Raw genomic sequence first — 72,089 nt, forward strand, 5'->3', positions numbered from 1 at the left:
CATTCACGTTAAATAGGGCACCATCAAAATCCGTTGAGACGACACCTTATGAACTATGGTTTGGCAAGAAACCAAAGTTGTCGTTTCTGAAAGTTTGGGGCTGCGATGCTTATGTGAAAAAGCTTCAACCTGATAAGCTCGAACCTAAATCGGAGAAATGTGTCTTCATAGGATATCCAAAGGAGACTATTGGATACACCTTCTATCACAGATCCGAAGGCAAGACTTTTGTTGCTAAGTTCGGAAACTTTCTGGAGAAGGAGTTTCTCTCGATAGAAGTGAGTGGGAGGAAAGTAGAACTTGACGAGGTAACTGTACCTGCTCCCTTATTGGAAAGTAGTGCATCACAGAAAACTGTTTCTGTGACACCTACACCAGTTAGTGAGGAAGCTAATGATGATGATCATGAAACTTCAGAACAAGATACTACTGAACCTCGTAGATCAACCAGAGTGAGATCCGCACCAGAGTGGTACGGTAATCCTGTTCTGGAAGTCATGCTACTAGATCATGATGAACCTACGAACTATGAAGAATCGACGGTGAGCCCAGATTCCGCAAAATTGCTTGAAGCCATGAAATCTGAGATGGGATCCATGTATGAGAACAAAGTCTGGACTTTGGTTGACTTGCCTGATGATCGGCAAGCAATTGAGAATAAATGGATCTTCAAGAAGAAGACTGACGCTGACGGTAATATTACTGTCTACAAAGCTCGACTTGTTGCAAAAGGTTTTCGGCAAGTTCAAGGGATTGACTATGATGAGACCTTCTCACCCGTAGCGATGCTTAAGTCTGTCTGAATCATGTTAGCAATTGCCGCATTTTATGATTATGAAATTTGGCAGATGGATGTAAAAACTGCATTCCTGAATGGATTTCTGGAAGAAGAGTTGTATATGATGCAACCAGAAGGTTTTGTCGATCCAAAGGGAGCTAACAAAGTGTGCAAGCTCCAGCGATCCATTTATGGACTGGGGCAAGCCTCTCGGAGTTGGAATAAACGCTTTGATAGTGTGATCAAAGCATTTGGTTTTATACAGACTTTTGGAGAAGCCTGTATTTACAAGAAAGTAAGTGGGAGCTCTGTAGCATTTCTGATATTATATGTGGATGACATATTACTAATTGGAAATGATATAGAATTTCTGGATAGCATAAAGGGATACTTGAATAAGAGTTTTTCAATGAAAGACCTTGGTGAAGCTGTTTACATATTAGGCATTAAGATCTATAGAGATAGATCAAGACGCTTAGTTGGACTTTCACAAAGCACATACCTTGACAAAGTTTTGAAGAAGTTCAAAATGGATCAAGCAAAGAAAGGATTCTTGCCTGTGTTACAAGGTGTGAAATTGAGTAAGACTCAATGCCCGACCACTGCAGAAGATAGAGAGAAAATGAAAGATGTTCCCTATGCTTCAGCCATAGGCTCTATCATGTATGCAATGCTGTGTACCAGACCTGATGTGTGCCTTGCTATAAGTCTAGCAGGGAGGTACCAAAGTGATCCAGGAGTGGATCACTGGACGGCGGTCAAGAACATCCTGAAATACCTGAAAAGGACTAAGGATATGTTTCTCATATATGGAGGTGACAAAGAGCTCATCGTAAAAGGTTACGTTGATGCAAGCTTTGACACTGATCCGGACGATTCTAAATCGCAAACCGGATACGTGTTTACATTAAACGGTGGAGCTGTCAGTTGGTGCAGTTCTAAACAAAGCGTTGTGGCGGGATCTACATGTGAAGCGGAGTACATAGATGCTTCGGAAGCAGCAAATGAAGGAGTCTGGATGAAGGAGTTCATATCCGATCTAGGTGTCATACCTAGTGCATCGGGTCTAATGAAAATCTTTTGTGACAATACTGGTGCAATTGCCTTGGCAAAGGAATCCAGATTTCACAAGAGAACCAAGCATATCAAGAGACGCTTCAATTCCATCCGGGATCTAGTCCAGGTGGGAGACATAGAGACTTGAAAGATACATACGGATCTGAATGTTGCAGACCCATTGACTAAGCCTCTTCCACGAGCAAAACATGATCAGCACCAAGGCTCCATGGGTGTTAGAATCATTACTGTGTAATCTAGATTATTGACTCTAGTGCAAGTGGGAGACTGAAGGAAATATGCCCTAGAGGCAATAATAAAGTTATTATTTATTTCCTTATATCATGATAAATGTTTATTATTCATGCTAGAATTGTATTAACCGGAAACATAATACATGTGTGAATACATAGACAAACAGAGTGTCACTAGTATGCCTCTACTTGACTAGCTCATTAATCAAAGATGATTATGTTTCATAACCATGAACAAAGAGTTGTTATTTGATTAACGGGATCACATCATTAGGTGAATGATCTGATTGACATGACCCATTCCATTAGCTTAGCACCCGGTCGTTTAGTATGTTGCTATTGCTTTCTTCATGACTTATACATGTTCCTATGACTATGAGATTATGCAACTCCCGTTTGCCGGAGGAACACTTTGTGTGCTACCAAACGTCACAACGTAAATGGGTGATTATAAAGGTACTCTACAGGTGTCTCCAAAGGTACATGTTGGGTTGTCGTATTTCGAGATTAGGATTTGTCACTCCGATTGTCGGAGAGGTATCTCTGGGCCCTCTCGGTAATGCACATCACATAAGCCTTGCAAGCATTGCAACTAATGAGTTAGTTGCGAGATGATGTATTACGGAACGAGTAAAGAGACTTGCCGGTAACGAGATTGAACTAGGTATTGAGATACCGACGATCGAATCTCGGGCAAGTAACATACCGATGACAAAGGGAACAACGTATGTTGTTATGCGGTCTGACCGATAAAGATCTTCGTAGAATATGTAGGAGCCAATATGAGCATCCAGGTTCCGCTATTGGTTATTGACCGGAGACGTGTCTCGGTCATGTCTACATTATTCTCGAACCCGTAGGGTCCGCACACTTAAGGTTTCGATGGCAGTTATATTATGAGTTTATGAGTTTTGATGTACCGAAGTTAGTTCGGAGTCCCGGATGTGATCATGGACATGATGAGGAGTCTTGAAATGGTCGAGACATAAAGATTGATATATTGGACGGCTATATTCGGACACCGGAAGTGTTCCGGGGAAGTTTCGGATAAAACCGGAGCACCGGGGGGTTACCGGAACCCCCTGGGGGTTTAATGGGCCTCATGGGCCTAGAGTGGAGAAGAGGAGGGGCTGCCAGGGCAGGCCGCGCGCCCCCTCTCCCCCTAATCCGAATTGGACAAGGAGGGAGGGGCGGCGCCCCCCTCTCCTCTCTCCCTTCCTTCCCCCTCTCCTAATTGGACAAGGAAAGGGAGGGGAGTCCTACTCCCGGTAGGATTAGGACTCCTCCTGCACGCCTCCTACTAGGGCCGGCCGCACCCCCCCTTGGATCCTTTATATACGAAGGCAAGAGGCACCCCATAGACACAAGTTGATCCACGTGATCATATTTTAGCCGTGTGCGGTGCCCCCTTCCACCATAGTCCTCGATAATATTGTAGCGGTGCTTAGGCGAAGCCCTGCGACGGTAGTACATCAAGATCGTCACCATGCCGTCATGCTGACGGAACTCTTCCCCGACACTTTGCTGGATCGGAGTCCGGGGATCGTCATCGAGCTGAACGTGTGCTAGAACTTGGAGGTGCCGTAGTTTCGGTGCTTGATCGGTCGGGCCATGGAGACGTACGACTACATCAACCAAACGCTTCCGTTGTCGATCTACAAGGGTACATAGATCACACTCTCCCCCTCACGTTGCTATGCATCACCATGATCTTGCGTGTGCGTAGGAATTTTTTTGAAATTACTACGTTCCCCAACATGTAGCAGCCACGTAAAACTTGCAACAACAAAGTAGAGGACGTCTAACTTGTTTTTGCAGGGCATGTTGTGATGTGATATGGTCAAGACATGATGCTAAATTTTATTGTATGAGATGATCATGTTTTGTAACTGAGTTATCGGCAACTGGCAGGAGCCATATGGTTGTCGCTTTATTGTATGCAATGGAATCGCCCTGTAATGCTTTACTTTATCACTAAGCGGTAGCGATAGTCGTGGAAGCATAAGATTGGCGAGACGACAATGATGCTACAATGGAGATCAAGGTGTCGCGCCGGTGACGATGGTGATCATGAAGGTGCTTCGGAGATGGAGATCACAAGCACAAGATGATGATGGCCATATCATATCACTTATATTGATTGCATGTGATGTTTATCTTTTATGCATCTTATCTTGCTTTGATTGACGGTAGAATTATAAGATGATCTCTCACTAAATTTCAAGATAAAAGTGTTCTCCCTGAGTATGCACCGTTGCCAAAGTTCGCCGTGCCCAGACACCATGTGATGATCGGGTGTGATAAGCTCTACGTCCATCTACAACGGGTGCAAGCCAGTTTTTGCACATGCAGAATACTCAGGTTAAACTTGACGAGCCTAGCATATGCAGATATGGCCTCGGAACACTGAGACCGAAAGGTCGAGCGTGAATCATATAGTAGATATGATCAACATATTGATGTTCACCATTGAAAGCTAGTCCATTTCACGTGATGATCGGTTATGGTTTAGTTGATTTGGATCATGTGATCACTTAGAAGATTAGAGGAATGTCTTTCTAAGTGGGAGTTCTTAAGTAATATGATTAATTGAACTTTAATTTATCATGAACTTAGTCCTGATAGTATTAGCATATCTATGTTGTAGATCAATAGCTCGCGTTTAGCTCCCTTGTTTTATTTTTGATATGTTCCTACAGAAAATTAAGTTGAAAGATGTTAGTAGCAATGATGCGGATTGGATCCGTGATCTGAGGATTATCCTCATTGCTGCACAGAAGAATTATGTCCTTAATGCACCGCTAGGTGACAGACCTATTGCAGGAGCAGATGCAGACGTTATGAACGTTTGGCTAGCTCAATATGATGACTACTTGATAGTTTAGTGCACCATGCTTAAACGGCCTAGAATCGGGACTTCAAAGACGTTTTGAACGTCATGGATCATATGGATGTTCCAGGAGTTGAAGTTAATATTTCAAGCAAATACCCGAGTTGAGAGATATGAAGTCTCCAACAAGTTCTATAGCTAAAAGATGGAGGAGAATAGCTCAAGCAGTGAGCATGTGTTCAGATTGTCTGGGTACTACAATCGCTTGAATCAAGTGGGAGTTAATCTTCCAGATAAAATAGTGATTGACAGAATTCTCTAGTCACCATCACCAAGTTAGTAGAACTTCGTGATGAACTATAGTATGCAAGGGATGATGAAAACGATTCCGGAGCTTTTCATGATGATGAAATCGATGAAGGTAGAAATCAATAAAGAGCATCAAGTGTTGATGATTAACAAGACCACTAGTTTCAAGAAAAGGGCAAAGGGAAAGAAAGGGAACTTCAAGAAGAACGGCAAGCAAGTTGCTACTCAAGTGAAGAAGCCCAAGTCTGGTCCTAAGCCTGAGACTAAGTGCTTCTACTGCAAAGGGACTGGTCACTAGAAGCGGAACTGCCCCAAGTATTTGGCGGATAAGAAGGATGGCAAAGTGAACAAAGGTATATTTGATATACAGATTATTGATGTGTATTTTACTAGTGTTCGTAGCAACCCCTCGGTATTTGATACTGGTTCAGTTGCTAAGAGTAGTAACTCGAAACGGGAGTTGCAGAATGAACAAAGACTAGTTAAGGGTGAAGTGACGATGTGTGTTGGAAGTGGTTCCAAGATTGATATGATCATCATCGCACACTCCCTATACTTTCGGGATTAGTGTTGAACCTAAACAAGTGTTATTTGGTGTTTGCGTTGAGCATAAATATGATTTGATCATGTTTATTGCAATACGGTTATTCATTTAAGTAAGAGAATAAATTGTTGTTCTGTTTACATGAATAAAACCTTCTGTGGTCATACACCCAATGAAAATGGTTTGTTGGATCTCGATTGTGGTGATACACATTCTCATAATATTGAAGCCAAAAGATGCAAAGTTAATAATGATAGTGCAACTTATTTGTGGCACTATCGTTTAGGTCATATTGGTGTAAAGTGCATGAAGAAAATCCATGCTGATGGGCTTTTGGAATCACTTGATTATGAATCATTTTGATGCTTGCGAACCATGCCTCATGGGCAAGATGACTAAGACTCCGTTCTCTGGAACAATGGAGCGAGCAACTGACATATTGGAAATAATACATCTGATGTATGCAGTCTGATGACTGTTGAGGCTCGCGGCGGGTATCGTTATTTTCTGACCTTCACAGATGATTTGAGCAGATATGGGTATATCTACTTGATGAAACATAAGTCTGAAACAATTGAAAAGTTCAAAGAATTTCAGAGTGAAGTGGAGAATTATCGTAACAAAAATAGAAGTTTCTACGATATGATCGCAGAAGTAAAATATTTGAGTTACGAGTTTGGCCTTCAGTTAAAACAATGTGAAATAGTTTCACTACTCACGCCACCTAGAACACCACAGTGTAATGGTGTGTCCGAACGTCGTAACCGTACTTTATTAGATATGGTGCGATCTATGATGTCTCTTACCGATTTACCACTCTTGTTTTGGGGTTATGCATTAGAGACAGCTACATTCACGTTAAATAGGGCACCATCTAAATCCGTTGAGACGACACCGTATGAACTATGGTTTGGCAAGAAACCTAAGTTGTCGTTTCTTAAAGTTTGAGGTTGAAATGCTTATGTGAAAAAGTTTTCAACCTGATAAGCTCAAACCCAAATCAGAGAAGTGCATCTTCATAGGATACCCAAAAGAAAAATGTTGGGTACACCTTCTATCACAGATCCGAAGGCAAGATATTCATTGCTGAGAATGGATCCTTTCTAGAGAAGGAGTTTCTCTCGAAATAAGTGAGTGGGAGAAAAGTAGAACTTGATGAGGTAACTATACCTGCTCCCTTATTGGAAAGTAGTTCATCACAGAAATCTATTCCTGTGACTACTACACCAATTAGTGAGGAAGCTAATGATGATGATCATGTAACTTCAGATCAAGTTACTACCGAACCTCGTAGGTAAACTAGAGTGAGATCCGCACCAGAGTGGTATGGTAATCCTGTTCTGGAGGTCATGTTACTTGACCATGATGAGCCTACGAACTATGAGGAAGCGATGATGAGCCCAGATTCCGCGAAATGGCTTGAGGCCATGAAATCTGAGATGAGATCCATGTATGAGAACAAAGTATGGACTTTGATTGACTTGCCCATTGATCGGCGAGCCATTGAGATTAAATGGATCTTCAAGAGGAAGACGGACGCTGATAGTAGTGTTACTATCTACAAAGCTAGAATTGTCACAAAAAGGTTTTCGACAAGTTCAAGGTGTTGACTACGATGAGAGTTTCTCACTCGTATCTATGCTTAAGTCTGTCCGAATCATGTTAGCAATTGCCGCATTTTATGAAATTTGGCAAATGGATAAACAAAACTACATTCCTTAATGGATTTATTAAAGAAGAGTTTTATATGATCCAACCAGAAGGTTTTGTCAATCCTAAAGGTACTAAGAAAATATGCAAGCTCCAGCGATCCATCTATGGACTGGTGCAAGCATCTCGGAGTTGGAATATATGCTTTGATAAGTTGATCAAAGCATATAGTTTTATACAGACTTGCGGTGAAGCCTGTATTTACAAGAAAGTGAGTGGGAGCATTACAACATTTCTGATAAGTATATGTGAATGGCATATTGTTGATCGGAGATAATGTAGAATTATTCTGCAAAGCATAAAGGAATGTTTGAAAGGAGTTTTTCAAAGAAAGACCTCGGTGAAGTTGCTTACATATTGAGCATCAAGATCTATAGAGATAGATCAAGACGCTTGATAAGTTTTTCAATGAGTACATACCTTGACAAAATTTTGAAGTAGTTCAAAATGGAATAGTCAAAAAGGAGTTCTTGCATGTGTTACAAGGTGTGAAGTTGAGTAAGACTCAAAACCCGACCACGGCAGAAGATAGAGAGAGAATGAAAGTCATTCCCTATGCCTCAGCCATAGGTTCTATAAAGTATGCCATGCTGTGTACCAGACCTATTGTATACCCTGCCCTGAGTTTGGCAAGGGAGTACAATAGTGATCTAAGAGTAGATCACTGGACATTGGTCAAAATTATCCTTAGTGGAATAAGGATATGTTTCTCGATTATGGAGGTGACAAAAGGTTCGTCGTAAAGGGTTATGTCGATGCAAGTTTTGACACTGATCCAGATGACTCTAAGTCTCAATCTGGATACATATTGAAAGTGGGAGCAATTAGCTAGAGTAGCTCCATGCAGAGCATTGTTGACATAGAAATTTGCAAAATATGTACGGATCTGAATGTGGCAGACCCGTTGACTAAACTTCTCTCACAAGCAAAACATGATCACACCTTAGTACTCTTTGGGTGTTAATCACATAGCGATGTGAACTAGATTATTGACTCTAGTAAACCCTTTGGGTGTTGATCACATGTCGATGTGAACTATGGGTGTTAATCACATGGTGATGTGAACAATTGGTATTAAATCACATGGCGATGTGAACTAGATTATTGACTCTAGTGCAAGTGGGAGACTGAAGGAAATATGCCCTAGAGGCAATAATAAATTTATTATTTATTTCCTTATATCATGATAAATGTTTATTATTCATGCTATAATTGTATTAACCGGAAACATAACACATGTGTGAATACATAGACAAACAAAGTGTCACTAGTATGCCTCTACTTGACTAGCTCGTTGATCAAAGATGGTTATGTTTCCTAACCATAGACATGAGTTGTCATTTGATTAACGGGATCACATCATTAGGAGAATGATGTGATTGACTTGACCCATTCCGTTAGCATAGCACTTGATCATTTAGTTTGTTGCTATTGCTTTCTTCATGACTTATACATGTTCCTTTGACTATGAGATTATGCAACTCCCGTTTATCGGAGGAACACTTTGTGTGCTACCAAACATCACAACATAACTGGGTGATTATAAAGGTGCACTACAGGTGTCTCCAAAGGTACTTGTTGGGTTGGCGTATTTCGAGATTAGGATTTGTCACTCCGATTGTCGGAGAGGTATCTCTGGGCCCTCTCGATAATGCACATCACTTAAGCCTTGCAAGCATTGCAACTAATGAGTTAGTTGCAGGATGATGTATTACAGAACGAGTAAAGAGACTTGCTGGTAACGAGATTGAACTAGGTATTGAGATACCGATGATCGAATCTCGGGCAAGTAACATACCGATGACAAAGGGAACAACGTATGTTGTTATGCCGTCTGACCGATAAAGATCTTCGTAGAATATGTGGGAGCCAATATGAGCATCCAGGTTCCGCTATTGGTTATTGACCGGAGACGTGTCTCGGTCATGTCTACATTGTTCTCGAACCCGTAGGGTCCGCACGCTTAAGGTTTCGATGACAGTTATATTATGAGTTTATGAGTTTGATGTACCGAAGGAGTTCGGAGTCCCGGATGAGATCGGGGACATGACGAGGAGTCTCGAAATGGTCGAGACGTAAAGATCGATATATTGGACGACTATATTCGGACATCGGAAAGGTTTCGAGTGATTCGGGTATTTTTCGGAGTACCGGAGAGTTACCGGAATTCGGAGGGGAGTATATGGGCCTTATTGGGCCATACGGGAATAGAGGAGAGAGGCCAAAAGGAAGGAGGCGCGCGCCCCCCCTCTGGTCCGAATTGGACAAGGGGTGCAGCCCACTTTTCCTTGTTCCTCTCCCCCTCTTTCCTTCTCTCCTACTCCAACAAGGGAAGGAGGAGTCCTACTCCCGGTGGGAGTAGGACTCCCCCCTTGGCGCGCCCTCCTCCTAGGCCGGCCGCCTCCCTCCCTTGCTCCTTTATATACGGGGGCAGGGGGGCACCCATAGACACGACAATTGATCATTGATCTCTTAGCTGTGTGCGGTGCCCCCCTCCACCATAATCCTCGATAATATTGTAGCGGTGCTTAGGCGAAGCCATGCGACGGTAGAACATCAAGATTGTCACCACACCGTCGTGCTGACGGAACTCTTCCCCGACATTCTGCTGGATCGGAGTCCGGGGATCGTCATCGAGCTGAACGTGTGCTAGAACTCGGAGGTGTCGTGCATTCGGTACTTGGATCGGGCGGATCGTGAAGACGTACGACTACATCAACCGCGTTGTGCTAACGCTTTCGCTTCCGGTCTACGAAGGGTACGTAGACAACACTCTCCCCTCTCGTTGATATGCATCACCATAATCTTGCGTGTGCGTAGGAAATTTTTGAAATTACTACATTCCCCAACATCGGCCTCCTTCACCGTGAACCCCTCCTCATCAACTTGTTCATTGGGACCTTCGTCATCCGAATCTGATGCATATGCACGGGAAAAAGGGATGGAATGGTCCATTGTCTCTTGCAAATGATATTTGTCAAGATCACCCACATTGTTGTCATGGAGATCAACTTCATTGTCATCGTCTGCATACTCATCATTGTCCTCTTGCAAAGCTTCATCTTGGTTGTTTGTAAACGGGCTCAATGTTGGCCTCACTTCTTGGGTCAAAAGAGGTTCAACAATTTCATCTCGCTTCAAGGGTGGGGGGGGCTACTAGCAACCAAAGGGGAGGGTTTCCGGTTCAAGTCCAAATGCAAACTTGAATCAACCTTCTTCGTTGCAAATAACACAACAGCATTGTCAAGTGAATCGGCCACCGTTTCCTTGTATGCAACCCAACGTTGCTCCGAGTTGACACGCATTGTCTTTCAACGGATGTGCATTCCAAAACCTACATTATGCCTTCCCTCCAACTCAACAATATCACTAGGGTCCATCCAATTCAAATCTTTCCTCACTTGTTGCAAGAGCTCCGCATAGCTAGGACTACTATCAAACACCATATCAAGCTCATCCGGGTCCGGTTCAATATTGCTTTTCAAGAAGGCGTCTTTGTCCCCATGATGAACAAACACACATGTTCTTCCCATCCCTATAAGCATTCAAACCACACAACGTAACATTGCTTCCATGAGTACTAATTTAAGGATTAACACAGAATACAAACCCTAAAATATATATCAAACAACAACCCTAACCCTAACCATAACCCTAACAATAACCATAACCCTAACAATAACCCTAACCCTAACCATAACCCTAGCACCAACATAAGAACACCCATAAGAATAACCCTAACATACTAACAAAGCCTAATCATAGGAAATTGGCAAACAAAGATCTAACATCTCCATACAAATCTCTAAATCCAAACAAAACTAGGGTTTCCCCAAACTAGCATTACTTGGATCAAAACAAGGGGGTCGAAGAAGATTACCTTGAGGGAGGGTTTGACTTCGAAACCCACGGACAAATTCTTCAAATTTGCAAGATTTGGGAGAGGATTTGAGAGAGGGAGAGAGTGGAAGAGGGGACAAAGCTCGGGTTGGGGTGTGTGGGGTGGGGGAGTGGGGGCCAGCCCCTATCTAAGTCACAGTGTAGCGCCTGAGCGCTAGTCGCTGCACATTACATGTGTGGCGCCTAGCTCGGAGGCGCTGCACTGCTGGGTGCGGGCCCAAGGGCTGCCACGGTGGACTGGCGTGCAACGCCCCAGAGCTGGGCGTTGCACCGTAGTGTGTGGCGCCTGCATGGCGGGTGCTACACAAAAGGGTCAGGGTTGTGAAATAGTTTTACGGGCAGTTCATTCTGTGAATTGATTTCGTCCCGAGGTCAAAATTGTCAAATTTGCCTAACACCCTAAGCCATACATCATATCTATAGCTGGCCAAATGGGCCGGTTTTTTCGGGCCGGCACGGCCCGCCTTGGGCCAGGCACGGAACGGGCTAAATGGGCCGGGCCCGGCACGCGGCACACCCTGGGCCGTGCCCGGGCCTGGAGGCTGGACACACGGGCCGGCACGGCACGACCCGATTAAGTTTTTCTATATACATCTATATATGGCCCAACATGTAAAAATAGACCAAAAATGCTTAGTGCATCAAATAATAGGCTGAAAATATGCGGCCCACCGTGCTAAACGGGCCAACGTGCCGGCCCATTTACTAACTGGGTCGTGCCTGGGCCTGGGGGCGCAGCACGCGGGCCGACACGGCACGGCCCATATAGTAATCGTGCCCTGGCGGGCTGTGCCGGGCCAGGCACGATACGATGGGCCGGGCCGTGCCGGGCCGGGCCGGCCTGTTTGGCCAGGTATGATCAGATCTAGCCCGCCGCAATGCGAGCGTCTTCGGGATCTCCTCCTATCCCGACCTCGAAGGGGGAGGGTGTGAGGGAAGTTGAGAGGCTGTTTGGTTTGTGACTAACTTTGCCAAAGATTGCCACACCTAAGGTTAGGCAAGTTTGACCAACTTAGGAGAGTGTTTGGTTCAAGCCACACTTGTGCCCCACATGGCATACACACAAAAGGTGTGGCAAGATTCCCTTAGGCTTGCCAACTTGTGGCTCTCATTTTGATGAACTAACCTTAGGCAAGTTTGGCAAAAATGTGTGGCAAAGTATGACAATGCCAGTCCTAGAACCAAACAGCCCCTGAATCGGATCAAGATCAGGATGATTGTGATGTGATGATTGAGCCTGCCGCTGCCCTCAGGGGTCTCTATGCGATGATGGTCTCATGGTGTGACCAATTCCTTGATATTGATATTGAGGAGGGAGGGGATAGATCCGTTCCTCCCTTGTTGATGATCCACTTTCCCCGTGAGTCCCTCAAATTATTTGCTTTATTTTGCTGGGATGCGTGCACAATCTTTCTAATCATACAGTTTCAGGTCTTTTTGAGAGAGCATGGGGAAATAATCGCCTATATCCTCAAGCTTTAGATGACTGGTGTCCGTATCGTGCATACCTCCAGAAGTTCTGCGATCATAATGCTCCTCGTTATCATGATCCCGATGCCTACAAGTTGGTAATTAACATCTCTAACCTACCCCGATTGCATGAAATCAAAACAAGCGGATTTGCATGTACATGTGGCCATATATCTAGTTGCTAGCTCGCAGTATGTATCATTTGGAATTCTTGATCTGCACCAACTGCAAACTAACCCATGATTTCTCTCCTTGGAAGTGTATGGATCAAGAAATTAAATTGAAGTCTGAGTGGCTGTACAAGCACACCCTTGTCCCCCATGATGAGATCAGTCTGAGTGACGATATCCAAAACTGCGCTTATGAACTTATCTGTTCCAACAGTGGTGAAGGAGATTCTTCTATTTCCATGATCGCTGCCACAATAAGCATCTAATTTGACTAAATAAACTTGTGCGCCACTTTAAATTTAGGATTTTATACCCTGTATTTAAATTTAGGATTTTATACCTTGGGCTTACTACTATCTTTGTGCCATTTATGAAACATTGCAATGGTCCAAAGTGTGTTGCGAAGGAGAGCGAGTTGATCGTTGAGAGGCTGAGCTGTCATCCCAGTCTTCTGGACCCTGAAGAATCTGTTGGAAATATGCCCTAGAGGCAATAATAAATTGGTTATTATTATATTTCCTTGTTCATGATAATCGTTTATTATCCATGCTAGAATTGTATTGATAGGAAACTCAGATACATGTGTGGATACATAGACAACACCATGTCCCTAGTAAGCCTCTAGTTGACTAGCTCGTTGATCAATAGATGGTTACGGTTTCCTGACCATGGACATTGGATGTCGTTGATAACGGGATCACATCATTAGGAGAATGATGTGATGGACAAGACCTAATCCTAAGCCTAGCACAAAGATCGTGTAGTTCGTTTGCTAAAGCTTTTCTAATGTCAAGTATCATTTCCTTAGACCATGAGATTGTGCAACTCCCGGATACCGTAGGAGTGCTTTGGGTGTGCCAAACGTCACAACGTAACTGGGTGGCTATAAAGGTACACTACAGGTATCTTCGAAAGTGTCTGTTGGGTTGGCACAAATCGAGACTGGGATTTGTCACTCTGTGTAAACGGAGAGGTATCTCTGGGCCCACTCGGTAGGACATCATCATAATGTGCACAATGTGACCAAGGAGTTGATCACAGGATGATGTGTTACGGAACGAGTAAAGAGACTTGCCTGTAACGAGATTGAACAAGGTATCGGGATACCGACGATCGAATCTCGGGCAAGTATCGTACCGCTAGACAAAGGGAATTGTATACGGGATTGATTAAGTCCTTGACATCATGGTTCATCCGATGAGATCATCATGGAGCATGTGGGAGCCAACATGGGTATCCAGATCCCGCTGTTGGTTATTGACCGGAGAGTTGTCTCGACCATGTCTGCATGACTCACGAACCCGTAGGGTCTACACACTTAAGGTTCGATGACGCTAGGGTTATAGGGAAAGTATGTACGTGGTTACCGAATGTTGTTCGAAGTCCCGGATGAGATCCCGGACGTCACGAGGAGTTCCGGATGGTCCGGAGGTAAATATTGATATATAGGAAGTATGGTTTTGGCCATCGGAATTGTTCCGGGCATCACCGGTAGTGTACCGGGACCACCGGAAGGGTTCGGGGGTCCACCAGGTGGGGCCACCAGCCCCGGAGGCCTACATGGGCCAATAGTGGGAAGGGACCAGCCCCTAGGTGGGCTGGGGCGCCTCCCACTAAGGCCCAAGGCGCCTCCAAGAGGGGAAGGGGGCAAACCCTAGGGCAGATGGGCCTTAAGGCCCACCCTAGGTGCGCCTCCCCCTCTCCCCCTTGTGGCCGCCTCCCAGATGGGATCTAGGGGCTGCCGCCACCCCTAGGGAGGGAACCCTAGGTGGGGGCGCAGCCCCTCCCCTCCCCCTATATATACTTGAGGTATGGGGGCTGCCCAACACACGAATTCTCTCCCTGTTGGCGCAGCCCTACCCCTCTCCCTCCTCGTCTCTCGTAGTGCTTGGCGAAGCCCTGCTGGAGTCCCGCGCTCCTCCACCACCACCACACCGTCGTGCTGCTGCTGGATGGAGTCTTCCCCAACCTCTCCTTCTCCCCTTGCTGGATCAAGGCGTAGGAGACGTCACTGGGCTGTACGTGTGTTGAACATGGAGGTGTCGTCCGTTCGGCACTAGGATCATCGGTGATTTGGATCACGACGAGTACGACTCCATCAACCCCGTTCACTTGAACGCTTCCGCTTAGCGATCTACAAGGGTATGTAGATGCACTCTCCTTCCCCTCGTTGCTAGATTACTCCATAGATTGATCTTGGTGATGCGTAGAAAATTTTGAATTTCTGCTACGTTCCCCAACAGTGGCATCATGAGCTAGGTCTATGCGTAGTTTCTATGCACGAGTAGAACACAAAGCAGTTGTGGGCGTCGATATTGTCAATTTACTTGCCGTTACTAGTCTTATCTTGATTCGGCGGCATCGTGGGATGAAGCGGCCCGGACCGAGCTTACACGTACTCTTACGTGAGACTGGTTCCACCGACTGATATGCACTAGTTGCATAAGGTGGCTAGCGGGTGTCTGTCTCTCCCACTTTAGTCGGATCGGATTCGATGAAAAGGGTCCTTATGAAGGGTAAATAGAAATTGGCATATCACGTTGTGGTTTTCGCGTAGGTAAGAAACGTTCTTGCTAGAAACCTATAGCAGCCACGTAAAAACTTGCAACAACAATTAGAGGACGTCTAACTTGTTTTTGCAGCATATGCCCTGTGATGTGATATTGCCAAAAGGATGTGATGAATGATATATGTGATGTATGAGATTGATCATATTCTTGTAATAGGAATCACGACTTGCATGTCGATGAGTATGACAACCGGCAGGAGCCATAAGAGTTGTCTTTATTTATTTATGACCCGCGTGTCAACATAAACGTCATGTAATTACTTTACTTTATTGCTAAAGCGTTAGCCATAGTAGTAGAAGTAATAGATGACGAGACAACTTCAAGAAGACACGATGATGGAGATCATGGTGTCATGCCGGTGACAACGATGATCATGGAGCCCCGAAGATGGAGATCAAAAGGAGCAAAATGATATTGGCCATAGCATGTCACTATTTGATTGCATGTGATGTTTATCATGTTTTACATGTTATTTGCTTAGAACGACGGTAGCTTAAATAAGATGATCCCTCACTAAAATTTCAAGAAAAGTGTTCCCCCTAACTGTGCACCGTTGCGAAGGTTCGTTGTTTCGAAGCACCACGTGATGATCGGGTGTGATAGACTCTAATGTTCGAATACAACGAGTGTAAGCCAGATTTACACAGCAAAAACACTTAGGTTGACTTGACGAGCCTAGCATGTACAGACATGGCCTCGGAACACGGAAGACCGAAAGGTCGAGCATGAGTCGTATAGAAGATACGATCAACATGAAGATGTTCACCGATGTTGACTAGTCCGTCTCACGTGATGATCGGACACGGCCTAGTTGACTCGGATCATGTTTCACTTAGATGACTAGAGGGATGTCTATCTGAGTGGGAGTTCATTAGATGAACTCAATTATCATGAACATAGTCTGAATTGTCTTCGCAAATATGTTGTAGATAAATAGCTCACGTTCCCTATTTCAATACGTTCCTAGAGAAAGATTAAGTTGAAAGATATTGTAAGCAATGATGCGGACTAGGTCCGTAGTCCAAGGAGTGTCCTCACTGCTACACAGAAGGCTTACGTCTTTGATGCACCGCTCGATGTGCAAACCCCTACAACGTCGCCTGTGGATGTTGTGAACACCTGACAGATACATCCTGATGACTACATGATAGTTTAGTGCACCATACTTTACGGCTTAGAATCGGGATTCCAATGACGTTTTGAACGCCATAAGACATATGGGATGTTCCAAGAGCTGAAATTGGGATTTCAGGCTCATACCCGTGTTGAGAGGTGTGATACCTCTGACAAGTTCTTTTGCCAACAAGATGGAGGAGAATAGCTCAGCTACTGAGCATGTGCTCAGAATGTATGGGTGCTACAATGACTTAAATCAAGTGGGAGTTAAACTTCCAGATAAGATAGTGATTGATAGAGTTCTCTAGCCACTATCACTAAGCTACTAGATCTTCGTGATGAACTATGACATGCAAGGGATGGAGTTGATCCCGGAGCTGTTCGCGGTGCTTAAGACCACAATAGGTAGAAATCAAGAAGGAGCATCAAGTGTTGATGGTTTAACAAGACCACTGGTTTCAAGAAGGGCAAGGGCTAGAAGGGAAACTTTATGGATGGCAAACCAGTTGCCGCTCCAGTGAAGGAACCCAAGGTTGAACCCAAACCCGAGACTAAGTGCTTCTATTGTAAGGGGAACGGTCACTGGTAGCGGAATTACCCCAAATGCATGGTAGATAAGAAGGCTGGCAACTTCAACAAAGTATATACGTGTTATTAATGTGTACCTCACTAGTACTCCTGGTAGCACCTGGGTATTGGATACCGGTTCAGTTGCTATTACTGGTGACTTGAAGCAAAAGCTACGGACTAAACGGAGACTGGCTAAGGGCGAGGTGACGATGTGTGTTGGAAGTATTTCCAAAGTTGATGAGATCACCATCGCACGCTCCATCTGCCTTCGGGATTAGTATTGAACCTAGATAAATGTTATCAGGTGTCTACGTTAAGCATGAATATGATTAGATCATGTTCATTGCAATACGATTATTCATTTAAATTAGAGAATAATGGTTATTCTGTTTACATGAATAATACCTTTCATGGTCATGCACCCTATGTGAATGGTTCATTGAATCTCGGCCGTGGTAATACACATGTTCACGCCAAAGGATGTAGAGTTAATAATGATAGTACCACTTTCTTGTGGCACTGCCGCTTAGGTCATATTGGCGTAAGATGCATGAAGAAACTCCATGTCGATGGACGTTTGGAGTCACTTGATTTTGAATCGCTTGACACATGCGAGCCATGCCTCATGGGCAGGATGACTAAGACCCCGCTTTCAGGTACAATGAAACGGGCAAGTGACTTGTTGGAAATCATACATGCTGATGCGTGTGATCCAATGAGAATTGAAGCGTGCGGTGGATATCGCTATTTTCTCATCTTCACTGACGATTTGAGTAGATATAGGTATATTTACTTAATGAAGCACAAGTCTGAAACGTTTGAAAAGTTCAAGCGATTTCAGAGTGAAGTTAAGAATCATCATAACAAGAAGATCAAATTCCTACGATCTGATCAATGAGAATATCTGAGTTATGAGTTTGGTAAACACTTAAGGCATTGTGGAATTGTTTCACAGTTGAAGCCACCTGGAACACCACTGGGTTATGGTGTGTCCGGACGTCGTAATCGAACCTTATGAGATATGGTGCGATTGATGATGTCTCTTATCAATCTACCGTTTTCATTTTGAGGTTATGCGTTGGACACAGCTGCATTCACTTTAGATAGGACACCATCTAAGTCCGTTGAGACGACGTCGTATGAACATTGGTTTGGCAAGAAACCAAAGTTGTCGTTTCTTAATGTTTGGGGCTGCGATGCTTAAGGCTTCAGCCAAAGAAGCTCGAACTCAAAGCAGACAAACACATCTTCATAGGATACCCAAAGGTGAAAGTTGGGTATACCTTCTATCTCAGATCCGAGGGAAAATTGTTTGTCGCTAAGAACGGGTCCTTTCTCGAGAAGGAGTTTCTCTCGAAAGAATTGAGTGGGAGGAAGATAGAACTTGATGAGGTTGTCAAACCTTTACTTCAACCAGAGAGTGATGTGACACAGAAAGATGTTTTCTACGGCGCCTACGTCTGTTGAATAGGAAGTTAATGATAGTGATCATGAAGCTTCAGATCAAGTTGCTATCGAACATCGTAGGTCGACAAGGATATGTACTACTCCTGAGTGGTACGGTAATCATGTCTTAGACATCATGTTGTTAGACAACAATGAACCTACGAGCTATGGAGAAGCGATGGTGGGCCCGTATTCCGAAAAATGGTTAGAAGCCATGAAATCCAAAATAGGATCCATATATCAGAACAAAGTATGGACTTTGGTGGACTTGCCCGATGATCGGCAAGCCATTGAGATAAATGGATCTTTAAGAAGAAGACGGACGTGGGCGGTAATGTTACCGTCTATGAAGCTCGACTTGTGGGAAAGAGTCTTTTCACAAGTTCAAGGAGTTGACTACGATGAGAATTTCTCACCCGTAGCGATGCTTAAGTCCATCGGAATCATGTTAACATTAGCTGTATTTTTCGATTATGAAATCTTACAGATAGATGTCAAAACAAGTTTTCTTACCAGTTTTCGTAAGAAAAGTTGTATGTAATACAATAAAAGGTTTTGATGATCCTAAGGATGCTAAAAAGTATGCTGGCTCCAGCAATCCTTCTATGGACTAGAGCAAGCATCTCGGAATCGGAATATATGTTTTGATGGAGTGATCAAAGCTTTTAGGTTTATACAATGTTTGCTAGAAACTTGTATTTACAAGAAAGTGAGTGGGAGCACTACAACATTTCTGATAAGTATATGTGGATGACATATTGTTGATCCGAAATAATGTAGAATTTATGGAAAGCATAAATGGTTGTTTGAAGAGTGTTTTTCAAAGGAAGACCTGGATAAAGCTGCTTACATATTGGGCATCAAGATCTATAGAGATAGATCAAGACACCTGATGATACTTTCAAAGAACGCACACCTTGACATGTTTTTGAAGGAGTTCAAAATAGATCAGTCAAAGAAGGGGTTCTTACCTGAGTAGTAAAGGTGTGAAGTTGAGTAAGACTCAAAGATTGACCACGGCAGAAGAAAGAGGAAGGGCGAAGGTCATCCCCTATGCTCTTGTCATAGGCTCTATACGGTATGCCATGCTGAGTACCGCACCTGATGTGTGCCTTGACACCTGTCTGGCAAGAGGGTACAAAGGTGATCTAGGAGTAGATCACCAGATAGCGGTCAAAATTATCCTTAGAGGAATAAGGAAATGTTTCTCGGTTATGGAGGTGATAAAGAGTTCGACGTAAAGAGTTACGTCGATGCAAGCTTAACACCTATCCGGATAGCTCTGAGTAGAGATACCGGATACGTATAATGGAGCAACAATTTGGAATAGCTCCAAGTGGAACGTGGCAGCAGCATCTACGATATAAAGTTTTGCGAAATACATAGGGATCTGAATATGGCAAGACCCGTTGACTACAACCTCTCTCACAAGCATAACATGATCAAACCCAGAACTCTTTGAGTGTTTATCACATAGTGATGTGAACTAGATCATTGAGTCTAGTAGACTCTTGGATGTTGGTCACATGGCGATGTGACTTGTGAGTGTTAATCACATGGCGATGTGAACTAGATTATTGACTCTAGTGCAAGTGGGAGACTGTTAGAAATATGCCCTAGAGGCAATAATAAATTGGTTATTATTATATTTCCTTGTTCATGATAATCGTTTATTATCCATGCTAGAATTGTATTGATAGGAAACTCAGATACATGTGTGGATACATGGACAACACCATGTCCCTAGTAAGCCTCTAGTTGACTAGCTCGTTGATCAATAGATGGTTACGGTTTCCTGACCATGGACATTGGATGTCGTTGATAACGGGATCACATCATTAGGAGAATGATGTGATGGACAAGACCCAATCCTAAGCCTAGCACAAAGATCGTGTAGTTCGTTTGCTAAAGCTTTTCTAATGTCAAGTATCATTTCCTTAGACCATGAGATTGTGCAACTCCCGGATACCGTAGGAGTGCTTTGGGTGTGCCAAACGTCACAACGTAACTAGGTGGCTATAAAGGTACACTACAGGTATCTCCGAAAGTGTCTGTTGGGTTGGCACGAATCGAGACTGGGATTTGTCACTCCGTGTAAACGGAGAGGTATCTCTGGGCCCACTCGGTAGGACATCATCATAATGTGCACAATGTGACCAAGGAGTTGATCACGGGATGATGTGTTACGGAACGAGTAAAGAGACTTGCCTGTAACGAGATTGAACAAGGTATCGGGATACCGATGATCGAATCTCGGGCAAGTATCGTACCGCTAGACAAAGGGAATTGTATACGGGATTGATTAAGTCCTTGACATCGTGGTTCATCCGATGAGATCATCATGGAGCATGTGGGAGCCAACATGGGTATCCAGATCCCGCTATTGGTTATTGACCGGAGAGTTGTCTCGGCCATGTCTGCATGACTCACGAACCCGTAGGGTCTACACACTTAAGGTTCGATGACGCTAGGGTTATAGGGAAAGTATGTACGCGGTTACCGAATGTTGTTCGGAGTCCAGGATGAGATCCTGGACGTCACGAGGAGTTCCGGAATGGTCCGGAGGTAAAGATTGATATATAAGAAGTATGGTTTTGGCCACCGGAATTGTTCCGGGCATCACCGGTAGTGTACCGGGACCACCGGAAGGGTCCAGGGGTCCACCAGGTGGGGCCACCAGCCCCGAAGGCCTACATGGGCCAATAGTGGGAAGGGACCAACCCCTAGGTGGGCTGGGGCGCCTCCCACTAAGGCCCAAGGCACCTCTAAGAGGGGAAGGGGGCAAACCCTAGGGCAGATGGGCCTTAAGGCCCACCCTAGGTGCGCCTCCCCCTCTCCCCCTTGTGGCCGCCTCCCAGATGGGATCTAGGGGCTGCCGCCACCCCTAGGGAGGGAACCCTAGGTGGGGGCGCAGCCCCTCCCCTCCCCCTATATATACTTGAGGTATGGGGGCTGCCCAACACACGAATTCTCTCCCTGTTGGCGCAGCCCTACCCCTCTCCCTCCTCGTCTCTCGTAGTGCTTGGCGAAGCCCTGCTGGAGTCCCGCGCTCCTCCACCACCACCACGCCGTCGTGCTGCTGCTGGATGGAGTCTTCCCCAACCTCTCCTTCTCCCCTTGCTGGATCAAGGCGTAGGAGACGTCGCCGGGCTGTACGTGTGTTGAACACGGAGGTGCCGTCCGTTCGGCACTAGGATCATCGGTGATTTGGATCACGACGAGTACGACTCCATCAACCCCGTTCACTTGAACGCTTCCGCTTAGCGATCTACAAGGGTATGTAGATGCACTCTCCTTCCCTTTGTTGCTAGATTACTCCATAGATTGATCTTGGTGATGCGTAGAAAATTTTGAATTTCTGCTACGTTCCCCAACAGAATCACCCCACGAGAGCACACAGATACGGATGTTTGCCTTAAGTTGCATGAAAGGTTCTCAGGCTTGTTCTGATGCTGCTCTTCTGGTTAAAAAGCTGCCCTGCTGGTATGTATGCAAAAAATCAAACCAAAATGTGTTATACTTCTTATTCAACTTCGTTGTAACTCATTACAAAATCATGATTTGTCAAGGGCATAACAATTGAAGCTGGCTTCATGACTCGGAACCTGAGGGATAAGTATTATGACTCCAACGTATCCTACCTGAACAGATTGATCCGGCGCTTTGCCTTAGAAGTTGTAAGGCAAAAATTTGACGGATCTCTTGAACATTCTGCTCATGATGATTATCAGTATGATTTTGTTGCTAGACTTGAAGAAGATGCTGAGAATCATTGCAGGTATAATCTGAGTAACATTTCTGTTGCTTTCTTGAGATAAGTTTTTTGTGTTGCTTTCTAATCATTTGAGTTGTGCTGCTGTTGTTTGCTTGGTACTAATACTAGTATAAGTGTAAAATTGAGTGATACTGTCTTGGCTTTGTTAGCTCAGTAATACCATCTCTTACTCTACTATCTCCAGGGACAGCCTTGTAAACTCTGATCCAGCTTCTGAGGAGAAAGGAAATGTTGCATCATGTGCCTCCACATGCAGCAACGGAAACTGAGGTATGGTTGAACCCAGAAATCATTCTGATGCAAAAGGCAAACTGAATGAATGAACTATGGAACAGCAAATTGAAAACAATTTCATTTGCCTCTGGATCTGAAAAAAATGACACTTGATGTTTTGAAAATAGAAGAAGCTTTGCTGAGTTCTTCTGGCTTTGTGCCATCTAGCTTTCAGTGGAAAATGCGGCTGATATATCTTGGTTCCTCGTTTGATTTTGGTTATTAAAATCCCATTTATGCTGCTTACACTGGTTCAGAATTTTTATCTTACCCACAAACAAGATTTGTTCTTAGTCTTGACAGATTTGAGTGCCCATCTGATTATAACATCATAGATTTATATCTCTTATGGGCTAAATATGTAAATTCTGTTTGTAAAAGGTTCTACTGTTTAGCTTCATTGCTATCTTTGCTGTAATCATTATTATATTCTCTGTACATCAGAACTAGCTATAAAATGTCTCTTTAAGAGAACACATTTTTGCATTCTAATTTATTTTTTATATCGGCTATGAAATATCGAAATATAACTGAGGTCACATTTTGATGCTAATTTACTTGCTGCAGGAATGGATGGTGCCATGAAGGAGAAAGGGTTAGGAAAGATGGATCGCGATTTCATTTATGCTCCCTTCCAATTGGTGTGCTGCATGAAGCGGACATGCTTTTCAAGCTATGTGTTGGGTTCAAGTTTAATTGTGTCAAACATACCTTTTACCAATCTAGCTTATATATTTGGACCAAATTCACCCCAATATTTTTGTGTTGATACCTTTATCCTCTCTTTCTCTTTCATATCTGTGGAAATAAGATGGGGTAGTTTTGTTTCGTGTCAACAGCTTTTACCAATCTAGCTTATATATTTTACGTCTCAAACAGCTTTTAGCCTATTTTGTTTCATATCAACAGTCAAGACTAGCTGCTCGGCTCTGGTTAGTTTTGTTGCTTAGTTGTTTGGATTTGTATTTGGCTGGTGATTGGGAGCAGACCTGCCATCATAGGAAAGTTCAGCCTTTTCTGTATGAGAATGCCGGCACTTGTGGTGCTACTGGTGCACCGGACGCATTAGCACATTTTTAAAATGTAAAAAAAAAAACTAGCACATTGGCACAATATCAATACGTTCTTGGAGTTAAGCTTGTAGGATGGATCAAAATGTGATTTTATTGCTTATGCCCACTTCATGACTGTTAATTCTTGTTGGAGTTCTTCATATGCACTGATACTGTGATAATACTGTTGTAGGCTGACACCTACAGCTCATCATCCCTAGGCTAACGCGTTAATCCTGTGTTGCATATGCTTCAAGGCAGCCAGTGATCCTAGTATAAATAATTAAAATTGAATAGACCGGTTTTGACATTTTGAAATTGAACTGTTTCAAAATGAGTAGTTGCCTTAATGTTTGCTTTCATGTTTTGGTGGCTTGTCTACCTTTGTTGATATTGTAGGCTGCATTCTAGGAAAAAGAACTGAAAATCATTTCTGAGCACCCAATAGCGGTTGAAACAGATCATGGTGCTTTTTTGCAGTTAAGCTCTACGATTGTTATAGGAATGAACATGTGCTTTTATTGTTTATGCCCATTTTCCACTACTGTTAATTCTTGTTGGGAGTTCTTCATAGGCGCGGACGAGCCCATTCTTGCGAGGACCTCTCCATATGACAGCATCATCTGGGTTCGGCAGCATGAATCCAATTGACATGACACCAAGGTTGGACTCAACATACACTGGTGACCAGCCAACATTGCTTTGATGAATATCCTGGCCTTCAAGGCCTAACATTTTTGGGATGCTAGGTCCGCATATGTCTATGTCAAGAAGGCCGACCTGATAGTCCATCTCAACAAGGGCAAATGAGAGCTGGGCTGAAAAAGTACTCTTCCCTACACCACCCTTGCCAGACAACACCAGTATCTTATGTTTCACAGTATTCATTCGCTCAATGATGGCAAGCAGGTCTGAAAATGAAATGACCCAGCTTAGCATTGTCTCGCCAAGAATAAATATACTAGAGATGAAAGAACAGCAAGATATTATGGATGCAGAAACAATCGCATAAGACATGAATTGCATTTTATATGTATGTATAATCATGCTAAAGGCCAGGTATGATATGTCACGTGACATAAAACAGTCAAGAGTAATGTGGCTTCTGTGTGCTTGTGGGACCTTAGGTTAAAAGTTCTTATAGCTAGGTCAAAAAATGACAGCTGGCATCACCAGTAATAGAACCGGCACACATGCAGAATTAACTGCATTTGCGTACATGTATGAGAATCAAAATGCAGGCATGCGGCAGTACGTTCTTCAAGTACTTTTTCCTGACATAGCACTTCTTCATGTGATCAAATTAAGTTGGGTTGACTAACCGGTACAAGATGTAACAAGAACACCCTCATCCGGTATATAAACAGTACCTGAGAGTCAGTGAACTAACTGTAGATCTTTCAGGTATCTCATATTTTCTAGTGCATATCAGACCGCTATTTATGTACTATCTTAACTTCTTCAACATCATGGAATTCCTGGTCAGATAAATAACTTTGTACACAGAGAAAGCATGCAAATTCGCTCACATGGTGAGTATGTGACAACCAAAGTGTAACATCTTGTGCACACGAGCTCAACAAAATTCACACACAATCGCAAAGAATAGTCACACAAGTGCAGACCATACGCTCTCTACTAAGCTCGTACTCAGCTGTAACAACAATAAAAACCTGGCCAACAGCAAGCATCGGGGCAACATGCTAGCAAGCAAGCCACACTGACATCGCGTGGCCAACCGCACAAGGATCAGACTGGGGAAAAGTAAGGTGCAGAGGGGCAGGGTGGTGTTACCTGGGTCGGGGCCCTTGGGCGCGGTGGCGCAGATCTGCTGGTTGGGGCACCCCGGCGCAGGACTCCGCCTTCCCGGCCGCCTCCGACTGCGTCCCGGGGCAATCTGCGGCGGCGAAACACAGAAAATTCATCAGAAACGAGTCTAAAACCCTCGCAAGCGAATGGCTGGCCTTACGCTCGTTGGCGTTCTCCGGGACGTCGCCGTCGCCGTCGCCGCCGTTCGCCATTGCCTCCGATCGCTTCCCCGTCCCCACTCTTCGCTGCCGCGGCGGCTGCTCCCTGCTCGTGGGACTGTTGGATAAATTCCACCTGATTCGTATACTTTTTTATGGACGCTTTTGCCCCTGCACCGAAGGAAAGGAAGGCTGGTTGTGTTCGACCCAGAGTCCCAGACCGAGACCTTTCGCTCGTCCCGTCCCGAACCCAGACGGAACCAGGTCCATCCCCAAGCGGAGACCTAGCCATGGCAGCTTCTCCGCAGGCGGCCGCCGCCGGCCGTCACGCGCTGAGCCGCGGGGCCGGGCCGCCACGGCCGAGGCTTCGCTCGGCTCTACCGGCGTCGTCGCTCGCGCTCCCGCAACGCGCAGGTGAGTGAGCGACCCACCCCTGCCACTGCTCGCCCCGCTGCTCTATGGTTTCACCTTCAGTGTCAATCGCAACCCCCACGCTCCTCGAGAGCTTCAGAGCGTCGTGAACGACGACATGAATGCTTCTCACTCCCAAACGCGGAAATTATTTGGGAAATGCTCGCGGTAGTCCCGTTTAGTTTCAGGTTGTTTTTTGGATTATTGTAGCTTACTGATTGTTGTTCCAAATTTGATCGTAATCGATTCACTTTGTAATGTCTGTACATGTTGGAATCTGAGTACAAGGCTCGTACAGTATCTCCCAACTAGTGGTAGATAAAAAATGGAACAAGATTGCAGGCTGTCATTTGCAGTTACCTAGAGTTTGTTTTCGTTCTAGTAGCAGCATAAGCTTTGCACCTGTCAGAAATGCTTACTTGTCCCAAGCATGTCTGCTTCCTGGAGCCAGGCAAGGAATAAGCCCTTGGTGGTTGCTTGCAAAATTCTTTCATGCTTTATCCAAGAAGCGAGGCAATCTCTTCATATAAGAGAAGCACAACACAAACTCTGTCATGTGTTACACGCACATTCATAGGTTCACCATTCTTGTGGAGCACTTCCTCTGTATGCTTTCTCAGCTCTTCCCTACTACTTATCCAAACCGCATCACAATGTTGTCTAACCGTTGAGCAGTTTCTTATTTGTTCAGGTCGCTCCTGCCGATTCCAACGGCATTTTGCTCAACATTGCGTGTGCGGTTAACTCCATCTGCATCCTTGCCGTCAAGACGAAACTTTGAAGGCTATATTCCTCGCAGCTGCTCGCGTTCATCGTTGCAGATCTACACTACCCGGTCATCACCGCTATCTCTCTCGCCATCTTCAGCCCTCATGGTGTCGGCCCAGCTTCCGCCGGCTGATGTAGCCCAGCGGTCAGAGGAGTGGTTTGCTCTGCGCAAGGATAAGCTCACCACAAGCACCTTCAGCACTGCCTTGGGTTTCTGGGCCGGCAACAGACGGTCAGAGCTTTGGAGTGAGAAGGTCTTTGGACCAACAGATATCAAGTTGGCGGATGCAGCCATGGCTGCCATGGCCTGGGGAACCAATCATGAAAGCATGGCCGTAGAGCAGTACACGAGCATCACAGGACGGTCAGTGGGTTCCCTTGGCTTTGCAGTGCACACCGAGGCTAAATTGGGGTGGCTCGGAGCTTCACCTGACGGCGTTCTTGGGTGTGACCCTGATGGTGGGATCCTGGAAGTCAAGTGCCCGTACAACAAGGGTAAGCCCGAGCTTGCTCTTCCATGGCGTATCGTGCCATACTACTACATGCCGCAGGTGCAGGGGCTGATGGAGATCATGGGCAGAGACTGGGTCGACCTCTACTGCTGGACACCCAACGGGAGCAGCCTGTTCCGAGTGCCTCGGGACCGCGCATACTGGGAGCTCATCCACGACGTCCTGCGTGAGTTCTGGTGGGGCAACGTGATGCCCTCTCGGGAGCTTGTGCTGCTGGGGAAGGAGGCCGAGGCGAGATCTTTCGAGCCGCAGCCCAAGCACCGGCTGACAAATCTAGTGATAGTTAAGAGCAGGAAACTAGCTTCTGAAGCCAAGTTGTTATGTAGGGATGTTGGTGGCCATGTAGAATTCTTCCCATGATTGTAGTTCTGGCGGTGGTTGTGCACTGTATTCTGTTTATTCGTTAAATGAAATCATGAATTACTTCCAAACCATTGCATTCGCTGTCACTTGTTTTTGTATGGTTATAAAACTATGTGAGATCCTAGGTGATGTGCCCTAGGATCATTCCACATGTTCTTCAGATTTACTTGAACTAGTGAAACTAGAAAACAGGTAGCGGTGAATCAGGTGGGGGGTCATCCAAAGAAATGTGCACACACAATTTGCTTCTTACATATGGAATGTAGCCATCACGCATCTTTTTCTCTCGTGAATGGTTTGATAGCTACCCTGATGATGTAACCCGTGCGGTAACCGGCAATCTTCCGTGTCTTAAATGGAATCCGAGTGATCCATATCAGAAGAAAAAAAGTAAATAACAGACACCAAAAGGATCATTTCTGGCCAAAGTGGTCTACGAGAAACAAACAGGCTTCACGTATGAAACAAGGGGTTAGAGGGATCACTCAAGGTAGCACCAGATTTCAGTCTTCTCAAAGTGGTGAACTCTGCTTCCCTAGAAGCATGGGCTCCCTTGCTTGATCCTTCTGGCCGGTGCTATGGTCAAGTTGGCCAACACGTTCCCTCGCGCGCAAGGCAAGAAAAGCATAGCAACGCGACAGGTGCTGCTTGCTTCCGGGACATGGATTCCTGCCGGATGAGAATGTGGATTGCTACTCTCGAAAGACAGAATCAACCTACTGCTGGCCGCCTCTCAGCTCTAACGAATCCCTGCTTTGCCTTGCCTGTGGGACAAGCAAGCGAGGTAGGCGGAGTCGACATGCTTCCCAAACCCGCTTACATTATTGGGAGCAGAACAAGCAGAGCAAGCTTTGGATGAATCGATCTAATATCAAGCAATCTTAACAAGGGATTCCCCAAATACCCAAAATTTCATAACGAACTGCTCAGGTTTTACCAAAAGCTGCCTGCGACGACAGCCAAGGAGCAGATTGTACCATAACAGGATATGATCACAGATTCACAGTAAACTCCAACTAAACGCAACAGATGAAAAAGGATGCTTATGTAGCAACAAAATTTAAGATAGTGATAGTAATAGTTAGAAGTCATTGATTTATTTATTTCTATGAAACAAGTTACCAAGTCATACGACACGACGTATACAGGGCAAACTATTACAATGTGACGCATATACAGATATAATATACTTGGAAGCCAAGGAATAAGTTCATCTTCAGTCTTCTTCACAGGAAGATGCAGCATCAAGCAAACACACCGACACCAATCTCACCCTCTACCTATACACTCTTGAACTGCAAACTCCATGAAGAAACATCCCTGGAACAAGATAATAATAAAGGAAATGAGTGTCTCCTCATCACCAAACAACTAAATGTTACCAAAAGTAATGCGCCACCCACCTCATGGTCGCTGGTGAGGCTGTAATAGTGGGAACCATCCCTTTATTTCTGCTGGAATTAGTAACATCTTTTTTTGTTTTTCTTGCAAGCAAATGTACCATCTGTCAAACGACCACACACCATCATGAATAGCAAACTATATTTTTTTTCCTTTTTTTCCCTTCATCAGTAATGCTAAGAAAGATGGCTGAATGGCTGGACATGTACTGTTGCTCCTCCATGGTCAAGGAGAAGCTATTCTTCCACTGGATAAAATAGAGACCAGATCCTTTTCCACACCAAGAGATGGTGAAGCCGGATCGCCTCGACACTTGTAGCAAAGGTAGACCAGATCAAATTTCTCTTCAAACTTCTCATTTCGTTCTAAGCACCTTCCACACTGCCGGCATCTCTTGATGCAAACCTCACATGCTCGGCACTTGCCAGATCTCTTGTCACTGCACTCCACTTCAGGGCAGTCAAAAACAAGTTTGTAACTTTGACAGATGGGGCACATCTCAATATCAAGAGCATATCCGTCATTGCAATCTAATAAAAAATGATTAGAATGACGGAATCGCGGAGCCCAGTTGTGCAACTCCTGTCTCTTGTCGATGCTCAACAAGGATAATAACTCCTCATAATCCTCTTTTGGTAAATTGAAGTTTTTGTCAATTCTGAGGCTCTTAATACCCGACACTGCTTTCATATTAAATGACTTTAGATTGGCAATAAGGCCATCCAAAGTTAACCGCGGGCAGCGCGCAATACTCAACTGTTGTAACAAGAAGGAGCAGGTTAGAATCAATCACAAAACAAAAATATTTCTGTTGAATTAAAAACGTATGACAAAAAGCATATGCAGCATAACAAGAGTCCCCCCTAAAATTGATAGGACAAGTTTTTCATCATGCTGTTTCAACTTTAAACTATTGTGAGAAAGTAAAAAACATATACTGATTTTTTAACTAGTTTGCCCTCTAGACAACGATCTAGCAGATTTACAGATAAGTGAATAGCATTAGCTAAAAAAATGAAACCTAACTTAGCTTTGTTGGTGCTAAATGTAAACTACTAGAGAAATCGTATTAAAAAAGCCATAGTGAATATTCATCACAGAAAATAACTAGAGAAATCATATTTAAAAACCTTGGTGAATATTCATCGCAGAAAATACTACCCAGATAGCAAGAGCAAGAAAAACATGGTATGCCCCATATAACATCTACATTCGACTACCCAAAGTATCCTAAGGTACTGGCCCTAGCTCCATCAGAGGGAGTTGTGTCCGTACACCACCACCACCTAAGTCAGTCATATTTAGCTCGAATTTGTGTGCATATTCTATTTTTTTCTATCAAAGTATGCTAAGATAGGAAATACATTGGTGCAATTATGAACATATACAGATTAATTTGTTGCCAAATATGATCCCAGGCCTTCGAGGAACTGAATTATTCTTAGAAATACTTGCAAAAAGTATTGTGACCATACTAACCTTTGTTAACGTCGGATTGCTTTGGAGAACAGCATTCAAACCATTGTCGGTGATATTTATGCAGTCATTTATATTTAGACACTGCAAAGCACCTGGAATCTTCTGTGTCAGAAATAGAAGATCAGGATCAGAGATCTTCCCGCTCAATACCGGTTCAATGTGGATACATTTCCACGATAACTCGCTGCGGATCCACGAATGCAAAGACTTGCACACCATCTCTGTAGCTAGGATGTCACGAAGCCCAAGATAGGCAAGAGCATACATCATCCCGTCATGTGGTGCACTTCCCACATCATCAACTCCATCACAGCACACCAATGCAGCACTGCCAGAAGTAGATGGATCCTCTCCGGGTACAATTGGCCGTGAGCATGACGCTCCCACGGCATCAACTCCATCACAGCACACCAATGCAGCACTGCCAGAAGTAGATGGATCCTCTCCAGGTACAATTGGGCGTGAGCAGGACGCTGCCACGGCATCAACTCCTTCACGGCACAACAATGCAGCACTGCCAGAAGTAGATGGATCCTCTCCAGGTACAATTGGGCGTGAGCAGGACGCTCCCACAGCATCAACTCCTTCACGGCACAACAATGCAGCACTGCCAGAAGTAGATGGATCCTCTCCAGGTACAATTGAGCCTGAGCAGGACACAAGGGGAGGCAACCCTTGAGAGCAGTTGGCGCCTCCGGCCTCATAAAGGCCTCCAAACACAAAGGGCCCCTCAAAAGCACGCCCGAAGCCACCCGGGAGGCAAGATGGCCCCCGGGAGACGGCAATAGCATGATTCAGGTAAAAACTCAAGTCGGCCGCGCCACCGTCACTGCTTCCAAAACGCCCTGCACCAGACATGACCGTGCGGTCGAGGCAACTGGCGATGGCTGCAGTGATGGTGTTCCCCAAGTTCATCCCGAAGGGATCCACGGGCAATAGATCCGCAGGATCGGGCTCGAAATCATCCCAGCGCCTGGAGTTGACCCCTGGGGACGAGAGGGGCGAGGCCTCCTCCGACCAGCATCCACACCCTCGCATCAGGGCAGAGCACTCGTCGCTCACCAAGAATGAGCACGACGGATAATTCAGCGCCATAATAACCTCCAAACTCCCCTGCGCTCCAATCCTCCTCCTCCTGCTCCTCCAACTCCTCCTCACCCCCTCCTTTTTTTGGTGTTTTTTTCTATGGAGTATGCACATGCACAAAGAGAACTATAGAAGACGCAACCCTAGATCTCCCTCCCCCCAGCAAGAGAACCCTCTATTCCTGATCCGGGCCAGTCAAAAAATATCCCTAGGACCAAAAACTTCACGGAGCAATCTCGATCGCGGATCCCAAATCAATCCAATAGCGGCAGAGAAACCAGGGCAGGCAGGGGGGGCTCAATAAAAAGACGACAATCTCTACCTTCCGCCCGAATCAGAATCAGAATCACACCCCGAGCCGGAGCGGCGGCGGCGGCCCCATCAAAGGAAACGCAATCCGGGGAGAATCAGGGCCCGAATCGGAGCAATAAACACGGGACCCGAAATCCCCACCAGCACCGTCGACGGCGGCAGCCGAGATCCACGAGCCGACGGGGCGGGGGCTCTCGGGAGGGGATCGGCGGCTCTGCGGCGGACGCGGGGGGCGGACGGCTGCTGCGGCGGCGGTGGGGGTGGGGGTGGGCGGATGACTCGACTGGGATTGTTGGGGCGGCGATGCGGGGGAGGCTGGTGGCGGACGGACGGGCGGTGGTGGTGAAACCTTGATGGGAGGAGGTAGGGGGTGGGGGTTCCGGGAAAATCTCCAAGGCTCCTTCTCCCGCTTGGCCTTCCGCGCGGCGCGAGGGAGGGGGAGGGAACGGGGAGGAGGAGAGGGGTTGGAGAGGAGGAGGGCGCGCGCGTGGTGGCCTGCCTGCCTGCCTGCTCTGGGGGTGGGGGCGGCCGGGCCGATCCCCTTTTCTACTTCCGGGGCGGGCGGCTCCCCGCTCTCCCTCTGGTTTGTTGCGTTCCGGTGGGGGTTTTCCTTTCTCTTGGGTGCGCGCTGCGCGGGCGGGCGGGGGATCTCTTTTTCCGGGGAATATTTTCTTCCCGGGCTTTCTCTTCCCGTGCGCTGCTGTGACCGCAGCGGCCGTGCGAATTTCGCGCCGGTTGGACTCTCTCTTGGGGGGGAGGCGCGCGCGTGCGACCGTGTCCGTGCGGCCGTGGGTTGGATGGATGCCTCGTCGGTTTGGGGAAGGAATTTATCGGCTCCTTTACTGCGGCCGATCTGGATCCTTCAAATTGATCGATTTCCTTCTTGAATTGGATTTGTTTAGGTCGTACTCTTGCATGACGGAGCAGTAGTAGTATCACTAGGAGTACAAGGTAATCCAGAGGGTGCGAAACGGAACGGGAATGGTCACGCTTTGGAAAACTTATTATCTTAGACAAATTTTTGGTCGTGCCCAAAAGTGTGTGTGACTCAGTAGTTTTTTTCCTTTTCTGAACAATTACGGGAAGGACGAGAATCACATGACTCAAAAGGAGTTTCATGCACAAAGTTTTTTTTTAGGGACAGACAAATTTTGTTACGTGGGCATATTTTTTCCTCTATTACTAGTTTTCCACACACGAATTTGAAAGAGGGTGTACTTGTTTCGCCATACCCATGTTTTCTTGGTGCTCGATTTTGCTAACATTTATCCCTCGGTTTTTCTTTCGGAGATTCGGGAAATGTTTAACTTATATCGTCCGATCAAGGAATAGAGTAACAAGCAATGGTAGGTTGGTATGAGCATTACAATGATAGATGTAAGGTGAAAGCAACGCTATTAAGATTATAATTTCTAATAAAAAACAGTTCCACTAGCAAATACTCTGTCATGGGGCGTGGCCGCGTGGTAAGGCATCGGGTTCTGGTCCCGTTACTCGGAGGTTTGAATCGGTACGACTGAAATGTTAATCTGACCAATACAGGTCAGGTGGATAGGGTGTTTTAGCCGTTGGGTCATGAACATGGCATGTAATAATTACTAACTAATGCAATTGCTATTGCGTAATAATATCGAAAATTGTTCAGCATGTGTTCTCCCACGTGCAACTACTATACCGAGATATTTGGTTTTGGTAGGATGCCCCTATGCAACCGAGTGGCGGGAGTATCTAGAACTATATTAACTAATCGCTACAAACGCTTATCGGTTGATGAGCAAGCAATACCATCAAAAAAAATGTTAAAAAGCCTAAAATAAATCTAAAATTTGCAACCACCTGTGTCAAAAAAAAGCCTAGGCTTGAACCCTGGTGTGGAAGTTATACCACAAGAAATCTAGCCATCTAGCTATGCTCGATTCACAAACCATAGTGTGTTAAACTACAATAAATAAAAGCTTGACAATGGAATACGATTGAAGACTTTTCGGTTGCCATCGACAAGGTCAGGCCGGCTCCGATATGGGAGCGACGACGGTGACGTGTCGGTGGCTCGTTCTGGCGGTGACAACGGTCGTTTGGTGTCCATGGACCTACATGGAATTTTTATTATGGTTGGGTGTTTTGTACTTCAAGTGAATCTTCATAATAAATTTGATCATTTTTGCAAAAAAAAATACAACTGAAAACCAATTAAACATACGAACCGTAAATGTCAATGAGAGTAGCAAGTGGTTCTAGTTAAGATCACCTCCAAACAAGTGGGCGCTTTGGGATCAACCACGATCTTGAAAGTAAAAGGTACAAACCAAAGAAAATAAGGTCAGGATTTGTTCATACCAATCATTGCGAAAGTCAAAGTTGAAACTTCTGTGCAGTGATTGCTCTATTGAGAGCATCATGGACGGACACATGGCTTGGAGATTTTGTGTAGTGGTTCTCCGGTGCTTGTCGCCGGTCCGAGCTGATCTTCATGGACGCGATGCAGGCAGCTGCCGGTGAATCCATGACGACGGCCTTCTCGTGTCTGACTGTGTGCGGCTACCCATTTGCCGTCTCCTCTTAGGCACTCATGGATGGGTGGTGCATTGACAAGAAAAGTTTGATCGAAGTTGTTGCTCTTCGACTGTCCGACATTGGTCGAGATGCGGCTTGTAGATCTGTTTAGGGTTGGCTTCTTTATGTTGTGTTTGTAGTAGTTGTGGTGGCTAATCGTTTGATTAGCTCGGGCGTGGAGTTTCAACTACCAACAAGTTATAATACTTGTCTTCTGTCTTTAATAAAAACATGGTACACCTGAGCGTACTATTAAAAAAATTGAAACTTGTGAGAAACAAATAGTGTAGTACCCGTACCGTGTATTTTCTTAGAAAAAATGCATAGTTCAAGCAAAACCTTTGGGTCTTTTGAACCGCAGTGAAACTTTCCCTTGGTTCACCGCGTGTCTTCTCCACGGGCAAGTGCCAACCGCCAAGTCTCTTTTGTGCAAACAAACATGGAGTGCTCTTCTTTCTGGTCACCCCTCACCGTCCTCGATCGTCACGCCCTACCCACTGACACGTGGGACCCGCGGCTGATGTAAGTGCGGCCAGCTTATCGCGTGTACGTAAGCGTATAGGGCCAGCCAGCCATGGATTACGTAGCAGCGGCGAGGAAGGACGGGAGAGACCCCGCTAGAGCCAAGGCATTTGATGCACGGATGGATGGATGGAGCCGTCGCAGACGGACGGATGGGCGCTGTCTGTTGGCCGCCACGGCGGGCCTACACGTGTAGCACGTGGCCCGCACACGTGGTGCTCTGCGTGACGGAGCGACGCCGCCGGATCGCGCCCGATCGGGCGTGCGCGTCCCGGAACCGCACGGGGATAAGCGTGACCGCGTGCGTGGTGGACCGGTTCCACGGAGCCCCTTCCTACCGCCCCGGCGCTATCGCTTTGGATTCGCTGGTTGGACTTGGATGGCTGAGCTTCTGATTCGGCCGAACCCGCAACTGGATCGAGATAGAGTCGTTGAGCCCATAAAAAAGGACAGATTTTTTTTTCTCCATCGCGCAATGGAAAATGCCGCTTGAGTTTAATAACGATTTTATTTCAGGTAGTACTACACGAGACGTACTGCCAAAAAAATGTGTTTTCTTGCAGGGAGATAAGGTGTGCGCATTAATTAACGCATTTCTTGATTAGTTGCGCGACCGTGACGTGATGTGATCGGTTGGGCAATAGTAGAGCGGGGGATTTGGGTTTTCCCGTTTGGTGGCTCCGGTTTGTTTCCCAAGGGAAAAAAGGCCAGTACCTGCCGCGGCGCAGCAATCAACCCGGCCATGAATGCGACGTCTTCTTTCCCGTTGCTTTGCCTGGTTTTCCACGGTCCATGCTCGGCAGCGGCAGCCCTGGGCCTCTCGTTCTCCTCCTCCTCTACGTGGCGTCAGGGGAGGCGCCCACACCGTGACACCGGCAGCGTTTCAACACGCCTCCGCTCGCGGGGGCTCCTTCGCGGCGAAGCACGGGTCGCCGTCGGTCGGGCAAACGACCCGATCTGCCTTGCCTGCGCAGGGTCAGAGTGGATGGATTCCTTTTTCACTACTTGTAGCGGCTAGTTTCTTCTGTCAGCGCTTGCGTGCGCGTCGCGGGGAGCGGCACGTTGCGCGTGTCGCGGCTTGGCGGGCACGAAAGCTTCCGTCCGGTCCTCGTCCACCGGGAAAAGTGGGGCGCGGCCGTGACCGCAGCAGCACTGCCAGAGCACGCGCTCGCGTCGACGTGCCGTGCCTGGTGGCGAGCGGAGGAGGGAGGGGCGCGCGGGCGGCGAAAAGGCCACTCGTTTTGTCGCGCCATTTTCATTTTCTTTTCTGCCCGCTGAAGGAAAGCAAAAGCGGGGATTGTCTTTCGATCTGGTACTGAGTGCGTGCGTGATGTTTGGTTGACTCACTCGTGTGGCTTGCTTCGTACCCGAGTCGGTCTCTTCCTTCTTTTCGATGTTTCCGATGTATAGTCGGCTGGCGGTGCGCCGAGCAGTCTGACGGCCCCGATGTTTCTGACGTTTCTTCTTTCCTCGTGGACGCTAGTCAGGAACCACGCGCGGGGTAAAGGGGTAGCTCACGAGTAGATGGCCCTCTGGGTCGGGGTGCGACGTCTGGGGGAGTGGCGCGAGGATGAACAGGGAGGTTGGGCTCGGGCGCACTGGGGTCGCGCTCTGGGGCACGCCGCACTCGTGGTCACCATGCTGAAAGCATGCTGTGGGGTGCCAAGGGGTTTAAGACCTTGTCTGGGAGGTTGTTCGTTGCTGGTTTGAGCATCAGGGAGGGAGGAGAGCCCCGGGCGTGCAACATGATAGTGCAAAAGTTTTCAAACTCCAAAACAACAGCAAAATGTTGGTGCTTGGCAATTGGTCTTGATCATCAAGCCTGGATCTGAAGTTCCTCTCGGGTGGCTTACTTGGGATGGGGATTCAGCAAAATGCTGGTGCTTGGCAATTGGTCATCATCATCAATCATGGATCTAAAGTTCCTCTCAGGTGTCTTATTTGGGATGGGGATTCAACCTGTAAAAATTCATATAAAAAGGATCGGTGAAAAATACACTTATTTCACAAAGTGCCAACAAGGACATGAGGTTTTTTTGGGTGCTCTGCTCCAAACTAGAGCAAGTCTGGGTCCAAGCTTGCTTATATATATGCTTTATATATGCATATGGGAGTGTCTAGAAATAATTTCAGAATTTCAGCGTCACCAGAAAATATAGGTGCTTCACAATGGCATCAAATGGGCAGACTGGTTTCTGGGGTCTCCCTTAAAAATGAGATAAATCTGTTGGGAATTAGCACACAAATGCACTTGTCGTTAACTGATAAGTGCAGCAGAAACAAGTAATCTCAGCACCACATCATGTACTAATTCAAGGATCGTTGCTTAGCACGGAAGGAAACATATGCAACAGCATATATGGAGGCAGAAAATGTCACTCGGCAGGCAAGACACTCCTCAGCCTAGTGTTTTGTGGTAGGAGTAAGTTTCTGGACAGCACCAAGCATCAACAAAGAGACACCTGATTTTTACGTGGAAAATCCCTCAACTTGAGGGGGAAAACCACGGGCCGAAGCCACCCAAATCCTTTTCCACTATTATCAAATGTGGGATACAACAAGTTCTTCTCTAGACAGCACTAGAAGATCTCATACATCAAGATTTCTGAATCTTGGATGAACACAACAAGATTTGGGGCTCAAGAACTAGGGATTGGAACAATCTCACCAAATATGATGGAACCGAAACTTGAAGGAGGCAAGGTAGTGGATCTGGACCATCACAACCTTGGGGAGGAGCTCCCTTGCTTCTTCCTTCAATATTCCTCTTCTTTCCTTGCTCTCTTGGTTTTCTCTCTTCTTCTCTCTTGGAGGATGAACTGATTTTCGTCACTCTTGGTGGTGGCTGCTGGATGGAGGGTAAAGCATCCCCATCCACTCATGTGCAAAGTCCAAAATGACCCTAGGTCATAACCCTAATGGGTAGTGGGCTCATGCACCTCTTTGGGATGCCTAAAAGGTCTCAAATGGTCATCTCCTCACAGCCCACATGAGGAGGATATCCCAACAAATCTCCCCCTCCGACTCATGAGGGGTGCACCGCCATGCCCGCTACCTTACAACATGCTTGTAGCTTCTCATTTGGCAATATCTTGGTCATCATATCCGAACCATTGTCGTCAATATGGATCTTCTCAAGTTTCAGCAACTTGGAACTCACAACATCTCGAATCCAATGGTACCTCACATCAATGTGCTTGGTTCGAGAGTGATAACTTGAATTCTTGGCAAGATGAATAGCACTCTGACTATCACAAAACAGAACATATTTCTCTTGCTTCATGCCGAGCTCTTGCAAGAAGTTCTTCATCTACAAAACTTCCTTGCCAGCATCAATTGCTGCAATGTACTCAGCTTCTGTAGTTGATGTAGAAACACATTTCTGCAATCTTGATTGCCATGACACTGCTCCCCCCGCATAAGTCATCAGGTATCCGGATGTGGACTTCCTACGATCCTTGTCACCTGCGTAATCTGCATCTGTATAGCCCTGCAATACATGATCACCATTTCCAAAGCATAGACAAGATGTAGAAGTACCCTTGAGATACCTGATAATCCACTTCACTGCTTCCCAGTGAGCTTTACCTGGATTTGTCATGAACCGGCTAACAACTCCAACTGCATAGGCAATGTCAGGCCTAGTGCATACCATGACATACATCAAACTGCCCACAGCAGATTGGTAAGGTACTTTCCTCATTTCTTCTTTCTCCTTCTTGCTTGTAGGACATTGTTTTGAATTCAGTTTGTGATGGCCTGCAAGCTGAGAGATAACATATTTTGCATCTTTCATATTGAACCTTTCAAGTACCTTCTCAATATATCTTTCCTGTGAGAGCCAAAGCAGCTTCTTTGATCTATCACGGGAGATCTTCATGCCAAGTATTTGCTTAGCAGGTCCTAAATCCTTCATGGCAAATGATTTACTCAATGCCTTCTTGAGGAGAGCAATCCTCTTTGTGCCATTTCCAACAATTAGCATATCATCAACATACAACAAGAGAATAATAAAGTCACCCTCGGCGTACCTCTTCATAAAGACACAATGGTCAGGTTGTGCTTTATGGTAACCAAGCCCAGTCATAAAAGACTCAAACTTCTTGTACCACTGCCGAGGAGCTTGCTTAAAGCCATACAAGCTCTTCTTCAATTTGCAAACTAAGTGCTCCTTGCCTGCAACCATGAATCCCTCTGGCTGCTCCATGTATATCTCCTCCTCCAGGTCACCATGTAAGAATGTTGTCTTCACATTAAGTTGTTCAATTTCCAAGTCCATGGTGGCAGCCATGCCAAGCACAACTCAGATCGAAGACATCTTGACCACCGGAGAGAATATCTCACTATAATCAATGCCCTTTTTCTGACTGAATCCTTTCACAACCAATCTGGCCTTGTACCTTGGATGTGAGGTGTTTTCTTCAGTCTTCACTCTGTACATCCACTTGTTCTTGAGTGCTTTCTTGCCCTTTGGAAGTTTCACCAACTCAAAGGTATCATTCTTGTACAGGGAATTCATCTCATCCTGCATGGCTTCTGAGCATTCTTCCTTGTTCTCATCAGACATTGCCTCCTCATAGCATGAGGGCTCACCTGCATCTATCATCAACACATATTGATGTGGTGGATATTTAGAAGAAAGAATGTGACCTCGTTCACTTCTTCTTTGCTGCTGCACTGGTGGTGAATCAGGTGGATTTTCGTTGGCATCATCATTACCAACTTCGTCATCATCATCACTTGATGGCTGCTCGCCACTTTGACTTGTATTGCCTTGATCAGTTGCATCTCCACTGTCTTTAGTGTCATCATCTCCCCCATGATTGTCATGCACGAGAGGAGGACAGATTGTATCCATATCAACCTGAGGTGTGCTGGTCATTGGCTTCTCTGGTTTCCCAATATCTTTTATCGTTTCATCTTCAATGAACACCACATCTCGGCTCCTCACAATATTTCTATTGGTTGGATCCCACAACCTGTAGTGAAACTCTTCACTTGGTTGGCTGAGGTAGATGCACTGCTTTGTCTTGCTATCAAGCTTGGATCTCTCGTCCCTTGGAACATGTACAAATGCCCTGCAACCAAAGACCTTCAAGTGCTTGTATGATACCTCCTTCCCTGACCAAACTCTCTGAGGAATATCACCTGCAAGAGGAACCGAGGGAGATAGGTTAACCACATACATAGCATTCATCAATGCTTCAGCCCAAAATGAATTAGGTAAATGAGCATGAGAGAGCATAGCTGTGACCCTCTCTGTGAGTGTCCTGTTCATTCTCTCTGCAAGACCATTGAGCTGGGGTGTTGAGGGAGTCCTGGATTAGGGGGTGTTCGGATAGCCGGACTATACCTTCGGCCGGACTCCTGGACTATGAAAATGCAAGATTGAAGACTCTGTCCCGTGTCCAGAAGGGACTTTCTTTGGCGTGGAAGGCAAGCTTGGCGATACGGATATGAAGATCTCCTACCATTGTAACCGACTTTGTGTAACCCTAACCCTCTCCGATGTCTATATAAACCGGAGGGTTTTAGTCCGTAGGACAACGTACACATCAACAATCATACCATAGGCTAGCTTCTAGGGTTTAGCCTCCTCGATCTCGTGGTAGATCCACTCTTGTACTACCCATATCATCAATATTAATCAAGCAGGACGTAGGGTTTTACCTCCATCGAAAGGGCCCGAACCTGGGTAAAACTTCATGTCCCTTGCCTCTTGTTACCATCCGGCCTAGACGCACAGTTCGGAACCCCCTACCCGAGATCCGTCGGTTCTGACACCGACATTGGTGCTTTCATTGAGAGTTCCTCTGTGTCGTCGCTGTCAGGCTCGATGGCTCCGACGATCATCGATAGCAATGCAGTCCAGGGTGAGATCTTCCTCCCCGGGCAGATCTTCGTCTTCGGCGGCTTCGCACTGTGGGCCAATTCGCTTGGCCATCTGGAGCAGATCGAAAACTACGCCCCTGGCCGTCAGGTCAGATTTGGAAGTTTAAACTACACGGCTGACATCCACGGGGACTTGATCTTCGACGGATTCGAGCCACTGCCGAGCGCGCCGCACTGTCACGACGAGCATGATCTGGCTCTACCGCCAAACAGTGCCCCGGAGGCCGCACCCGCATCGGCTCCGACCCTTAATTTGGAGCCAACTGCGTCGATCGAGGATGGGCGGTTGGACGCCACCTCGGGGGCTGCGACCCCAACGGCGATTGAGCCAAGCACCAGCCCCGTACTCTGCGAGGCTCGTGACTCCAAGGAGCCAGACTCCTCTCCGGACTCCGAACCCTCCGCGCCCCTGCCAATCGAATCCGATTGGGCGCCGATCATGGAGTTCACTGCCGCGGACATCTTTCAGCACTCGCCTTTCAGCGATATCCTGAAGTCACTAAAGTCTCTCTCTTTATCTGGAGAGCCCTGGCCGGACTACGGTCAGCAAGGTTGGGGTACGGACGATGAAGAAATTCAAAGCCCACCCACCACCCACTTTGTAGCCACTGTCGACGACTTAACCGACATGCTCGACTTCGACTCCGAAGATATCGACGGTATGCGACGCCGATGAAGGAGATGATGAAGAACCAGCGCCTACTAGGCCCTGGAAAGCCACCTAGTCATATGACATATACATGGTGGACACCCCAAAATAGGGAGATGGCGATGGAACAACGGAGGATGACCCCTCCAAGAAACAGCCTAAGCGCCGGCGTCAGCAGCGCCGCTCAAAATTCCGCCAAAACAAACACGGTGATTCCAGCACGGGAGATAATAATACTCCGGAAAGCGCCAAAGAAAACCCCCTCCAGCAAGATTTGGCACAGGAGGATGGAGAATCCAGCCCTCATGAGAGAGCGGTAGACAGAGAGGTTGAGGACGATAATTATATGCCTCACTCTGAAGACGAGGCAAGCCTCGACGACGACGAATTCGTCGTGCCAGAGGATCCCGTCGAGCAAAAGCATTTTCAACGCAGGCTTATGGCGAAGCCTCAAGAAAAAACAGCAACAACTTAGAGCTGATCAAGATTTGCTAGTCGACAGATGGACTGAAGTCCTTGCGGCCGAAGAGCATAAACTCGAACGCCCCTCCAAGAGCTACCCAAAGCGCAGGTTGCTACCCCGATTAGAGGAGGAAGCACTTGATGCGGCCGACCGGCCACCTCGTGGTCGCGACAGAGAGGCCTCTCGGCCCTCCACTCAAGCCGCACCCCGTACCAAGGCACGGGAATATGCGCCGGACTTACGAGACATGTTGGAGGACAAGGCAAGGCAAACAAGATCGATCTACGGATCGCGTGGGCGCCCCACGGCTCGAGACGGTAACCGTCACGCCGGCTACAAATTCGGCGGGGCCGAACACAGTAGACAAGGCTCATTGGAGCTACGTCACGATATAGCCCAGTACAGAGGTGCCGCACACCCACTCTGCTTTACAGACGAAATAATGGATCATCAAATCCCCGAGGGTTTCAAACCTGTAAACATTGAATCATATGATGGCACAACAGATCCTGCGGTATGGATCGAAGATTATCTCCTTCATATCCACATGGCCCGCGGCGATGATTTCCACGCCATCAAATACCTCCCACTCAAGCTTAAAGGAACAACTCGGTATTGGCTTAACAGCTTGCCAACAGGATCAATCAGTTGTTGGGAGGACCTGGAAGCCGCATTCCTCAACAATTTCCAGGGCACTTATGTGCGATCCCCAGACGCCGATGACCTAAGTCACGTAATTCAGCAGCCAGAGGAATCGGCCAGGCAATTCTGGACACGATTCCTAACAAAGAAAAATCAAATAGTCGACTGTCCGGACGCTGAGGCCCTAGCAGCCTTCAAACACAATATCCGTGACGAGTGGCTGGCCCGACACCTTGGACAGGAAAAGCCGAAATCTATGGCAGCACTCACGACACTCATGACCCGCTTTTGCGCGGGAGAAAACAGCTGGCTTGCTCGTAGCAACAATATGACCAAGAACCCTGGTAATTCGGACACCAGGGACAGTAGTGGCAGGTCGCGTCGCAACAAGCAGAAGCGCCGCATTAATGGCGACAATGCTGAGGATACAGCAGTTAATGCCGGATTCAGAGGCTCTAAATTCGGTCAGCGGAAAAAGCCATTCAAAAGGAATCCTAGGGGCCCGTCCAGTTTGGACCGAATACTCGACCGCTCGTGCCAGATACATGGCACCCCTGAAAAGCCAGCCAATCACACCAACAGGGATTGTTGGGTGTTCAAGCAGGCATGCAAGTTAAACGCCGAAAATGAAGACAAGGGGCTGCATAGCGATGACGACGAGGAGCCCCGGCCGCCGAACAATAATGGACAGAAGGGTTTTCCCCCACAAGTGCGGACGGTGAACATGATATACGCAACCCACGTCCCCAAAGGGAGCGGAAGCGCGCGTTAAGGGACATATACGCGGTAGAGCCAGTCGCCCCAAAGTTCAACCCATGGTCCTCCTGCCCGATCACCTTTGATCGAAGGGACCATCCCACTAGCATCCGTCATGGCGGATTCGCCGCATTGGTTCTAGACCCAATTATTGACGGATTTCATCTCACTAGAGTCCTTATGGACGGCGACAGCAGCCTGAACCTGCTTTACCAGGATACAGTGCGGAAAATGGGCATAGATCCCTCGAGGATTAAGCCCACCAAAACAACCTTTAAAGGCGTAATACCAGGTGTAGAGGCCAACTGTACAGGCTCAGTCACACTTGAAGTGGTCTTCGGATCTCTGGATAATTTCCGAAGTGAGGAGTTAATCTTCGACATAGTCCCGTTTCGCAGTGGTTATCACGCACTGCTCGGGCGAACCGCATTCGCTAAGTTCAATGCGGTACCGCATTACGCATACCTTAAGCTCAAGATGCCAGGCCCTCGAGGAGTAATTACGGTCAATGGAAACACCGAACGCTCCCTCCGAATGGAGGAGCACACGGCGACCCTTGCAGCGGAAGTACAAAGCAGCCTCTCCAGGCAGTTCTCCAGTCCGGCCACTAAACGACTAGACACCGTCAAGCGCGCCCGGAGTAACCTACAACAAGACCGCCTGGCACGATCCGAGCAGGCGTAGCAATGCGGCCCCAACCCCAACCCTCGCAAAAAGGCGACGCCAGTACTTCGCGTACATAACTACGCTCTAGAGATACCATGGGCACAGGGGGAGGGGCACCATCACGGCACGCCCAAAACACGGCTTAAACCGTACCAGGGGCTGCCGATTTTTTAATTTTCTCTTACTTTCAGGACTCCATCCTTCAGAAGGCCTGTTCGAAAGTTCAATTGCTGCACAAACGATGCAAGAACCAGGGAAGCAGACAAGCCACGCCGCATTACGGAACTCCCAGGTGGTCTCTATCACGAGCAGTATACCCGTTCCACATACTATTCCGCAGCTTGCCCCTAGAGCGGACATGTTAACTAGTCCAACCTTCTACTTATCGCATTACTTGTATCGTTCTGCCTAGATCGCACCCCTTTTTAATAAACAATGCATAGCTTTCGTCTATTTTTGCATTACCTTTTTTCTTTATATATGTTCCTTAACGACATGCTGCACCCGTGCACGTTGGTACGGCCAAAATACGCCAGGGGCTTTAGTACCCCTCAATATGGTGTAAGAAGTCCGAACACTTTAACTAGTGCGGCACCCCGAACTTATAGCATTATATGCATCGGCTCCGAATCATGTCTTGGGTCAATAGTTGGGTTTGCCCGGCTCCTATGTTTTGGTGCCTTACGTTCCGCTATATCGGCTAAGGTAGCACTAGGAGAACCACTGCGATTGTGCCCCAGTTGAGCTGGGTCGAGCACCTCAGTGGAGAAAGCTAAAACCGACTGTCATGATGAAGCGAGAGCTGGTCGCTGTTCGAGAGGTTTTTTCGAGTCCCTAAAGACTTATGCCGCTTAGGGCGAGGAGTCGGCTCTGTCCGGCCAAGGCATGGATAGCGCCCCGAACTCGGTCTTCTGAATAGCAAGGGCTTCGCCAAAATTTAAAATTATAGAATTCTATGGCTAAGTGAGAGTGTTCACGCATTATAGTCCGATTGCCTTGTTCGTTGGGCTGAGCGCCTCCCTCGAAGGACCCAAACATGGGAAAAAGAGCGCTCAGGTTTATCCCCGAACACCCCAGCACTAGCGGCATAGGGGCAGAAGCCGACGACTCGCCATCTCTCAGAATTGATAAACAGCCGCACAGAAGGTAATATTTTAAATTCCAACAGCATTGCTTAGCGCATATAAACAAGTTTTCAGCGCACATGACAAAACGAGCAAGTTTCACACAAAAATTACATCCCTAGAACATTCATCCGCCACAAGGCAGGCACCCTTCAGAACATCCTTATAGTAATTCTCGGGCTTGCGATGCTCTTTCCCCGGCGGTGGCCCGTCCTTCACAAGCTTCTCAGCATCCAGCTTGCCCCAGTGCACCTTAGCACGGGCAAGGGCCCTACGGGCACCCTCAATGCAGACAGAGCACTTGATGACTTCGAGCCTTGGACAGGCCTCCACCAGCCGCCGCACCAGCCTGAAATAGCTCCCAGGCAGAGCCCCTCCAGGCCACAGCCGAACAATGAGGCCCTTCATGGCCTGTTCGGCCGCCTTATGGAGCTCGACCAGTTGCTTCAGCTGGTCGCTCAGGGGCACAGGGTGTCCGGCCTCAGCGTACTGAGACCAGAACACCTTCTCCGTCGAGCTACCCTCCTCGGCTCGATAGAATGCAGCGGCAACAGACACACTCCGGGGAAGATCTGCGAACGCTCCTGAAGAGCTCCGAATTCGGGTAAGTAACAAGTAACTCACGTTTATGTGTTTGCTTTGCATAAAGAATGCCTTACCCGCCGTTATCTTCTTCACCTCATCCAACTCCTAGAGGGTCTTCTGGGATTCGGCCTTGGCAGATTTGGCATTTTCAATAGCCACCGCGAGCTCGGACGCTTGCGTCTTCGAGTCAAGCTCCAAACTCTCATGTTTTTCCATGAGAGCCTGGAGCTCTTGCCGCACCTTGCCAACCTCGGCCTCATACTTCTCCCGCTCAGTGTGCTCCGAGGCCGCCCTCTTCTCGGCCTCGACCAATGCTTGCTTAAGGGTCACCACTTCAGACGTGGCCCCTAAAATAGCCACGATAATCCTGTCATTTTTTGCAATTGCACCTTTTATATATATTTAAAAACAAGGTATTTCTTACCTTCATTATCCTCGAGCTACTTCTTGGCACGCTCGAGCTCTTGCTCGGACCGCTCGAGGTTCTGCTTTAGCGTGTCCACTTCCGCAGTCAGTGCGGCGGACGCAAGCAGGGAAGCCTGCATATGCATATTGACTCATTTTTGTTAGACTCCTGCGAATTCTATTTGATCCTCTATTCGGCTTTTCTTCCCGAACGCCAAACAGAGCATCAGGGGCTACTGTCTATGCAGTACTATTATTTACACATTCTTTACTTACCTCAAAGCCTGACAAAAGGCTAGTACAAGCTTCAGTCAGTCCGCTCTTGGCGGACTGAACCTTCTGGACCACCGCACTCATAATAGCGCGGTGCTCCTCGTTGATGGAGGCACCTTGGAGCGCCTCCAACATATTGTCCGGCGCCTCCGGTTGGACGGGGGCCACCGGCACGGCGGACTTGCTCCTCTTCGAAGGAGGTCCCCCGCCGGACTCTGGAACCTCTGAAGGTTCCGGAGCGGTGTCCGGCCTAGAGCCGGACTTGGAGCCCCGGGGGGTTTCATCCCCTTTACTCCTGGAGTCCGGGAGGTCGCCTTGCGGCGCCTCCAGGACCACCTCCTCCCGGCTTGGAACCTGTTGGGACAACACTTCGGTGTCGTCCGTAGGGCGGGGGGAGGAAGCCGTCGGAAGCGAGTTCACATCCGACGAGTCCAGTGAGCCGCTCGACGACACGTCCAGCCGGTCTTTGGGTGGGCTGCATAAACATATTCGACGTAAGGGAAAGTTGTGCAATAAACGAATACTATGAGTTACTCTGGTATCCAGATACTTACGATTTTGCCAGGGGCTTGGCCCTGGGCTGCCACTCCTCTCCGGCGCTGTCTGCGTCGGTGGAGCAGTCTAGAGGAAGGGTTTTCCCCTTCTTGGACCCTCCGGCCTTCCCCGAGAGGGCAACCTTCCTTTTCTTCTCTCCCCCTGCTGGAGGGGGAGAGGTCTCTTCTTCTTCCTCCTCGTCTTCACGGGAGGAATGCGCCTCGGAACCGTCGGATGATGGATCCGACGCCTCCTAGCGCCGGGCACTCTTTCGAGTCCCCGCGGCCTTTTTTGCGGCCTTCTTCTCCGGCACCACATAGGGTGCCAGAACCAGCAGCTTCGCCAAGCGAGCATCCGCTGGGCCTTCGGGCAAAGGAGCCGGACAGTTGATCTGTCCGGATGTCACCTGCCAATCCTGTCAAAGGTAAGGGAAGATCCCGCATGGAGTCAAACTATGAAAAACTGATACCCTGTAAAAGGGAAAAAACAGCTTACCGCGAGAGCATGACGCTACGCACTGAATCCGCGATCCTCGGTAGCGGATGCGAGAGGCTCGGCGCCCTTGAAAAGCACCTTCCAGGCATCTTCATACGTCGTGTCGAAGAGCCTGCTCAGGGTTTGGTGCCGCGCCGGGTCGAACTCCCACAGGTTGACACGGGAGGATCAAGCGGATGAGCATAACCTGGACTACGTTGACAAGTTTGAGCTTCTTGTCCACCAGGGTTTGGACGCATGTTTGGAGTCCGGTCAGCTCTCCCTTCTTACCCCACGACAGGCCCGTCTCCTTCCAGGAGGTGAGCCGCGTAGGGGGTCTGGATCGAAACTCAGGGGGTGCGACCCATTCGGCGTCGCGCGGCTCGGTGATGTAAAACCACCCCGATTGCCACCCCTTCAGGGTCTCCACAAAGGAGCCCTCGAGCCAGAGGACGTTGGCCATCTTGCCCACCATGGCGCCTCCGCACTCCGCCTGGTTGCCGCGCACCACCTTCGGCTTGACGTTGAAAGTCTTGAGCCATAGGCCGAAATGGGGGCGGATGCGAAGGAAGGCCTCGCACACGACGATAAACGCTGAGATGTTGAGGATGAAGTTCGGGGCCGGATCATGGAAATCCAGGCCGTAGTAGAACATGAGCCCCCGGACAAATGGGTGAAGAGGGAAGCCCAGTCCGCGGAGGGAATGGGGGAGGAACACCTGTTGGGGAACGTAGTAATTTCAAAAAATTTCCTACGCACACGCAAGATCATGGTGATGCATAGCAACGAGAGGGGAGAGTGTTGTCTACGTACCCTCGTAGACCGAAGCGGAAGCGTTGACGCAACGTAGAGGAAGTAGTCGTACGTCTTCCCGGTTCAACCGATCCAAGCACCATTACTCCGGCACCTCCGAGTTCTTGGCACACGTTCAGCTCGATGACGCTCCCCGGGCTCCGATCCAGCAAAGCTTCGGGGAAGAGTTCCGTCAGCACGACGGCGTGGTGATGATCTTGATGTTCAACCGTCGCAAGGCTTCGCCTAAGCACCGCTACAATATGACCGAGGTGTAATATCGTGGAGGGGGGCACCGCACACGGCTAAGGAACGATCACAAAGATCAACTTGTGTGTTCTGGGGTGCCCCCTGCCCCCGTATATAAAGGAGCAAGGGGGAGGCCGGCCGGCCCTATGGGGCGCGCCAAAGGGAGGGAGAGTCCTCCTCCTAGTGGGAGTAGGACTCCCCTTTCCTAGTCCAACTAGGAAGAGAGAGGGGGAAGGAAAGAGAGGGAGAGGGAGAGGGAAAGAGGGGCCGCGCCCCCCTCCCTAGTCCAATTCGGACTCCCCATGGGGGGGGCACCTCCTTGGCTGCTGCCCTCTCTCTCCCCTCAGGCCCACTAAGGCCCAATACTTCCCCGGGGGGTTCCGGTAACCCCTCCGGCACTCCGGTTTTCTCCGAAATCACCCGGAACACTTCCGGTGTCCGAATATAGTCGTCCAATATATCGATCTTTATGTCTCGACCATTTAGAGACTCCTTGTCATGTCCGTTATCACATTCGGGACTCCGAACAACCTTCGGTACATCAAAATACATAAACTCATAATGAAACTGTCATCGTAATGTTAAGCGTGCGGACCCTACGGTTCGAGAACAATGTAGACATGGCCGAGACACGTCTCCGGTCAATAACCAATAGCAGAACCTGGATGCTCATATTGGTTCCTACATATTCTACGAAGATCTTTATCGGTCAGACCGCATAACAACATACGTTGTTCCCTTTGTCATCGGTATGTTACTTGCCCGAGATTCGATCGTCGTTATCTCAATACCTAGTTCAATCTCGTTACCGGCAAGTCTCTTTACTCGTTCCGTAATACATCATTTCACAACTAACTCATTAGTTGCAATGCTTGCAAGGCTAACGTGATGTGCATTACCGAGAGGGCCCAGAGATACCTCTCCGACAATCGGAGTGACAAATCCTAATCTCGAAATATGCCAACCCAACATGTACCTTTGGAGACACCTGTAGAGCACCTTTATAATCACCCAGTTATGTTGTGACGTTTGGTAGCACACAAAGTGTTCCTCCGGCAAACGGGAGTTGCATAATCTCATAGTCATAGGAACATGTATAAGTCATGAAGAAAGCAATAGCAACATACTAAACGACCGGGTGCTAAGCTAATGGAATGGGTCATGTCAATCAGATCATTCAACTAATGATGTGATCCCGTTAATCAAATAACTACTCTTTGTTCATGGTTAGGAAACATAACCATCTTTGATTAACGAGCTAGTCAAGTAGAGGCATACTAGTGACACTTTGTTTGTCTATGTATTCACACATGTATTATGTTTCCGGTTAATACAATTCTAGCATGAATAATAAACATTTATCATGATATAAGGAAATAAATAATAACTTTATTATTGCCTCTAGGGCATATTTCCTTCAGTCTCCCACTTGCACTAGAGTCAATAATCTAGATTACACAGTAATGATTCTAACACCCATGGAGCCTTGGTGCCGATCATGTTTTGCTCGTGGAAGAGGCTTAGTCAACGGGTCTGCTACATTCAGATCCGTATGGATCTTGCAAATCTCTATGTCTCCGACCTGGACTAGATCCCGGATGGAATTGAAGCGTCTCTTGATGTGCTTGGTTCTCTTGTGAAATCTGGATTCCTTTGCCAGGTTGGACCCGATGCACTAGGTATGACACCTAGATCGGATATGAACTCCTTCATCCAGACTCCTTCATTTGCTTCTTCCGAAGCAGCTATGTATTCCGCTTCACATGTAGATCCCGCCACGACGCTTTGTTTAGAACTGCACCAACTGACAGCTCCACCGTTTTAATGTAAACACGTATCCAGTTTGCGATTTTGAATCGTCCGGATCAGTGTCAAAGCTTGCATCAACGTAACCATTTACGATGAGCTCTTTGTCACCTCCATAAACGAGAAACATATCCTTAGTCCTTTTCAGGTATTTCAGGATGTTCTTGACTGCTGTCCAGTGATCCACTCCTGGATTACTTTGGTACCTCCCTGCTAGACTTATAGCAAGGCACACATCAGGTCTGGTACACATCATTGCATACATGATAGAGCCTATGGCTGAAGCATAGGGAACATCTTTCATTTTCTCTCTATCTTCTGCAGTGGTCGGGCATTGAGTCTTACTCAACTTCACACCTTGTAACACAGGCAAGAACCCTTTCTTTGCTTGATCCATTTTGAACTTCTTCAAAACTTTGTCAAGGTATGTGCTTTGTGAAAGTCCAATTAAGCGTCTTGATCTATCTCTATAGATCTTAATGCCTAATATGTAAGCAGCTTCACTGAGGTCTCTCATTGAAAAACTCTTATTCAAGTATCCCTTTATGCTATCCAGAAATTCTATATCATTTCCAATTAGTAATATGTCATCCACATATAATATCAGAAATGCTACAGAGCTCCCACTCACTTTCTTGTAAATACAGGCTTCTCCAAAAGTCTGTATAAAACCAAATGCTTTGATCACACTATCAAAGCGTTTATTCCAACTGTGAGAGGCTTGCACCAGTCCATAAATGGATCGCTGGAGCTTGCACACTTTGTTAGCTCCCTTTGGATCGACAAAACCTTCTGGTTGCATCATATACAACTCTTCTTCCAGAAATCCATTCAGGAATGCAGTTTTGACATCCATTTGCCAAATTTCATAATCATAAAATGTGGCAATTGCTAACATGATTCGGACATACTTAAGCATCGCTACGGGTGAGAAGGTCTCATCGTAGTCAATCCCTTGAACTTGTCGAAAACCTTTTGCGACAAGTCGAGCTTTGTAGATAGTAACATTACCGTCAGCGCCAGTCTTCTTCTTGAAGATCCATTTATTCTCAATTGCTTGCCGATCATCGGGCAAGTCAACCAAAGTCCACACTTTGTTCTCATACATGGATCCCATCTCAGATTTCATGGCTTCAAGCCATTTCACGCAATCTGGGCTCACCATCTCTTCTTCATAGTTCGTAGGTTCATCATGATCTAGTAGCATGACTTCCAGAACAGGATTACCGTACCACTCTGGTGCGGATCTTACTCTGGTTGATCTACGAGGTTCTGTAGTAACTTGATCTGAAGTTCTATGATCATCATCATTAACTTCCTCACTAATTGGTTCAGTCGTCACAGAAACCGGTTCCTGTGATGTGCTATTTTCCAATAAGGGAGCAGGTACAATTACCTCATCAAGTTTTACTTTCCTCCCACTCACTTCTTTCGAGAGAAACTCCTTCTCTAGAAAGGATCCATTTTTAGCAACAAATGTCTTGCCTTCGGATCTGTGATAGAAGGTGTACCCAACAGTCTCCTTTGGGTATCCTATGAAGACACATTTCTCCGATTTGGGTTCGAGCTTATCAGGTTGAAGCTTTTTCACATAAGCATCACAGCCCCAAACTTTAAGAAACGACAACTTTGATTTCTTGCCAAACCATAGTTCATAAGGCGTCATCTCAACGGATTTTGATGGTGCCCTATTTAACGTGAATGCGGCCATCTCTAAAGCATAACCCCAAAATGATAGCGGTAAATCTGTAAGAGACATCATAGATCGCACCATATCAAGTAAAGTATGATTACGACGTTCGGACACACCATTACGTTGTGGTGTTCCGGGTGGCGTGAGCTGCGAAACTATTCCGCATTGTTTCAAATGTAGACCAAACTCGTAACTCAAATATTCTCCTCCACGATCAGATCGTAGAAACTTTATTTTCTTGTTACGGTGATTTTCAACTTCACTCTGAAATTCTTTGAACTTTTCAAATGTTTCAGACTTATGCTTCATTAAGTAGATATACCCATATCTGCTTAAATCATCTGTGAAGGTGAGAAAATAACGATATCCGCCACGAGCCTCAACATTCATCGGACCACATACATCTGTATGTATGATTTCCAACAAATTTGTTGCTCTCTCCATAGTGCCGGAGAACGGCGTTTTAGTCATCTTGCCCATGAGGCACGGTTCACAAGTACTAAGTGATTCATAATCAAGTGGTTCCAAAAGTCCATCAGTATGGAGTTTCTTCATGTGCTTTACACCGATATGACCTAAACGGCAGTGCCACAAATAAGTTGCACTATCATTATCAACTCTGCATCTTTTGGCTTCAACATTATGAATATGTGTATCACTACTATCGAGATTCATCAAAAATAGACCACTCTTCAAGGGTGCATGACCATAAAATATATTACTATATAAATAGAACAACCATTATTCTCTGATTTAAATGAATAACCATCTCGCATCAAACAAGATCTAGATATAATGTTCATGCTCAACGCTGGCACCAAATAACAATTATTTAGGTCTAATAATAATCCCGAAGGTAGATGTAGAGGTAGTGTGCCGACCACGATCACATCGACTTTGGAACCATTTCCCACGCGCATCGTCACCTCGTCCTTTGCCAGTGTTCGCTTAATCCGTAGTCCCTGTTTCGAGTTGCAAATATTAGCAACAGAACCAGTATCAAATACCCAGGTGCTACTGCGAGCTCTAGTAAGGTACACATCAATAACATGTATATCACACATACCTTTGTTCACCTTGCCATCCTTCTTATCCGCCAAATACTTGGGGCAGTTCCGCTTCCAGTGACCAGTCTGCTTGCAGTAGAAACACTCAGTTTCAGGCTTAGGTCCAGACTTGGGTTTCTTCTCCTGAGCAGCAACTTGCTTGCTGTTCTTCTTGAAGTTTCCCTTCTTCTTACCTTTGCCCTTTTTCTTGAAACTAGTGGTCTTGTTGACCATCAAAACTTGATGTTCCTTCTTGATTTCTACCTCTGCAGCCTTTAGCATTGCGAAGAGCTCGGGAATTGTCTTATCCATCCCTTGCATATTATAGTTCATCACGAAGCTCTTGTAGCTTGGTGGAAGTGATTGGAGAATTCTGTCAATGACGCTATCATCCGGAAGATTAACTCCCAGTTGAATCAAGTGATTACAATACCCAGACATCTTGAGTATATGCTCACTGACAGAACTATTCTCCTCCATCTTGCAGCTATAGAATTTATTGGAGACTCCATATCTCTCAATCCGGGCATTCTGCTGGAATATTAACTTCAACTCCTGGAACATCTCATATGCCCCATGACGTTCAAAACGTCGTTGAAGTCCCGGTTCTAAGCCGTAAAGCATGGCACATTGAACTATCGAGTAGTCATCAGCTTTGCTCTGCCAGACGTTCTTAAAGTCGTCAGTTGCATCAGCAGCAGGCCTGGCACCCAGCGGTGCTTCCAGGACGTAACTCTTCTGTGCAGCAATGAGGATAATCCTCAAGTTACGGACCCAGTCCGTGTAATTGCTACCATCATCTTTCAACTTTGCTTTCTCAAGGAACGCATTAAAATTCAACGGAACAACAGCACGGGCCATCTATCTACAATTAACATAAAGAAGCAAGATACTATCAGGGACTAAGTTCATGATAAATTTAAGTTCAATTAATCATATTACTTAAGAACTCCCACTTAGATAGACATCCCTCTAATCATCTAAGTGATCACGTGATCCAAATCAACTAAACCATAACCGATCATCACGTGAAATGGAGTAGTTTTCAATGGTGAACATCGCTATGTTGATCATATCTACTATATGGTTCACGCTCGACCTTTCGGTCTCAGTGTTCCGAGGCCATATCTGCATATGCTAGGCTCGTCAAGTTTAACCTGAGTATTCTGCGTGTGCAAAAACTGGCTTGCACCCGTTGTAGATGGACGTAGAGCTTATCACACCCGATCATCACGTGGTGTCTGGGCACGACGAACTTTGGCAACGGTGCATACTCATGGAGAACACTTTTATCTTGAAATTTAGTGAGAGATCATCTTATAATTCTACCATCAATCAAAGCAAGATAAGATGCATAAAAGATAAACATCACATGCAATCAATATAAGTGATATGATATGGCCATCATCATCTTGTGCTTGTGATCTCCATCTCCGAAGCACCGTCATGATCACCATCGTCACCGGCGCGACACCTTGATCTCCATCGTAGCATCGTTGTCGTCTCGCCAATCTTATGCTTCTACGACTATCGCTACCACTTAGTGATAAAGTAAAGCATTACAGGGCGATTGCATTGCATACAATAAAGCGACAACCATATGGCTCCTGCCAGTTGCCGTTAACTCGGTTACAAAACATGATCATCTCATACAATAAAATTTAGCATCATGCCTTGACCATATCACATCACAACATGCCCTGCAAAAACAAGTTAGACGTCCTCTACTTCGTTTGTTGCAAGTTTTACGTGGCTGCTACGGGCTTAAGCAAGAACCAATCTTACCTACGCATCAAAACCACAATGATAGTTTGTCAAGTTGATGCTGTTTTAACCTTCGCAAGGACTGGGCGTAGCCACACTCGGTTCAACTAAAGTTGGAGAAACTGACACCCGCCAGCCACCAGTGTGCAAAGCACGGCGGTAGAACCAGTCTCGCGTAAGAGTACGCGTAATGTCGGTCTGGGCCGCTTCATCCAACAATACCGCTGAACCAAAGTATGACTTGCTGGTAAGCAGTATGACTTATATCGCCCACAACTCACTTGTGTTCTACTCGTGCATATAACATCAAACCATAAAACCTAGGCTCTGATACCACTGTTGGGGAACGTAGTAATTTCAAAAAATTTCCTACGCACATGCAAGATCACGGTGATGCATAGCAATGAGAGGGGAGAGTGTTGTCTACGTACCCTCGGAGACCGAAGCGGAAGCGTTGGCGCAACATAGAGGAAGTAGTCGTACGTCTTCCCGGTTCAACCGACCCAAGCACCGTTACTCCGGCACCTCTGAGTTCTTGGCACACGTTCAGCTCGATGACGCTCCCCGGGCTCCGATCTAGCAAAGCTTCGGGGAAGAGTTCCGTCAGCACGACGGCGTGGTGACGATCTTGATGTTCAACCGTCGCAAGGCTTCGCTTAAGCACCGCTACAATATGACCGAGGTGTAATATCGTGGAGGGGGGCACCGCACACGGCTAAGGAACGATCACGAAGATCAACTTGTGTGTTCTGGGGTGCCCCCCTGCCCCCGTATATAAAGGAGCAAGGGGGAGGCCGGTCGGCCCTATGGGGCGCGCCAAAGGGAGGGGGGAGTCCTCCTCTAGTGGGAGTAGGACTCCCCTTACCTAGTCCAACTAGGAAGAGAGAGGGGGAAGGAAAGAGAGGGAGAGGGAGAGGGAAAGAGGGGCCGCGCCCCCTCCCTAGTCCAATTCGGACTCCCCATGGGGGGGGGCGCCACCTCCTGGGCTGCTTCCCTCTCTCTCCCGTCAGGCCCACTAAGGCCCAATACTTCCCCGGGGGGTTTCGGTAACCCCTCCGGCACTCCGGTTTTCTCCGAAATCACCCGGAACACTTCCGGTGTCCGAATATAGTCGTCCAATATATCGATCTTTATGTCTCGACCATTTCGAGACTCCTCGTCATGTTCGTGATCACATCCGGGACTCCGAACAACCTTCGGTACATCAAAATACATAAACTCATAATGAAATTGTCATCATAACGTTAAGCGTGCGGACCCTACGGTTCGAGAATAATGTAGACATGGCCGAGACACGTCTCCGGTCAATAACCAATAGCGGAACCTGGATGCTCATATTGGTTCCTACATATTCTACGAAGATCTTTATCGGTCAGACCGCATAACAACATACGTTGTTCCCTTTGTCATCGGTATGTTACTTGCCCGAGATTCGATCGTCGGTATCTCAATACCTAGTTCAATCTCGTTACTGGCAAGTCTCTTTACTCGTTCCGTAATACATCATTTCACAACTAACTCATTAGTTGCAATGCTTGCAAGGCTTATGTGATGTGCATTACCGAGAGGGCCCAGAGATACCTCTCCGACAATCGGAGTGACAAATCCTAATCTCGAAATACGCCAACCCAACATGTACCTTTGGAGACACCTGTAGAGCACCTTTATAATCACCCAGTTACGTTGTGACGTTTGGTAGCACACAAAGTGTTCCTCCGGCAAACGGGAGTTGCATAATCTCATAGTCATAGGAACATGTATAAGTCATGAAGAAAGCAATAGCAACATACTAAACGATCGGGTGCTAAGCTAATGGAATGGGTCATGTCAATCAGATCATTCAACTAATGATGTGATCCCGTTAATCATATAACAACTCTTTGTTCATGGTTAGGAAACATAACCATCTTTGATTAACGAGCTAGTCAAGTAGAGGCATACTAGTGACACTTTGTTTGTCTATGTATTCACACATGTATTATGTTTCCGGTTAATACAATTCTAGCATGAATAATAAACATTTATCATGATATAAGGAAATAAATAATAACTTTATTATTGCCTCTAGGGCATATTTCCTTCAACACCACCCTCTCATGGGGCCTAGGGGTGGGGATGAGCTGCCCCTTTTCGGGGAGCCGGTACGCGATGTCGTTAGACAGGTATCCGGCCTTCCTCAGCTTTTTGATATGTCCCTCCGTGACGGAGGAGACCATCCACTTGCCTCCCGCTCCGGACATGGCTAGAGAAGGTTGAGGTGAGGAGTGCGGATTTGGGTGCTGGAGCTCGAGTGCGCAAGAATGGATAGGCGAAGGAGGAAGAAGGTGTAGATGAAAAGGTGGATCTTTATCCCCTTATATGGGTGGACGCAACTACATGTCCCCACCAGCCTGGTAAGACTCGCTTATCTCCAAGCGCCGTAATCAATGGCGCGGTTGGGTTACCCACGCCCGTATTGATGAGAATCCCGAGATAAGGGGACACGATCTCTGCTTTAACAAGACGTGCCAAGGAAACCGCCTCGCATGACGCGCTGAGGTGGGGTAATGAAACAACTCGGATAAAGGCTTGGCCGTGGTGTGACACGCTACGGAATACGTCAGCAGATTAGATTGGTGTAAATATTATTCTCTCTATGGCAATATGTGGAAACTTATTTTGCAAAGCCGGACACTATCTTTGTGTTCAAAATCTTCTATGAAGTACTTGGATGAGGAACCCGCCTTGCAATGCTGAAGACAATCTGCGTGTTGGACTCGTCGTCATTGAAGCCTGGTTCAGGGGCTACCGAGGGAGTCCTGGATTAGGGGGTGTTCGGATAGCCGGACTATACCTTCAGCCGTACTCCTAGACTATGAAAATGCAAGATTGAATACTCCGTCCCGTGTCCGGAAGGGACTTTCCTTGGCGTGGAAGGCAAGCTTGGCGATACGGATATGAAGATCTCCTACCATTGTAACCGACTTTGTGTAACCCTAACCCTCTCCGGTGTCTATATAAACCAGAGGGTTTTAGTCCGTAGGACAACGTACACATCAACAATCATACCATAGGCTAGCTTCTAGGGTTTAGCCTCCTCGATCTCGTGGTAGATCCACTCTTGTACTACCCATATCATCAATATTAATCAAGCAAGATGTAGGGTTTTACCTCCATCGAGAGGGCCCGAACCTGGGTAAAACTTCATGTCCCTTGCCTCCTGTTACCATCCGGTCTAGACGCACAGTTCGGGACCCCCTACCCGAGATCCGCCGGTTTTGACACCGACAGGTGTCTTTGGTGGACTCTTCTCAAGCCCGATGCCAACATTTCTGCAATACCTTTCAAAAGGACCTCTGTATTCACCACCATTGTCTGATCTCACGCACTTCAATTTCCTGCCAGTTTCTCTTTCAACTTTGGCATGGAACTCCTTGAAGGCTTCAAGCGTCTCGTATTTGTGTTTCAACACATACACAAAAACCTTTCTGGAATGGTCATCAATAAAAGTCACAAAGTATAATGCTTCACCATGAGATTTTTCAGTCATGGAGCAAACATCAGTGTGAACAATATCAAGAACATTTTCTGCACGATGTGGAGGGAGTGTACGAAATGCAGCCCTATGTTGTTTGCCAGCAAAACAATGTGCACAGGGTTTTAAGGATATACCTTTCAACTCAGGGAGGTAGCGTGCATGCCCTTCTCACTCATATGCCCAAGCCTCTTGTGCCACAATTCAACCGAAGTGTCTTTTTCAACAATGTTCAACACCTCATTGCACAACTTGGTTTTAGTCACATAGAGATTACCTTGCTTACTTCCTCGAGCCACAATCAAAGAGCCTTTGGTGAGCTTCCACTTTCGTTCACCAAAATAATTAGGATGTTTGATATCATCAAGCTTGCCCACTGACAACAAATTCAGCCTTATGTCGGGAACATGCCTCACATCATCGAGCACCAATCTGCAACCTGTGTTTGTTTCAATGCATATAGAGCCCTTGCCAACAATTATTGACGAACCACTATTTCCCATCCTCACTTGGCCAGCAACACCACTAGTGTAAGATGTGAAATACTCCTTGTGTGATGTGATGTGGAAGGACGCACCTGAATCCACAACCCAACTCATGGCATCATCACGAACAACACTATAGCAATCTTCATCTTCAATGACTAGATAGTCCTCATCTGTTGCGGTCATGGCTGAACTGCTCTCAGCCTTTTGCTCGATTTTATTTATGAGTTTCCCCTCTGCAAGCTCTCTTTTGTACTTCCTGCGCTCGCTCTTTATGTGTCCCGGATTGCCACAATGAAAGCAAGTAATATCTTTTCTCTATTTTGACTTTGATCTCCCCCTGGATTTGCTTTTGCCTTGCTGAAATCTTTTATTGCTGTGTCCACGGTTCTCATTCTTCCCATGGATTTCAGCCACATACGCATCAGAAGAAGAGGCATCACCCTTTTCCTTCTTTCTGGCTTCTTCATTCAACATACTGTTCTTCACCATCTCCAAAGCCAGCTTCCCATCTGGAGCTGAATTGCTAAGTGACACAACAAGCGTGTTCCAACTATCAGGCATGGAACTCAGCAGCAACAATGCTTGCACCTCATCCTCAAAGTTGATCTTCATAGCTGAAAGTTGATTTATATGGCATTGGAAGACATTTAAGTGCTCAATCACACTTGTGCCATCTCGGTACTCAAGCTTTGCAAGTCTTTTGATCACCGAGGCTTTGTTCGTTGATGTCTTCCTCTCATACATAGACTCCAACTTCTGCCACATCTCATAAGCATTTGTGTCATTTGCAACATGGTGGAAAATATTGTGGTTGATGTACAACCGAATCATACCTACTGCCTTTTTGTGCAACACTCTTCATTCTTCTTCCGTGACACCTGTGGGTATCTTGTCTTTCACAATTGGCTCATAGAAATCCTTGCAATAAAGGATGTCTTCTATCATGGGCTTCCATAATGAGTAATTGGAAGAACCAAGTTTTATCATGCCACTTGTAGTAGCGCTTTCTTCCAAAGCCATTGTGAGCAGCACTTCCAGCAACAATCAAGCAACTGGGATTTGCAACCTTCTAAGCAACCAAGGCTCCGATACCACTATGTTGGGAATTAGCACACAAATGCACTTGTGATTAACTGATTCAAGGATCGTTGCTTAGCACGGAAGGAAACATATGCAGTAGCATATATGGAGGCAAAAAATTTTACTCAGCAAGCAAGACACTCCTCAGCCTAGTGTCTTATGGTAGGAGTAAGTTTCTGGATAGCACCAAGCATCAACAAACAGACACCAGATTTTTACGTGGAAAACCCCTCAACTTGAGGGGAAAAACCACGGGCCGAAGCCACCCAAATCCTCTTCCACTATTATCAAATGTGGGATACAAGAAGTTCTTCTCTAGACAGCACTAGAGGATCTCATACATCAAGATTTCTGAATCTTGGATGAAAACAACAAGATTTGGGGCTCAAGAACTAGGGATTGGAACAATCTCACCAAAGATGGTGGAACCGAAGCTTGAAGGAGGCAAGGTAGTGGATCTGGACCATCACAACCTTGGGGAGGAGCTCCCTTACTTCTTCCTTCAATCTTCCTCTTCTTCCCTTGCTCTTTTGGTTTTCTCTCTTCTTCTCTCTTGAAGGATGAACTGATTTTCGTCACTCTTGGTGGTGGCTGCTGGATGGAGGGTAAAGCATCCCCATCCACTCATGTGCAAAGTCCAAAATGACCCTAGGTCATAACCCTAATGCGTTGTGGGCTCATGCACCTCTTTGGGCTGCCTAAAAGGCCTCAAATGGTCATCTCCTCACAGCCCACATGAGGAGGATATCCCAACAAAATCTTGGGTCATTGCTTGATGGATTTGGCAGTATATTCATAGGAGAAGGTCCATGAAGCTGCGGAAGATGCATTCCTTCAGAATTTCAAGTGTATCCACTTAAACAAAAGAGGGTTTCAGAGGTAGAAAACGCAACGTCCACTATATACCACTAATCGTCCACCAAGTCAACAAAAACATCGTCATAAAACTAATTGGTTGACACAAAACAAAGGAAATCCATGTGCAAAACTGACATGAATTGATCATACAACAAACGTTCACCACACTATCAATTAATCAGTATCAAAGGACTGAAATTCCTTGTACGAGTTGCTATGGATGTTAGCAATAGGTCAATTCAGGCAGTTGAAACAACAGGGAGGGATAAGTTTAGCCGTGGTTCTAGGGAGCAAAACTTAGACCTAACAACAAACGACATAGCCACCAGACTCACAAAAAGTTTAGTGAGTACTACTCCAAGGAACGCCCTAAATCCTTACTATTAAGAAGACCACCAGATAAAAGAAGGTAGAGTCAATTCTTCAGTTCAATGAAGAAAGACACGAGCCATATAAATTGCAAACAGTTGAGTACTGAGAAGAACCAAGAGATAACAAATAAAATAAAGAAAAGTCAATTCCTCAGCCCAATACAATAGACACATGATGCAGATTAATTGGCAAACATTTGATGATCTCAAATTTTGCATCAGTTTGCGTAGGATTCAACCTACACAAAAAGTAATACGAGGGTTGGACTAGTGCGGATCCATCCCACCACGCTCACTCACTGCTGCTACACAGGGGAAAAAATGCTAATGCATTGCTGACCGGTAAATCATAGCTTCAAAAGCGCTCAACATCCAGTGGCATTATCTTTCCTCAGAGAAAAGAAGAGACTATGTTACTTTCAACTACTAGTAGTCATGCATGTACCTGTTGTTCAACAGTCCACTTGCAAGAGCTGAATTCAGAACTTTGCAAAAATTAGGCCAACATTTACCGCTGCCAGAAATTAAGCACCAAATTGCATTGCTAAGTAGGAGTACTAGTAATGCAAGTAAGAAGTGGGACACACAAACCAAGTAATAATTAAGACAACAAACGGTAGTTCCACTAAAGGTGATCTTACCTAGGATCAACCTGTTTCTTACATGTTGCAAGGCAAGGCATATCCAAAATAACAAAGCAGGGGACTAGAGAATAATTAGGAGCAATTACTTAGCAAAAGCATAGCCTTGTCAGTCGGTCATCGAGATCCCCAGAGTTGAACGAAGATCTGCCGGCGCCTTGTGGTATCTGTTGCAAGGCCAGCTGAGAGTCCGGGATGTTGATGGTGTAGCTGGAGAGAAGGTGGATGATCGTCGAAGGACGGCAAGCGACGAGGACAAAGTTCTAGTCCTTGATGAAATCAACAGTTTTAGAGATCTTCTCTACTTTTCTGTCCCTGATGTCGCACTTGTAGATATGAGCGGACGAACCATGATTTTCAATGAAGTAGATGTAGTTTGCCTCGATGCCTATGAACTTATCAGCATTGACAGCCAGGCACCTCTGATGACCAATGAAAATGTCAGACCCGCGGCAAGTGTTAGATGAGAAACAATACGATTGGTATTGTCGGAATCGCCTTAGCCATCGATCTGCCATCCAACAACCGCCAGGGGTACTTACCGCTTCGCGGGCTGCCGTTGTCTGTGAGCCGTCAATCTTCAGATGGACGAGCCGCGTGCGAGTGGTTGTTCAGAAGTTACTGTACCTTGCTGAACCTGTCGTTTTCATGCTTTTGCACTTTCTGTAGCCTTCTTAAGCCGCTCCGCTTGTGGAGTAGAGGCAGATTATTGTAATTCCGGGCTGTGCCCTTGAAGCCGCCGTGTTTCGGCTAGCTAACCCTTGCGAAAACTCCTCCAGATCTGAAATGAAAATCCTCCAAACTTCCCGTGAAATTCTGTGTTTTTCCTCTGTTTTCTGAATTCTAGCGACAGTCCTTAGTTCGATCCTGTCAAGTGGTAATTAGAGCCAGGTTATTGACCTCGGCGGTGGCGAATTGGGGCCAGATCCGATCTAGATGTGAAGGCGGCGGTGAGCAGCAGGGAGACGTACGGCGGCGGTAGATCGATCGGTAGCAAGGAGGTTTGCGGTGGAGGTTTCTGAAGAACACTTCTTCAGAGTAAAATCCCACCCAACCCACCCTTCTAGTGCTACTCTCTCGGCGGCCTACAGGTTGTGGCAACGGGAGATCTGGTCGGTGAGGCCTGGTTACCGGGGCACCGGTCGTAAAATCCCTCCTCTCCCACCCAGGAGCTGAGACGAGTGTTCTTTTGCGGGTTGAGCATCTCTGTTAGCCAACATGTCAAAACCTGAAGACACTATCGATACTGGCGCTCTGGAATTGGAATCCTTGCAATTGGACATCAAGACGTTGCATCAAGACAGGGAAGAGGACAAGAAAGAATTCTACGAATTCACGGCGTCAGTTAACAAGAATTTTGCCAGCATCCAGCGCAATTTTCAGAAGATTCAGGCCAGTCTGCAAAAGCTTACTAACAGCACTTGCAACGATGGGGATGAGGAAGAGGAAGAACCTCCATCTGCACAAGCGAGTAACCATGCTACTCCCCAGACTGTGCCTCCAGGAAGACCCAAGCAACTGCCAAGCAACCATCTTGCAGCAGACAAAGTTGCTGGATCGGCTGTGTTAGTGGATAAGGTGACTAACAAAGAACTGAATTCGGATGGGATGCCAAAAGGGCCCTACAGGCACCCCAACCATGTTACCAACAAACATGAAGTGCTCACTCCACAAAACCAGCAGGACAATGTTGCTAGACAACTACTAACAGTTGAAGAAATACCTGAAGAAACAGTTTTCAGAAGAGAAAATATTAGAAACAGACCTCATACACCTGATGTCAGAAGAAACATTCTCTCTGTAAAACCTGCAAAACTGAACATTGCTGAATTTGAGGGAAGTGATGCTGATTCTTGGATACAAAATGTGGAACAATACTTCTCCTCTGCCAGAACTCCTATTGAGCAAAGGACAGAAATTGTTGTTTCCTACCTGAAAGGAGAAGCCATGCAGTGGTGGAGAGGGACTGGCTTTCTGGTGCACAATATGCCCTGGCATAGATTCTGCAAACACCTAACTGAAAGATTTGCTACCACTTCAATCTGTGAGAATGTGAAAGCTTTTCATTAACTGTCACAAACTGGGACTGTAGCACAGTACATCACCTCCTTTGAGCAGCAAATGAACTTAATGAGAAGGGATAATCCTGCACTTCCAGATGATTACTACATGCATAGTTTCATTTCTGGGCTACACCCTTACATTTAAAGCCATCTTGAGTGTTTGGAACCAAAAACTTTACAGAAAGCAATGTGGTTTGCTAGAAGAATGGAAAAATATGTTCCTCCTCCTCCTCCTAGAGTTGTTTCTCCCTTTTACAAGAAACAGACAGTTGTGGAGTCTGCAAAACCACACACTCCCAGCAACAATACTACTACCGCTGTAATCCAACAAGCAAGAGAGAAAGGGATTTGCTATAAGTGCAGGGAACCTTGGTTTCCAGGACATAAACAGGTTTGCAAGATGTCACAGAAAGCCCAGATCCAAGCTTTACAACAACAAACTGAAGGAAATCCTGAAGTGATTTATATTGTGGATGCCGAGGAAGAACATTCAGAAAATGAAGAGGAAGATTCTGACAATGTTCAGTTGAAAATCTCCATGCATGCTGCTCATGGACAACCTGAGGATAAACCTATACACACTTTCTCTTTACTGGTCCAAATTGGCAGTACTACTGCTCTGGCACTAGTTGATAGTGGGAGCACAACCACTTTTTTGTCCCTAGAAATAGCTCTAAAATCTGGCTGTGTGATCTCACCAGTAAAGCATGTGAATGTGACTGTTGCAAATGGGGGCAAACTTGCCTGTGATTTTGCATGTTTTAAAACAGAATACTCCATCCAAGGACACAACTTTTCTTTAGATTTCAGAGTTCTTAAGCTGTGTGGTTATGATATGATCTTAGGGGCTGATTGGATGTATACACATAGTCCAGTCACCTTTGATCTACCTGAAAGGGAACTCACAATTAAGTTGATCTCTGGAGAAAGGATCACTTTCCACGATGAAACATTACCCAACAGTCCTTGTACTCCCATACTTCAAGATATGGAACATATTCTTGAAGATATGCTGTCTGGAGCATTAATGTGGATGCAACCAGTACAACTGTTTGAAAACAAAGAGCAACTGCATAAACCACAGGTGGACAAACTGCTAGAAGTATTCCAAGACATTTTCCAAGAACCCACAACACTTCCCCCCAAGAGGGACTGTGACCATGCAATTAACTTGGAACCTGGAGCCCCTGTAGTAAATCAGAGGAATTACAGAATGCCATACAATCAGAAAAATGCCTTGGAGAACATCATCAAAGAACTGATTGCAAAAGGAATAATAAGATTGAGCAACTGTCCATACTCTTCACCTGCTATTTTAGTAAGGAAAAGAGATATGACTTGGAGACTATGCATAGATTACAGAAAACTCAACCTGCACACTATCAAAAACAAATACCCAATTCCTATGATTGAGGATTTGCTTGATGAACTACATGGAGCATGTATCTTCACAAAAGTTGATTTGAGAAGTGGATATCATCAAATAAGAATGAAAGAGGAAGATATTGAGAAAACTACTTTCAGCACTCACATAGGACTGTTTGAATTCCTTGTTATGCCTTTTGGAGTGACAAATGGACCTCCGTCCTTCCACCAATTAATGCATTCTGTTCTTGGGCACTTACTAAGAAAGTGTGTCTTGTTTTTCTTTGATGACATCCTCATTTTCAGCAAGTCATACAAGGAACACTTGGAACATTTGCAGCTAGTATTTGAAGCTTTGAGAAAGCACCAACTATATGCAAAAATATCTAAGTGCACCTTTGCTCAAGATAAACTGGAATATTTGGGCTATGTTATTACTGCTGAAGGAGTTTCTACTGACCCAGCAAAGGTAGAAGCAATAGTTCAATGGCCCACTCCTGAAAATGTCACACATTTAAGGAGTTTTCTAGGCTGGCTGGCTACTACATAAGATTTATCAAAAATTATGGCATAACTTGCAAACCACTTTTTGAAGCATTAAAGAAGGATGGGTTTAAATGGGAGGCAGCTCAATAAAATGCATTCAGACAACTGAAAAAGCACATGACTTCTGCTCCTGTATTAGCAATGCCTGATTTCTCAATTCCTTTTGTCCTGGAAGCTGATGCTTCAGGTTATGGCATTGGAGCTGTGTTGATGCAAAGGGGACAGCCCATTGCTTTCCTAAGCAAAGCTATTGGACGAAAAGCTGCAGGGTGGTCAACTTATGACAAGGAAGCACTGGCAATCATCAAAGCAATCAAACAATGGAAGCACTATTTTGCTGCATCTTCCATAATCATTAGAACTGATCAACAAAGTCTGAAACATATTCAAGAGCAAAAGCTCACAGAGGGAATACAACACAAATTGCTCATCAAACTTTTGGGATATAAATTCAGAGTGGAGTACAAAAAAGGAAAAGAAAATAAAGTTGCCGATGCTCTTTCTAGAGTTAAATATGCTATATCTACTCTCAAATCCAGTGCAACCATTCTTGCTTGGATCACTGAGGTGGTAAAAAGCTATGAAGAAGATCCAAAATGCTCTGAATTAACTGCCCAGCTAGCCATTGCCCCAACAGGACACCCACCTTATACACTCACAAGTGGAGTTCTCAGGTACGAAGGGAAAATCCTTGTTGACACTCAAACTGACCTCAGGAAATCTCTCCTCACTTCTTTCCATGCTTCTGAACTAGGAGGGCACTCAGGAGAAAGAGCTACTTATCACAGGCTCAAAATCTTATTCACCTGGCCAGGAATGAGACAAGATGTGAAATCTTTTGTTCAGCAATACCGTGTCTGTCAACTCAACAAGGCTCATCACAATCCATACCCAGGGTTGCTACAACCTTTGCCAGTGCCAGATTTTGCTTGGACACATACCAGCATGGATTTTGTGGAAGGACTCCCTTTTTCTCACCACAAAAACCTCATCCTTGTAGTGGTGGACATGTTTACCAAATATGCCCATTTCATAGCTATGAAACACCCCATCTCTGTCCAGACAGTAGCTCAAACTTTCACTGATCATGTTTTCAAGTTGCATGGCCTGCCAACAGTGATTGTAACTGATAGAGATAAAATCTTCACAAGTAATTTGTGGCAAAGGTTATTCACTAAAATGGGAGTAAAATTGCACCTCAGCACCTCCTACCATCCTCAAATTGATGGTCAGACTGAAAGAGTAAACCAATGCTTGGAGAACTACTTGAGGTGCATGGATTTCTCTCAACCAACTAAGTGGTACAAGTGGCTATCCATGGCTGAGTGGTGGTATAACACCAGTTTCCACACATCTCTGAAGATGACTCCATTTCAAGCTCTTTATGCAAAACCTCCCCCATAAATAGCAGAACTTATGCTTCCTCCAGCAGAAGGTGAAGATCAACAAGCAGAAATGGACAAAGATTCCATTGCTGCTCAAATCAAGGACAATCTCCTCAGAGCTAAGGAAAGAATGAAGTTCTATGCTGATAAAAAGAGGTCTGATCGACAGCTTGAAGTGGGTGATATGGTATATGTGAAGCTGCAACCATATCAACATACCAGCCTGAGCATCCACAGGTTTCTCAAGCTACACTCCAAATACTACGGGCCCTTCAAAGTTCTGCAGAAAATTGGCCAGGTTGCTTATAAACTACTGCTGCCAGACGATTGTCAACTACACCCCACCTTTCACATCAGCCAGTTGAAGAAGCATATAGGACCTGATGCAGTCCCAAAACCCAAGCTTCCACTTTTGGATGATCAGGGCCATATCTTGATCAAACCCGAAACCCTGCTGGAAAGGAAACTGATCCCACGAGTCCAAGGTGATATCAGCATACCAGTGGTACAATGGCGGATCAAATGGGTCAACTTGTCGGTGGAGAATGCTACTCGGGAGGACGCGACTTTCATTCAAAAGGTTTTTCCCGATTTTCAGCCTTGAGGGCAAGTCTGTTCTCGTCCGGGGTGAATTGTCAGACCCGCAGAAAGTGTTAGATGAGAAACAGTATGATTGGTATTGTTAGAATCGCCTCAGCCATCGATCTACCATCCAACGGCTGCCAGGGGTACTTACCGCTTCGCGGGCTGTCGTTGTCTATGAGTCGTCGATCTTCAGATGGACGGGCCGCGCACGAGTGGTTGTTCAAAAGTTACTGTACCTTGCTGAACCTGTCGTTTTCATGCTTTTGCACTTTCTGCAGCCTTCTTAAGCCGCTCCGCTTGTGGAGTAGAGGCAGATTATTGTAATTCCGAGCTGTGCCCTTGAAGCCACCGTGTTCCGGCTGGCTAACCCTAGCTAAAACTCCTCCAGATCTGAAATGAAAATCCTCCAAACTTCCCGTGAAATTCTGTGTTTTTCCTTTGTTTTCTGAATTCTAGCGACAGTCCTTAGTTCGATCCTGTCAGAAAATGGCATAGTTGTTGATGGTGTCCACATCCTCCAGCTTACCTAATTCAATGTATGTGTTAAACATAAAGAATGATCCCTCTGCAGTCCCGGCAAGCAACATTTCTCTGCCCAAAGCTATTGGAAAACAAAGGTCCTTTTCATCTGGAGGCATCAACGATCTGCATAAACGAGCAATCTGGGCATGCCCTATAGTGTCGGAGTAGACACCGCCCACGACCGCATTACGGAAGAAAACATAAGCTGCTTGCGGAACCTCGTGGACGACGGAACACTTATTGTGGGGATGGGCCAAGTAAATACTGTGAGATGAGTCGTCGAACAAGGTGAGCCCGAGGGCAGAGTTGGCAAGGGAGACAGCAGCGTGTCCCACCTCGAGGGGCACAGGCGCCATGAAACGGATGACGACGCCGGTGAGAGGGTTGAGGACGCTGGCAGAGTGAGGAGGGCTTTTGTCCGCCAGGACCAAGTAGCCATTGCGAGTGGTGGCTACGACGTAGTGGTAGTTGAGCAGCGGGATCTTTCTATGGACGAAGCGGCCGCTGTCAGTGTTCAGCAGGAGCAGCTTCCCTTCGCTCTAGAAGTCCTCGTCGAGGATGATCCACCGGCGCGGGTGGAAGCGGTGGGTCGGAGGTGTCGCTCATAGGGTCATCGGCGGCGGCACGCCAGCCGGGGCAAATGGCGCTGAAGTGAATGTAGCAGTCGAGGTCGTTGGTGGATAGGAGGGAGTCGCCGACGCGGCGGACGAGGCCGGGCGGAAGCGTGGACCATTTGGACCAGTCTTCCGCCATCATGGCCGGAACCACCGGCGAGGCTTGGGGAAAACTCGGGTCTTCCTTAACCATTTTGGCCTGCGGAAGAAGAGCAGGGGTGGCCAAGGGCGGTGGAATGTCACCGGGCGCGACCGCCATTGCCGCATGCACCAGTTCTTGCGACATTAGCGCGCCTCTTCTAGTCTAGTCACAAAACCCTAATGTCTGACTCTGATCCTCCCTGTGAAAAACAAAAGGCACATATTTTTGTAAATAAAACTGAAAATTAGCACACAATCGCACATAAGGGAAGAACTGGAGCAGGATTAAGCTACCAGATCTACAGATCAGAGCGCCAGCAGAGCAGAACAGATGAGATACAAATGAAACGCAGGGTCCGGCTCCGGAATGGAGAGGGGGAAAGAGGGGAGAAGCCGAGAAGCAGCAGGACGCCTAGTCCGGTCGAATTCAATGCCGTGCGTCCAACGTACTGTACTACGGTGTCACGCTGAAATAGATGTAGACATACATAATGTATGAATACATCTATTTATCTACTCCATCCGTAGTGTCTACGCTTTTATATTAGACAAAAGAGAGGGAGTATATCGGTAAGTATAATTTCAAATAGAAAAAATATTATTAGTCTGGTTTTCGAAAAAGCTCAAACGAAAACAGTACTCTCTATATCGCCAAGTAAAATATACATGTTCACTCAGGTAGAGTAGGGCGTTTTGAAGGCCAAGCTGCCTGGCTCTCGTAATCTCATCCATGCCTTGAGGCGTTGTGATGTATGCAGCCTGTATTGCCACTCTTTATACACGGCTATTATGCAGGAATACGCGGGGTGTTGTGGGCTGTTGTGCTTGGTTTGTACACGGGTCTCCGCTAGCGTAGATTCTGCAGGAACGTGATGTGCCTCGTGTGCCTTGATAGATTGGTCATCCCTTTCCTTTACCGTGCTAGACACAACCCCTTTCTCCATGGATGGGATGGAGTTCTTCCTAGAGGAGTGTGGTTCAGGGTAATCTAGTGTTAGATCTTGTCCATTTTGTCCTATCTAGCTTTCAAATTCATGTGGGAGGGAGGGTGGTTTTTTTGTCTGATTCCTATTTTCATCTTGGTCGGTGACTATATAAAATAGTTTGTTCAATTGGATTTGGTTGCATGTTCTCTTCCAGATTGGACGCTAGAGGTATCTTGGAGGAGGTAGTCGCTAGCTATAGCGCAGGCGATCATTTTTTCTATTCCTATGTCTCACGCAGGAGAAGATGATTGGGTGTCTTATGATGCAGGTAATAGAGTAAGATACACTGGGGAAAACAAAGGAGAGTTGCAACTGGGAGAAATCATAGTGACGGAGGAGATTTTCGGCTCGTACAATGCTGGTAGTGAGTTGGTGGCCCGCTTCAAAAGACTTGACCCGTGAGAATATTAACGCTGCCACGGGCAAGGGCAATGGAGATGTAGAAGGGGTGGTCGTGTCACACAAGGTGCCTACTGTATGCTAAGGTAATTAAATCTTAACAAATCAATTATTTTTACTTCGCAATGATAGCTTGTAATGGGGATTTGGTGTTGTTCACACTCATCTGCGATGAAGTCGGTGAGGCCGGCATTAGCGGCATATTGTGTGAACTCCTGAAGGATTCCAGCCTCTTCCAGGAACGAGGTGTGCGGCCATTGACATGGCTGTACTTCCGCCAACCTCCGAGGGTGAAGATCACTATCAGATGAATCCCAATAACACCCTTGGAGTTCTTCTTAGAGCCAAACTTCCTAAAGATATTCATGGTTTTCCTCAATGGGGATACAAATGTCCCCAACGATAAGCATTTCATATTTCCTTTTGATAGTAGGTAGAGGTATTTAAAAACTTCCAATAGTGTTTGTCGAAGATTTTTCAATAACATTAATACCATTCACTTTTTTTTGAACATAACATTAATACCATTCACTTGGAATTGTTTCTTCAGAAAGTGCACCGTATGCTCATTACCATTGATATGAAAAGTGACCTTGCTTTTATTGCAATCAATAACAGCCCCTGCAGTATTCAAGACGGGTCTACCAAGGATAATCGACATGCTGTCGTCCTCGGGCATCTCAAGTATAACAAAGCCAGTCAAAATAGTAACATTAGCAACAACAACGGGCACATCCTCATAGCTATCGATAGGTATGGCAGTTGATTTATCAGCCATTTGCAAAGATATTTCAGTATGTGTGACTTTATTCAAATCAAGTCTTTTATATAAAGAGAAAGGCATAACACTAACACCAGCTCCTAAATCACACAAAGCAGTTTTCACATAATTCTTTTTGATGGAGCAATGTATAGTTGGTATTCCCGGATCTCCAAGATTTCAGCTTCCGGTTTTTTAGTTACTCCATCCTTAAAAGTATAATTAGCAAGCATAGTCATATACCTTGCATAAGGAGGCATTTTAAGGATATCAATCAAGCGAGTACGCAAAAAGATTGGCCTCAGCCAAAGCGTTCAAATTCTTCATCATCATTCTTTTTAGTTGACTTAGGTGGAAAAGGCATAGGTTTTTGGACCCACGGTTCTCTTTCTTTACCGTGTTTTCTGGCCACAAAGTCTCTTTTATCATACCTTTTATTCTTAGGTTGTGTGTTATCAAGATCAACAGGTGGTTCTATCTCAACATCATTGTCTTGTTTTTTATTATTTGGTTGAGAGTCTTCATAAACATTAGCGTTATCTTTTTCATTATCACTAGGTGAGTGTTCATTACAAGACTGAGTTTCAGCTTTCATTTTCATTGCGAGGAGGTTTTTCTATTTCAGGTTCACTAAAAGCATGCAAAGTCCTATCATTTTTTTTCTTTTTTTTCTTTTTAGAAGAACTAGGTGCACTAGTGTTAGCTCTTTGTGAATATTGTTCAATTCTTTTTGGGTGTCCCTCAAGATAAAGTGGTTCCTG

At 46.3% G+C, this 72,089-nt stretch overlaps 2 protein-coding genes, 2 long non-coding RNA genes and 2 pseudogenes across 4 annotated transcripts; 3 read left to right on the forward strand and 3 right to left on the reverse strand.

Annotated features, from left to right (window-relative positions):
* The first annotated feature begins 12,581 nt into the window (after positions 1 to 12,581).
* LOC123185642 (uncharacterized) lies at positions 12,582 to 13,225 on the forward strand. The gene is made up of 3 exons (XR_006493449.1): positions 12,582 to 12,741; positions 12,813 to 12,949; positions 13,111 to 13,225. It is a non-coding gene; the product is annotated as an uncharacterized lncRNA (long non-coding RNA).
* Positions 13,226 to 22,191: 8,966 nt separating this feature from the next.
* On the forward strand, positions 22,192 to 23,659 carry LOC123185641 (uncharacterized). Its single transcript, XR_006493448.1, has 4 exons — positions 22,192 to 22,206; positions 22,293 to 22,501; positions 22,683 to 22,768; positions 23,339 to 23,659. It is a non-coding gene; the product is annotated as an uncharacterized lncRNA (long non-coding RNA).
* Positions 23,660 to 24,234: 575 nt separating this feature from the next.
* On the reverse strand, positions 24,235 to 25,844 carry LOC123189573 (cytosolic Fe-S cluster assembly factor NBP35-like; annotated as a pseudogene).
* Positions 25,845 to 25,987: 143 nt separating this feature from the next.
* LOC123189572 (uncharacterized) lies at positions 25,988 to 27,915 on the forward strand. Its single transcript, XM_044602018.1, has 2 exons — positions 25,988 to 26,204; positions 26,877 to 27,915. Exons 1-2 carry the CDS (start codon positions 26,081 to 26,083, stop codon positions 27,839 to 27,841), a joined length of 1,089 nt encoding a protein of 362 aa, XP_044457953.1. The 5' UTR covers positions 25,988 to 26,080; the 3' UTR covers positions 27,842 to 27,915.
* Positions 27,916 to 28,922: 1,007 nt separating this feature from the next.
* On the reverse strand, positions 28,923 to 32,619 carry LOC123189574 (uncharacterized). The gene is made up of 3 exons (XM_044602019.1): positions 30,725 to 32,619; positions 29,248 to 30,001; positions 28,923 to 29,164 (listed from the first exon to the last, which is right to left on the reverse strand). The coding sequence occupies exons 1-2, from the start codon at positions 31,922 to 31,924 to the stop codon at positions 29,471 to 29,473; spliced, it is 1,731 nt and encodes a 576-aa protein (XP_044457954.1). The 5' UTR covers positions 31,925 to 32,619; the 3' UTR covers positions 28,923 to 29,164; positions 29,248 to 29,470.
* A 35,766-nt stretch (positions 32,620 to 68,385) lies between these two features.
* Positions 68,386 to 69,328, reverse strand: LOC123191763 (uncharacterized; annotated as a pseudogene).
* Positions 69,329 to 72,089: the final 2,761 nt, after the last annotated feature.

Source organism: Triticum aestivum, chromosome 2A, assembly GCF_018294505.1.
Source record: "Triticum aestivum cultivar Chinese Spring chromosome 2A, IWGSC CS RefSeq v2.1, whole genome shotgun sequence".
NCBI lineage: Eukaryota > Viridiplantae > Streptophyta > Magnoliopsida > Poales > Poaceae > Triticum > Triticum aestivum.

Coding starts and splice junctions, on each gene's coding strand:
- LOC123189572 (XM_044602018.1), top strand. CDS start 26,081: ATGGCAGCTTCTCCGCAGGCGGCCGCCGCCGGCCGTCACGCGCTGAGC. Junction 26,205..26,876: donor CGCGCTCCCGCAACGCGCAG/GTGAGTGAGCGA, acceptor ACCGTTGAGCAG/TTTCTTATTTGTTCAGGTCG.
- LOC123189574 (XM_044602019.1), bottom strand. CDS start 31,924: ATGTGCATACTCCATAGAAAAAAACACCAAAAAAAGGAGGGGGTGAGG. Junction 30,002..30,724: donor GCAATCCGACGTTAACAAAG/GTTAGTATGGTC, acceptor TTGTTACAACAG/TTGAGTATTGCGCGCTGCCC.